Genomic DNA, 72089 nt, shown 5'->3' on the forward strand with positions numbered 1-72089 from the left:
GCCATGAGTACAACCTCTGGTGATGCCCTAAATGCTATGCTTGATTTGCTCCCCCTGGATCTTAAGATACAACAGGAAGCAATAAAAGCAATGTGTAGACTCCATAAATATGGTTTCTGGCACGAGGATGGAACTTCGGGACACAGAGAAATCTTTAAGTTGCTATTGGAGCAGTATCCACTGTTTTTGGCACCTAAAGATGACCTGATACCCACAGTTTCATTCGGAAGGAAATTTGATGTCAGATTTCCATTGCGTGAGCAATGGAGCAATCCAGAATGCATGCAGGGAAGTTTGACGGATATTTTCTTTACCGATGGGTCCAAGACTGAAATAGGGTCAGGAGCCGGATGGTACTTAAACGATAGTAATAAGTATCACTATGCTATGGGGGGAATGGCAACTGTTTTCCAAACAGAAGTTTTTGCCATCCTAAAAGTAGCCGAATGGATAATCGAGAGGAGATGGAGCGGGAAACAGATTGGAGTCTTCAGTGACAGTCAGGCGGCATTGAAGGCCCTGGAGAACGCGAAGCAAACCTCGAAGATTGTTCAAGAATGTAAGAAGAAGCTTAATTCTGTCGCAAGACAAAACAGGCTTGTACTTATATGGGTTCCGGGACACTTCGGTGTTCAAGGAAACGAAATTGCCGACGAATTGGCCAACCGTGGATCAGCGGTGCCCCCACAGGGGCCAGAGCCAATAATCGGAATCAGTCCCGCAGGAATCAAGAATTGGATCAACGATTATGTAGGCAATCTACATAAAGAGCGATGGTCCGGTCTAGAACGCTGCAGAACTGCAAAGTGTTTTGTGACAAGTCCGAACAGAAAACTGTCAAACTTTCTACTAAAACTTAGAAGGAAAGACATTCGGTTGATGGTCGGCATCATTACAGGACACAACCCATGGGGTCGGCATATGCCCACCATTGGAATCATCGAGGACCCGGTATGCCTGTCATGCTTGGAGGAGGCGGATAGCACTGAGCACTTTCTCTGTGAGTGTCCTGCCTTTGCTAGAGCGCGACTACGAGTATTGGGTTCCGATGTCATGAGAATGAGTAATATTCGTGATCTAAAACTGGAGGATATTTACAGATTTGCCAAAGAATCTGGAAAATTCTCACAGGACTAACTATCTCTATCTCTGTCTCTATTCTTTCCTATCTCTTTCTCTGATACTTTTCTCCCTCCCTCCTTGACTATCTACCCCCTTTCCAGAGCTTTAAATACAATGGGCTTTTTAGCCTGAGTGTTTTAGGAGCCACCAAATCTCCTGGTGCTCCTTGGTTCGACCTCTTCAACTTCAACTTCAATCCCGCGGTAATTGGCGCAAATTGCAGGATCGCCCTTCTTATGGATTGGGCAGAGCACACTTAAATTCCAATCGGCAGGCATGCTTTCATCCGACCATATTTTGCATAGAAGCTAATGCATGCACCTTACCAGCTCCTCGCCGCCATGTTTGAATAGCTCAGCAGGCAGTAAATTCGGTAAGGATGATCTTGATACACTAGGTTTTATTTTAAATTCTTCAAGTAAATCAAATTAATAATCCTCATAGCAACCGAGGCAAGAAAAAGGCAGCCATTGCCAAACGAAGGATCACTAGATGACCTGGCCAAAGCGAAAATCTTACAGCACCAGAAGGCAACTCGGATGCCTTCAAATAAATCTCCATCACGCAAAAACAGCCTCGGACGTGCTTACGAAGGGATTTAACCAAGAACTCTTGGATGTAGCTTTCATTCAAGAACCATGGGTACGTAAAGGAGTCGTTCTGGGACTCCAGAGCGTAAACGGTAAGTTGATATATGCTGCTAACAAAGACCGTCCTAGAGCGGCGTTGATAATAAATAATCAACTAACCTTTATCCCAATATCACAGTTTATTACAGAAGACCTGGTGGCGATTTGGGTAAAAGTGCCAACGAGCAAAGGTGAGCATGAGGTAGTACTCGCCTCCGCCTACCTTCCAGGAGATGAGGTCACTGCTCCAACAAGGGAGGTTATAGCCCTGGTGGAATATTGTCAGCAAAAACGTCTCCAGTGGATCCTCTGCTGTGATGCAAATGCGCACCACACAGCGTGGGGGAGCACAAAAATTAATCCAAGAGGTGAGTACCTTCTTGAATTTCTACTTAGGTATAATAAAGCTATCCTAAACCGAGGCAACGAACCCACATTCATTAATGCATTCAGAGGAGAAGTCCTTGACGTCACTCTCTCTAGCCATAATGTTTTGTCCGAAGTCTCAAACTGGCAGGTGTCAGAGGAAACAGCTATGTCGGATCACAGACATATTAGATTCGATATAGGTGGAACCAAACCACAAATGACAATTTACAGAAACCCCAGAAAAACTAATTGGGACTACTTTCACTTTTGTTTAGAACAAAGTGTTAACTGCTCTAGGCGTCACATTCAGCTTATATCTGATCTTGAGTTCGAAACGAATGAACTACATTCAAACATAATATCTGCGTTTCACGAAAGTTGCCCAGTAAAAGTGAAAAAGCCACAGAGAAATGTTCCTTGGTGGAATAGTACACTTTCCAACCTGCGTAAAGAAACAAGAACCCTATGGAATAGAGCTAAAGCAATGGGGGACTGGTCCTCCTACTCAACAGCCCTAACCAACTACAATAAAGAATTGAGGAAATCTAAAAGGGCTACTTGGAGGAATCACTGTGAAAAGATTTGTAGTCTTCCGGATGCTATTCGTATCCAAAAAGCCCTACTAAAAGATCACTCAAGCAGCATTAGTACCCTGAAAGGCCAGACGGAAGCTACACAAGGAATCCAGAGGAAACCAGCCAACTTCTGCTGGACACTCACTTCCCTGGATCACTTGTGCTAGACGAGATCTCTGTACCGGCAGAAACTACTACATCTGCGGGTGCTGAGAACTTAAAACTAGCAAACAAGCTATTCCATGAAAAGCGGGTACAATGGGCGATATCAACATTCAGCCCATACAAATCTCCTGGTCCTGATGGGATATTCCCCTGTCTTTTACAGCAGGGTGCACACCATATTATCCCTAAGTTGACCAGACTATACAAAGCAAGCTTACTGCTAGGATATTTGCCTACAAAATGGGCTGAGGTTAAGGTCGTATTTAAACAAATGGTCAAAAATATTCTTCTCCTTCTTAATTGGCGCTATAACCGCTTACGCGATTTTGGCCGAGCTTAACAAAGCGCGCCAGTCGTTTCCTTCTCGTGCTAACCGGCGCCAATTGGACACACCAAGTGAAGCCAAGTCCTTCTCCACCTGATCTTTCCAACGCAGGGGAGGCCTTCCTCTTCCTCTGCTACCACCAGCTGGTACAGCATCGAATACTTTGAGAGCCGGAGCGTTTGTATCCATTCGGGCGACATCACCCAGCCAGCGTAGCCGCTGAGTCTTTATTCGCTGCGCTGTGTCCATGTCGTCGTAAAGCTCATACAGCTCATCGTTCCATCGCCTGCGATATTCGCCGCTGCTAACGTGCAAAGGTCCAAAAATCTTGCCCAGAATCTTTCTCTCGAATACTCCAACCGTCGCTTCATCGGATGTTGTCATCGTCCATGCTTCTGGCAAGGGAGATTCTGCGTTGGATTTCAAGCCTGACATTGTTATCGGTGTTAATGCTGGTTCCTAAATACACGAAGTCTTTTACAACCTTGAAATTATAACTGTCAACAGTGACGTGGGTGCCGATACGCGAGTGCGCCGACTGTTTGTTTGAAGACAGGAGGTACTTCGTTTTATCCTCGTTCACCACCAGACCCATTCGCTTTGCCTCTTTATCCAGTTTGGAGAAGGCAGAACTAACAGCGCGGTTGTTAAGGCCGATGACGTCAATATCATCGGCATACGCCAGCTCTTATAAAAAATTGTGCCTGAGCGATTAAGTTCTGCGGCTCTTACGATGCTCTCCAACATCAGATTAAAGAAGTCACACGACAGCGAGTCACCCTGTCCGAAACCTCGTTTGGTATCAATCAGCTCGGAGAGGTCCTTCCCAATCCTGACGGCGCTGCTGGTGTTGAGCAACGCCATCTTACATAGCCGTATTAGTTTTGCGGGGATACCAAATTCAGACATCTCGGCATACAGGTAACTCCTTTCCGTACTGTCGAATGCAGCTTTGAGGTCGACGAAAAGATGGTGTGTGGCGATTCTCCTTTCATGGGTCTCTTCCAAAATTTGGCGTATTGTGAATATTTGGTCGATTGTAGACTTTCCAGGTCTGAAGCCACACTGGTAAGGTCCAATCAGGTGGTTGACGGTGGGCTTCAGCCTTTCACACAATACGCTCGCCAGAACATTATTGGCTATATTTAGGAGACTAACCCCGCAATAAATGGCACAGATTGCAGGATCGCCCTTCTTATGGATTGAGCAGAGCACACTTAAACTCCAATCGGCAGGCATGCTTTCATCCGACCATATGCATGCACCTTACCAGCTTCTCGCCGCCATGTTTGAATAGCTCAGCAGGCAGTCCGTCGGCGCCCGCGGCTTTGCTGTTCTTTATCCGCGTTATAGCTATTCTCACCTCGTCATGATCGGGTAGCGGAACGACAATTCCGTCGTAAGCGATTGGGGTATCGGGATCTACACATTCTCGGAGACATGCGCAGCTGTCACTGTTTAATAAGTTCGAAAAGTGTTCCCTCCATAATTTAAGATTGTTCTGTACGTCAGTCACCAGATCGCCGTCTTTGTTCTTACAGGAAAACGCCCCGGTCTTAAAACCTTCTGTAAGCCGTCAAACTTTCTGGTAAAATTTTCGGGCGTTGTTCCTATTGTCCAGCATTTCAAGCTCCTCGCACTCACGTATTTCGGCCTCTCGTTTCTTCTGTCGGCTAATACGTCTCTCTTCCTTTTTCAGCTCTCTGTAGCGATCCCACATGGCTCGCGTTGCGCCTGATCGCATTGTGGCTCTATAGGAGGCATCCTTTCTTTCTGCGGCAGCATGACATTCCTCGTCGTACCAATTGTTTTTTCGGGCTCGCCGGAGTCCGATTTCTTCTTCGGCGGCGGCGGTACGTAGAGAACGAGAAATGTTGCTCCATTGTTCGTGCATGCCGGTTTGTTGGGCAGTACTCTCTGAGAGCAGGAGTGAGAGTCGAGTGGCGAATCTTCTGGCTGTCTGTTGTGATTGCAACTTTTCGATGTCGAACATTCTTTGCGTAGGTAGATGCACGCTTTTTGCTACACAGAGGCGTGTGCGCAAATTGGCTGCAACAAGGTAGGGATCCGAGTTGATGTTGGGTCCTCGGATCGTACGTACATCTAATACACTAGAAGCGTGTCTTCCATCAATCACAACATGATCGATCTGGTTTCGCGTTTTTCGATCAGGGGACAGCGCTCGTAGGAACGTTCCAAGCGCTCATAGAAGGAATTTTTGGTCGCATCGTCCTTCTCTTCCATCGGGGCGTGGGCGCAAATTAGCGACATGTTAAAAAAACGGGCTTTGATGCGGATTGTAGCGAGACGCTCGTCCGCCGAAGTGAACGACAGTACTTGGCGACGAAGTCTCTCTCCCACAACAAGTCCGACACCGAATTTGCGCTCCTTTACATGGCAGCTGTAGCAGGCGTCGCAAGGTCCTATGGTTTTCTTTCCTTACCCCGTCCATCGCATCTCTTGGATGGCAGTGATGTCAGCCTTTACTCTCACGAGGACATGGGTCTCTTCCAAAATTTGGCGTATTGTGAATATTTAGTCGATGGTAGACTTTACAGGTCTGAAGCAACACTGGTAAGGTCCAATCAGGTGGTTGACGGTGGGCTTCAGCCTTTCACACAATACGCTCGCTAGAACCTTATAGGTGATATTTAGAAGACTAATCCCGCGGTATGTTCTTCTGCCGAACGACACGGAGTTAATCAAGCCATTATAAAATGGATATACTCCATGCTCTCTGAAAGGCTATTAACCGCTGGTGGGAGCGATGACGAGCAAATCACAGTCAGGGCCAAGCAAGGATGTCCCCAAGGGGGTGTTCTTTCTCCGCTGCTGGGGTGCTTCGTCGTAGACTCCCTATTAGTGGAGATGCAGGAACTCGGCTTTCACGTCCAAGCATATGCGGACGACGTCTGTGCGCTAACATCAGATAAATCCTTAAGGAGGCTTTGCACGAAAGTGCAGAGGATTCTTGACAAAATCGATGATTGGTGCATGAGACAAGGTCTTTCCGTCAATCCGAACAAAACAACCATAGTCTTGTTTACGAGAAAACGGAAATTGGATGGACTCAGTCTTCCAACACTGAAAGGTGTAACACTTGGTCTTTCCAACGAAGTTAAATATCTAGGAGTAATCTTGGATAAGAAGCTGACCTGGGAGACACACGTTTCACTGAAGGTGAATCGTGCATTGAAGATTTTTCAGCAATGCCGTAGAGCCTTTGGCAAAACTTGGGGTCTGAAACCTGTTGTGGTCCTATGGATATACACGGCACTTATCAGACCAATCATCACTTACGCTTCTGTGGTCTGGTGGCGACGGAACATGGTTAAGTCCACAATCCGGGAACTATACAGGCTGCAAAGAAGTGTATGTTTATGCATCACGGGTGCCATGAGTACAACCTCTGGTGATGCCCTAAATGCTATGCTTGATTTGCTCCCCCTGGATCTTAAGATACAACAGGAAGCAATAAAAGCAATGTGTAGACTCCATAAATATGGTTTCTGGCACGAGGATGGAACTTCGGGACACAGAGAAATCTTTAAGTTGCTATTGGAGCAGTATCCACTGTTTTTGGCACCTAAAGATGACCTGATACCCACAGTTTCATTCGGAAGGAAATTTGATGTCAGATTTCCATTGCGTGAGCAATGGAGCAATCCAGAATGCATGCAGGGAAGTTTGACGGATATTTTCTTTACCGATGGGTCCAAGACTGAAATAGGGTCAGGAGCCGGATGGTACTTAAACGATAGTAATAAGTATCACTATGCTATGGGGGGAATGGCAACTGTTTTCCAAACAGAAGTTTTTGCCATCCTAAAAGTAGCCGAATGGATAATCGAGAGGAGATGGAGCGGGAAACAGATTGGAGTCTTCAGTGACAGTCAGGCGGCATTGAAGGCCCTGGAGAACGCGAAGCAAACCTCGAAGATTGTTCAAGAATGTAAGAAGAAGCTTAATTCTGTCGCAAGACAAAACAGGCTTGTACTTATATGGGTTCCGGGACACTTCGGTGTTCAAGGAAACGAAATTGCCGACGAATTGGCCAACCGTGGATCAGCGGTGCCCCCACAGGGGCCAGAGCCAATAATCGGAATCAGTCCCGCAGGAATCAAGAATTGGATCAACGATTATGTAGGCAATCTACATAAAGAGCGATGGTCCGGTCTAGAACGCTGCAGAACTGCAAAGTGTTTTGTGACAAGTCCGAACAGAAAACTGTCAAACTTTCTACTAAAACTTAGAAGGAAAGACATTCGGTTGATGGTCGGCATCATTACAGGACACAACCCATGGGGTCGGCATATGACCACCATTGGAATCATCGAGGACCCGGTATGCCTGTCATGCTTGGAGGAGGCGGATAGCACTGAGCACTTTCTCTGTGAGTGTCCTGCCTTTGCTAGAGCGCGACTACGAGTATTGGGTTCCGATGTCATGAGAATGAGTAATATTCGTGATCTAAAACTGGAGGATATTTACAGATTTGCCAAAGAATCTGGAAAATTCTCACAGGACTAACTATCTCTATCTCTGTCTCTATTCTTTCCTATCTCTTTCTCTGATACTTTTCTCCCTCCCTCCTTGACTATCTACCCCCTTTCCAGAGCTTTAAATACAATGGGCTTTTTAGCCTGAGTGTTTTAGGAGCCACCAAATCTCCTGGTGCTCCTTGGTTCGACCTCTTCAACTTCAACTTCAATCCCGCGGTAATTGGCGCAAATTGCAGGATCGCCCTTCTTATGGATTGGGCAGAGCACACTTAAATTCCAATCGGCAGGCATGCTTTCATCCGACCATATTTTGCATAGAAGCTAATGCATGCACCTTACCAGCTCCTCGCCGCCATGTTTGAATAGCTCAGCAGGCAGTCCGTCGGCGCCCGCGGCTTTGTTGTTCTTTAGCCGCGTTATAGCTATTCTCACCTCGTCATGATCGGGTAGCGGAACGACAATTCCGTCGTAAGCGATTGGGGTATCGGGATCTACACATTCTCGGAGACATGCGCAGCTGTCACTGTTTAATAAGTTCGAGAAGTGTTCCCTCCATAATTTAAGATTGTTCCGTACGTCATTCACCAGATCGCCGTCTTTGTTCTTACAGGAAGATGCCCCGGTCTTAAAACCTTCTGTAAGCCGTCAAACTTTCTGGTAAAATTTTCGGGCGTTGTTCCTATTGTCCAGCATTTCAAGCTCCTCGCACTCACGTATTTCGGCCTCTCGTTTCTTCTGTCGGATAATACGTCTCTCTTCCTTTTTCAGCTCTCTGTAGCGATCCCACATGGCTCGCGTTGCGCCTGATCGCATTGTGGCTCTATAGGAGGCATTCTTTTTTTCTGCGGCAGCATGACATTCCTCGTCGTACCAATTGTTTTTTCGGGCTCGCCGGAATCCGATTTCTTCTTCGGCGGCGGTACGTAGAGAACGAGAAATGTTGCTCCATTGTTCGTGCGTGCCGGTTTGTTGGGCAGTACTCTCTGAGAGCAGGAGTGAGAGTCGAGTGGCGAATCTTCTGGCTGTCTGTTGTGATTGCAACTTTTCGATGTCGAACATTCTTTGCGTAGGTAGATGTACGTTCTTTGCTGCACAGAGGCGTGTGCGCAGTTTGGCTGCAACAAGGTGGTGGTCCGAGTTGATGTTGGGTCCTCGGATCGTTCGTACATCTAATACACTAGAAGCGTGTCTTCCATCTATCACAACATGATCGACCTGGTTTCGTGTTTTTCGATCAGGAGACAGCCTGATGGCTAGGTGAATCTTCTTATGCTGGAATCTGGTGCTGCAGACTACCATGTTTCGGGCCCCGGCGAAATCGATCAGCCTCTGTCCGTTACCGGATGTTTCGTTTTGCAGGCTGAATTTTCCGACTGTGGGACCAAAAATTTCCTCCTTTCCCACACTGGCGTTGAAGTCGCCAAGCAGGATTTTTATGTCGTGGCGGGGGCAGCGCTCGTAGGAACGTTCCAAGCGCTCATAGAAGGAATCTTTGGTCGCATCGTCCTTCTCTTCCATCGGCGCGAGGGCGCAAATTAGCGATATGTTGAAAAAATGGAATTTGATGCGGATTGTTGCGAGACGCTCGTCCACCGGAGTGAACGACAGTACTTAGCGACGAAGTCTCTCTCCCACAACAAATCCAACACCGAATTTGCGCTCCTTTACATTAAAACTGTAGTAAACGTCACAAGGTCCTACTCTTTTCTTGCCTTGTCCCGTCCATCGCATCTCTTGGATGGCAGTGATGTCAGCCTTTACTCTCACGAGGACATCAACCAGCCGGGCAGTGGCACCTTCCCCATTGAGGGACCGGACATTCCAGGTGCATGCCCTCAAATCGTAATCCTTATTTCGTTTGTAGTGGTCGTCATCAGTATAGGGAGGTCTCATCCGAGGCTTCTTTAAACTTTTCATGGGGGGGGGGGCGGGGGATTTTTAAGTGGCGGGTCCCAAACCCAACGCACAACCAGCTATCCTGGAATGCTTCGCCTTCTCACGTTAGCTCACTCCAGAACGGGTGTTCGGAAGCTACCCAGAGGATACGTGGGCTAATCCTGGCCGTTGTGAGCTGCTTGAATCATATACAGAAGAATCGACCTGGCCATTCCCAAGTGAATGGCGGTCAGGAACTTTCCCCACTTGCGTGGACTTCTACACATGGAACCATCCTCCAAAATATTAGACGCCCACATATCAGCAAGTAAATGCGCTATTTTTCATATATGTAGAAAACGTAATGTTGCTTCCCCAGTTTGTCCTTTTCCAATGTACTAATCCCACATTCTAACACACTAAGGATTTTAGGCTTAACATTCGACAAAACACTTGCATATAAAGAACACTGTAAATCCATTAGAATAAGCTTATTTTTAAGACTTAATATAATTAAGTTTTTATCTTCCAAGCATGTTCATCCACACATACTCATACTATTTTGGACTTTGTATTTGCGGACATTGTGTCAAAGAAAACGTCAAACTATTAAACACCTTTTACCATGCGGCAGCTAGAAGGAGTATCCGCACGTTTCCAACATCACCAACAACAACTGTTCTTGCAGAAGCCGGATTACTGGATGTATCCCCCAGAGTCAAGCGCAACACAATAATGCTCCTACCCAAGCTTCTTTACTGCAAAAATAAAATATTACTCGGACTGGTAAACTCAGCTAAGACACAATATAAAAATAGCCGCAAACCGTCCACCATACAACGTTGTGTTCAACTTATGCCCAAACTTAATGTCACATCAGACGCGATTTTGCCACCAATTCCATTAAAACAACAGGTATTATTAACAACTAGTCGTCACTAATTATAAATTCGGTAAGGATGATCTTGATACACTAGGTTTTATTTTAAATTCTTCAAGTAAATCAAATTAATAATCCTCATAGCAACCGAGGCAAGAAAAAGGCAGCCATTGCCAAACGAAGGATCACTAGATGACCTGGCCAAAGCGAAAATCTTACAGCACCAGAAGGCAACTCGGATGCCTTCAAATAAATCTCCATCACGCAAAAACAGCCTCGGACGTGCTTACGAAGGGATTTAACCAAGAACTCTTGGATGTAGCTTTCATTCAAGAACCATGGGTACGTAAAGGAGTCGTTCTGGGACTCCAGAGCGTAAACGGTAAGTTGATATATGCTGCTAACAAAGACCGTCCTAGAGCGGCGTTGATAATAAATAATCAACTAACCTTTATCCCAATATCACAGTTTATTACAGAAGACCTGGTGGCGATTTGGGTAAAAGTGCCAACGAGCAAAGGTGAGCATGAGGTAGTACTCGCCTCCGCCTACCTTCCAGGAGATGAGGTCACTGCTCCAACAAGGGAGGTTATAGCCCTGGTGGAATATTGTCAGCAAAAACGTCTCCAGTGGATCCTCTGCTGTGATGCAAATGCGCACCACACAGCGTGGGGGAGCACAAAAATTAATCCAAGAGGTGAGTACCTTCTTGAATTTCTACTTAGGTATAATAAAGCTATCCTAAACCGAGGCAACGAACCCACATTCATTAATGCATTCAGAGGAGAAGTCCTTGACGTCACTCTCTCTAGCCATAATGTTTTGTCCGAAGTCTCAAACTGGCAGGTGTCAGAGGAAACAGCTATGTCGGATCACAGACATATTAGATTCGATATAGGTGGAACCAAACCACAAATGACAATTTACAGAAACCCCAGAAAAACTAATTGGGACTACTTTCACTTTTGTTTAGAACAAAGTGTTAACTGCTCTAGGCGTCACATTCAGCTTATATCTGATCTTGAGTTCGAAACGAATGAACTACATTCAAACATAATATCTGCGTTTCACGAAAGTTGCCCAGTAAAAGTGAAAAAGCCACAGAGAAATGTTCCTTGGTGGAATAGTACACTTTCCAACCTGCGTAAAGAAACAAGAACCCTATGGAATAGAGCTAAAGCAATGGGGGACTGGTCCTCCTACTCAACAGCCCTAACCAACTACAATAAAGAATTGAGGAAATCTAAAAGGGCTACTTGGAGGAATCACTGTGAAAAGATTTGTAGTCTTCCGGATGCTATTCGTATCCAAAAAGCCCTACTAAAAGATCACTCAAGCAGCATTAGTACCCTGAAAGGTCAGACGGAAGCTACACAAGGAATCCAGAGGAAACCAGCCAACTTCTGCTGGACACTCACTTCCCTGGATCACTTGTGCTAGACGAGATCTCTGTACCGGCAGAAACTACTACATCTGCGGGTGCTGAGAACTTAAAACTAGCAAACAAGCTATTCCATGAAAAGCGGGTACAATGGGCGATATCAACATTCAGCCCATACAAATCTCCTGGTCCTGATGGGATATTCCCCTGTCTTTTACAGCAGGGTGCACACCATATTATCCCTAAGTTGACCAGACTATACAAAGCAAGCTTACTGCTAGGATATTTGCCTACAAAATGGGCTGAGGTTAAGGTCGTATTTATTCCAAAGGTAGGGAAAAAACCCGAACAATTGCCTAAATCATACAGACCAATTAGTCTCAGCTCATTTTTCCTCAAAACAATGGAAAAGATAGTTTATCAGTATATTAGGGAAAACAATCTAGCTAAATTTCCACTGCATCGACTTCAATTTGCCTACCAACAGGGAAAATCCACTAAGACTGCAATACACAGCCTGGTAACAGTTATTGAAAAGGCTATTGAGTCCAAACAGATAGCTCTATGTGCATTTATTGACATATCAGGAGCTTTTGATAACACCTCCTATGAGGCAATCTATAATGCCCTATATCTAAAGGAGGTACCTGAACCCATCAATAGATGAATAATATTCATGCTGAAATCTAGGACGATCAGCACCGAACTAGGAGAAACAATCAAATCTATTAAAGCCACAAGAGGTTGCCCTCAAGGTGGCGTACTTTCTCCTCTTTTGTGGACTCTAGTCATAGATGAACTTCTCCACAAACTGAATAACCTAGGATTTCACACTCAGGGTTACGCTGATGACTTAGTAGTTTATGTTTTAGGCTGGCATGAGGAAACCATTTTGGATCGCATGCAGCAAGCCCTTACAATAATAAACAAATGGTGCACGGAAAAAGGGCTCTCCATCAACCCATCCAAAACAACACTTGTACCGTTTACTAGGAGAAGGAACATAAATCTCAAATGTCCGACCCTTAATGGAACAACACTTCAACTCTCGACAGAAGCGAACTATCTTGGCGTCAGTCTTGACAAAACGCTTACATGGAGTTCCCATATTGAGAGAGTTACTTCAAAAGCCACAAGGGCATTCTTTGCCTGTACAAGACTTTTTGGTAAGACATGGGGACTAAAGCCTAGAATGACCTTCTGGACATTCACAACAGTTGTGAAACCCACAGTCACTTATGCATCCTTAACATGGTGGCCCAAGGTCAAGCAAAGAAAGGCAGCAAACGAATTAAGAAAACTGCATCGTCTGGTATGTGTTGGTATTACAGGGGCTATGAAATCATGTCCCACGGATGCATTGGACGTGCTCCTGAACATACCACCGCTTCCAATTCGAATTGAAAGGGAAGCTCGCTCGAGTGCCTTAAGATTAAAAGGTATATCTGAACTTAAAAGTGGGGATATGAAAGGACATTTAAAGATCTTAGAAGACTTCCTACACAGTCCCATTCTTCATAGGGATGATATACTATCACCCAAACCAATACTCTTCGGGAACTTCCAAGTTATAATTAATGAACGAACAGACTGGAGAACTAACTCTATCACTTTCAAACCTGGCTCCCAGCTATGGTTTACTGATGGGTCCAAATTGGAAAATGGTAGAACAGGGGCAGGAATCAATGGGCCCAAATTCAAAAAATCGATTCCGATGGGATCCTACCCAAGAATATTCCAGGCAGAAATACATGCCATTGAAATGTGTGTGAGAGAATGCCATAGAAGGAAAATGAGAGGTACTCACATCTACATACTTTCAGATAGCCAAGCGGCTCTAAAAGCCCTTCTATCAACAACTATCACCTCTAAATTGGTAAATGATTGCCTAAACCTTGTAAACACGTTAAGAAACCTCAACATAGTAACACTATGCTGGATCCCGGGACATGAAGGACATGAGGGAAATGAAATGGCTGATGACCTTGCAAAACAAGAAGCAAATATGCAACCTACTGGTCCTGAGCCTTTCTGTGGACTGACAAAAGGCCACATTAATGAATTCCTTAGGAAATGGGAAGAAAGAAAACTTGCCGCACACTGGCTAACTGTGACGGTCAGCGTCAAGCCAAACTATTCCTAAGTCCCAATAAAGGAATATCTGACAAACTTCTCTCACTAAACAGAGTAGATCTGCGTCTTTTAACAGGATATCTTACAGGCCACTGCAGCCTGAGGTATCATCTAAATAATATTGGTCTATCTGAGACCAATGTCTGCCGCTTTTGCGAAAAGGACATAGAAAGCTCAGAACATGTGCTTTGTGAATGTCCTGCGTTGGGCAGACAAAGACTTCACCCCCTTGGTGGTATCGCAGTATCTCCATGCAATCTTTGGAACAACAAACCCAAAACAGTGCTAAAATTTCTAAAAAGCCTAAACCTCTAGGGTTACAAAATAGGCCTTTCACAATAGATCAGCTCTGGTCGCAGTGCGTAATGGCCTTCGAATAATAATAATAATAATCCTCATAGGGAAATGGTTCATTACCATGCACACAGGAAGAAGGCATATGCAAATACAAATATGTGAATTTATATACATATGCGCATATACATACATATATATGCTCACTCAAGTAGGAGAGGGCCAGAGGTCGAACGTTGCCGAACGCGGGGGCCTATTGTTACTCTTTTTCGTTCGTTCCGCGCTCTCGCTTGTAGTTCAAGCAAGGAAACGCCGCATGAGCAAGATAACGCCGCATGAGCAAGGTAGCGCCGCATTTTTTGGTGCGTGCAGCGTGCAAATTATAAGACGTTATCACGGCAAAAAGCATACTGTGAAATTAAACCATATTAATATTTATTCGGTTTAGGTTGAAACATCCACGAATTTGGAAGAATTATTATTTAATCCATTCCAACTGCAAATGCTTTCAATAGCAATAGGTAAAACATTTTGAGATAATTTCATCCGTTTCCGATTCACCTCAGATACAAAATCCTCTGCAGTAAAGTGTAGCGAGCAAAGTTTGAAGCAGGCTGCAATTCGACACCGCGGGACTCGCACCATTTTTTTCTTTTTATTGTGTCTTGCGGAACATGGAACATGTTTCACCCATGTATTATAGCACAATTTGCAACTGGCTTTTGGCATACGAGTATTTGGTTTACTAAATAAGTAACAAAACTTTATCAGCTTACTTTTCTAACTACTAAGTACACATGTATAAACATTGCACTCAAATTACACAACAACCGGAGCAAAGTGTGTGCACCATAAAACATTGAAACCAAAATAAACTCCATACGTAAACTTGAATAATCCAGCGCAGACAAATAATATGCCCCGGTTGTTTTATTTGTTGCCATGTACAATACAATAAAATTTAAAAGAACATCGATTATAGTTTTCTGTTTGCTTTATTGATTAACTTGTAATTATTTGTATTACCATTGATTTACTAAGGCTAATTTAATATTATATAAATATTAAATACAATATATAAAATAAAACTATATAACTTTTAAGCTAAAGAAAACAGACAACATACTATATTCCCGACAAAAAAAGTAACGCAAAATTTATATACATATGTACATACCACTTAGGGTATAGTCTTTAAAACACGAGTGGCGCTGTAGTTGAGCAGTTGAAAACCTGTAAACGAACGGGTTCACTCATTAGATAGTTACACAGTCTCATAATCATTGGTTTGAACTTACGTGTTTGTGTCTGTATGACGCACTTGCAAAACGGTTGTGCTGCTCTCTGGCAGGAAAACGATTAAAAACAAACTTACAAACAGGGACAGGAAAAGGCTCAAATCAGCACGGAAATAACCTAATCCATGCAAAATTATAATTTATTTATTAAATAATTTGAGTCTACTAAAAACCTTACTCAAATTCACGAATTCAGAAATCCAAATGTCAGCGAATACGAAGAAATCAAATAACAATGATGTCAACGATTATGTTTGTTCTACAAATTTAACTTTTGCTCCCCTTTTACTTACAATTTCTAGAGTTAGCAATACAGTTTCTTGCTAAGGGAGCCGATTCGTGAAGAGAGAACGAGAAAGCTGTTTACTGAGCAAACCTTTAATAATTAAACCATGCCCTCAATTAAAGTAAGCTGCCAAATTACTGACTGAGTGGAAATTTTTCTGCAAACAAATTTGCAGCTTTAGATGTGGATGATGAGAAGAATTTGCTGAAATGCAAATAAAGAATGCATAAAAACATTAAAGAGTGCTTTAAATTAAGTAGCAAATAACAGCTTCACTCTAAAATTTTTAGAAATTAATGAAGTTTGTGTTCAAGCAGAAAATTTACAAATATATAACTGATTACACCACATGCTAAAAAAAAAAGAACGTGACTGTATATCTACAGACCAAGAAGAAATTAAAAAAAACTAAACGGAAAAGGCGACAAAGTACTTAACATTACTAATATAATACAAATAAAAAACCCGTACCATTATTTTTCTTCGAACTACATGCAAGTGATAACAACAAAGCCATTTACAATATAAACAAGCTAATGAACTGCATAGTCATTTTTGAAGCACCTCACCATAAGCGCACCATTCCACAGTGCACGAAATGCCAGAAATATGGGCACAAAAAAAAATATTGTTCAAGGGGTCTGGTATGCGTGAAATGCGCTGGTAGACATCTTTCAATGGAATGCAAAAGCCAAGCAAAGGAAGTTAAATGCGCTTTATGTGGAAGTAAGCATACCGCCAACTATGATACAAAGGAAGCGAAATTTATAAAGCACTGAAAATCCAAAGCCTTCCACCTCTACGTAACAAGACACAACAAATAAAAATAATACACCAATAACAACCGCCGTACCAAACTTAATGCCCGGAGTAAGCTATGCTGAAGTTGCATCCTCTTCAAGGGAACATAAAGCAGAGCAGGAACTGATTAACAAATCTGAAAAAAAACAATGATATTGAAGAGCTTAAAGACATGGTAAAATCCTTACTCAACCAAATGGTAAATATGATGAATATAATTACAATGCTTTTAAAGAATATGAATGGACAAAAGCGATAAAATTAAAATTCTAATTTGGAATGCAAATGGACTAATACAGCACTATTTAGAACTAAAACAATTTTTAGTTGACAAACACATTGACATAGCATTGATTGCAGAAACACACTTCACTGACAAAAGACTTCTGAAATTCCCTAATTATAAAGTGTATGTGACATACCATCCTGCTGGAAGAGCCCACGGAGAAGGTATTCGTATTCGACGCCTCATCTTCAATCCACGACAGTACAAATCTATGACAAAAATGAACCAGTATTTTCTCCTCCATTTATTGACCACCTAGACACATAATAAACTCGGATCAATACGACAAATACATAAAGGCGCTTAACGTCGATTGGGGCTCAAGACTCACCAATAAAAAGGGGCGTATTCTTATTAACGCATTTAACAAACACAATTGCAGATTTATAAGTAGGTACCGGAGAACCTACCTATTGGCCAACTGATGCAAAGAATTCAGTCGTGCTATGAACTATCTTCTGACCACTCGCCGATATTACCTGAATATGTAAGTTATATAAAATCAACTGGAAAAGGTTCCGAAACTATATTGACCATCAACTTATATCAAATGTGATATTAAAAGCGCAAATTGACCTTCAACATGCCATTATCCATTTCAACGACGTAGTACTAGAAGCAGGGATCAGATCGGCTAAAGCAAGCCAATAGAACAAATACACCAACAACTGGCATTACTATTAAGAAGCAAACTATAGAAAAAGGGAAGTTAAGACAAAGATGGCAAAAAATTAGATCACCTGACGACAAACGAAAACTAAACTTAGCTACAAAAATTATAAAAGATACCTTAAACAAGAGAAATAACGAAGAAATCGAAAACTATTTGAAGAACCTGACTCCCTCTGAAGATACAAACTACTCTTTATGAAAATGTACCTACTAAAAACTTAAAAACTCAAATAAAACATCAACCGACATTAAAAAAAGATGACAATTCATGGGCTGCTACAAAAGAGGAAAAAGCAAATTAGTTCGAGAAAGTTCTATAAAATGACGAAGAAAAGAAAATCAACAACCAAAACCACTTCCACTATGATTTTACAAAAATAAAACGGACGAATACACACGAAATAATAACTAATCAAAAAGGAATAAAACATAAAAAAGCACCCGGATATGATATGATAACAGGAAAAGCATTAGCGGAGCAACCAACCAAGGCATTTATACATTTACGAAAGGTTTTTAATGCAATGTCTCGCTTACAATATCTTGCGAAACTCTGGAAAGTGGCAGAGACTATTGCATTGCCAAAACCGGGTAAAGATCCAACTACCGTGTCATCATATAGACCAATAAGCTTACTATTTACTTACTTACTTAGGTGGCCATAACCACCCGTTACCGAGTTACTGCCCACCTCACTAGCTCTATCCAGGCGCCTCTGCTCCGCGCAAGCCTTCTCCAATTCTGTACACCAAGCGAGCATGGGGTTTCCTCCACCTGGTCTTTCCACCGGAGCAATGATCTTCCTCTGCGTCGGCTCTTTGGACGTCGCCCTCGAACACCTTCTTTGTTGGAGCTTCTTCATCCATAGGCATGACATGCCCTAGCCAACGCAGGCGTTGGATGGCGATGCGTTGAACTACGTCAATGTTGGCGTAGAGCTCATACAGCTCGTTGTTCGTTCTTGAACAGTAGTCTTCGCCAACGCGCATAGGACCGAAGATCTTACGAAGAACTTTTCTCTCGAACACCCCAAGAGCGGCTGCATCGCTTTGTGACACTACCCATGCCTCTGCGCCATAAAGCAACACTGGTATGATGAGCGTCTTGTAAAGTGTCAGTTTGGTCATGCGAGAGAGGGCTCGACTACTCAATTGCTTACTTAGGCCATAGTAACACCTATTAGCAAGAGTGCTTCTCCGTTTGATTTCCAGGCTGATATCGTTGTTGCTGTTAACAGCGGCGCTAAGATAAATAAATTCTGGCACAACTTCGAAGGTACTATATAGTTGTCCGCAATGACGTACGTTCCTACATGCCGTGCTTAGCAGAAAACGCAGCGGTGACATCTCGCTTACAGCGGCCGATAATGTCAATGTCATCGGCGTACGCAAGGAGCTGGACACATTTGTTGAAAATTGTGCCATTACGATGCACACCTGCTTTTCGGAGCCTCCCTTCCATCACAGAGTTGAAGAGGTTGCATGACAGTGGATCGCCTTGTCTGAAACCTCGAACGGCATTGAATGGCTCGGAGAGGTTATTTCTTACCTTAACGGAGCTGGTTGTGTTACGCAGCGTCATTCTGTAAAGCCGTATGAGCTTCGCTGGTATACCGAACTCAGATATGGTGGCGTACAGGCAATCCCTTATCGGGCTATCGAACGCAGCTTTATAGTCGACAAAGAGATGATGGGTGTCGACTTGCTTTTCATGGGTCTTTTCCAGTATTTGGCGTATTGTGAAAATCTGGTCGATGGTGGACTTACCACTTCTGAAGCCGCACTGATAAGGCCCGAGCAGTGTGTTGGCAAACGGCTTAAGTCTTCCACATAGGACGCTAGACAGGACCTTGTAAGACAGGACCCTTCTTCAGTACAGGAATAAGAACACTGAGATTCCAATCGTCGGGCATGCTTTCTGCTAGCCATATTTTGCAGATGAGCTGATGCATGCTCCCTATCCGCTCATCGCCGCCAGTCTTGAACAATTCAGCGGGCAAGCCGTCAGCGACAGCCGCTTTGTTATTCTTGAGCCGCTGAATGGCAACTCTGACTTCGGCATGACTAGGTGGTAGAACGCCCGAATTATCGGTTATTATCATAACCAGATTTCCGTTTTTATCTCTGCAGGCTGATCCTCTGGTCTTGAAACCTTGTGTCAGACGCTTGACTTGTTGATAGAAATTTCGAGCATCATTCCTGCCCCTGTACTCCTCCAACAGCTCACGCTCACGCTTCTCCTGTTCTCGTTTCTTGCGTCTGAAGAGGCGCTTCTCTTCCGATCTCTTTTCCCTGTAGTTATCTCACACGGGCCGCATTGCAGCTGACTGCAGAGTTCTTTTGTAAGCTGCGTTCTTCGCTGCAGTAACTTCGCGACACTCTTCGTCGTACCATTGGTTTCGTTTAGGAGGGCGTTGGAACCCAATAGTTTTTTCAGCGGCAGCTCGCATAGAGCGGGATATATGTGCCCAAAGTCCGCCTGCGTCTGCAGGTAGAGAATCGAGGAGGAGCAACTCCGAGAGGTGAGCAGAATAAGTTTCGGCAGTCCGTTGTGATAGCAGCTTAGCGACGTCTAGCTTTCGTTGCGTAGTGGGGCGCACGTTCATCGCATTGCATAACCGCATGCGTATTTTGGCTGCGACAAGATAGTGGTCAGAGTCGATGATCACTCCACGGAACGTTTGCACATCCTGCACACATCAAGCATGCCTTCCGTCGATCACAACATGATCAATTTGGTTGCGCGTTCTTTGATCAGGAAACAGCCAGGTGGCCTTATGGATGTTGACGTGCTGGAATCTGGTTCTACTAACTACCATGTTTCGCGCCGCAGCGAAGTCGATCAGCCTTAGACCATTGTTCGATGAGGTCTCGTGGAGGCTGAACTGACCGACAGTGGGATAGAAGACAGATTCTCGTCCACCCTTTGCGAATCTCGCATAGAAATTGTCTTTGATTGCATCGTCCTTTTCTTCCGTTGGGCTGTGCGTGCAAATCAAGCTTATGTTGAAGAACCGTGCCTTGATACGGATTGTGGCTAGCCTTTTGCTCACAGGTGTAAACCTAGACACGTGGCAGCTGTAGTAGATATCGCAGCCTGCTTGCTTAGAGCAGCCTTTTCCTGTCCATCTTATCTCCTGGATAGCGGGGGTATCAGTCTTAATTTTTTGGAGGGCTTGCGCCAATTGGTTAGAGGCACCTTTGCTATTTATGGTTCGAACATTCCAGGTGCATATCCGTAAATCATAGTCCGGTTTTCGTTTGCGATGGCCGTCAACGTTGCGGGGTTCATTATCGGATGCTATTGCGGTCTTCACTGGTTGTTTTTTGTTTACCGTGGCGCATCCCAATTTAATGTCCTTGGGGGACATTTGTCTCATACATTCGTTCACCGGCCGGCGGGTGCTCAGCAGCTATCCAGGATGGCTAAGGAAAAGACAGGATCAAATCCAGGGGGCTGTGTGTCGACTTGGATAAAGCAAGTGACAAGGATAGAGCCCTGGAGTTTGCCATGTTAAACCCAGTCAAGGCCATTGCCTTGTATTGCTAAATCCCATACATCCCATCCCAGCTTACTACCGACAATATTTAAAATTGCTGAAAAATTACTGAATGATCGAATAAGCTAATTTCTAGACCAAAAACGTATAATACCGGATCATCAATTTGCATTTAGAAAAAAAAACATTCGACAATTCAACAGATCCATAGAATTACAAATAAAATCCAATCAGACCTTGAAAGCAATCGATAATGTGCCGCAGTATTGACAAAGCGCTAAAGCGCTTGACAAAGAGTGGCACAAGGGCTTACTCCACAAAATAAAAAGAATGCTACCTTTTGACTAGTATCTCATCATAAAGAGCTACCTAACCGACCGGAGCTTCCATATTAAATATCACAATCAACGTTCAGATATTCAGGAAATAACTACTGGAATTCCGAAAAGTTCCAATTAAAATAAATGACAAAGCAATTACAATAGCATCAACTATTAAATACCTAGGAATACACTTGGACTCCAAACTAAATTGGAATCACCACATAAAGCAAAAGGTCATACAAAGAAAAGAAAAACATCGAAAAATTCATTGGTTAGTCTGGTCTAAAAGCTGTTAGTGTACAAAACTATGATTAAACCAATCTGGCTATATGGACTGCAGGTGTGGGGAAGGGCTAAAAAAACTCATATAGAAAACATCCAATGACAACAATCGAAGAATGTTCGAATTTTACCATGTCTGACAGGTACACTAAAATTTATGACATCTACAGGACTTTTAATATAGCAACAGTAGACGGAGAAATCAAAGAGATAACAGCAAGGCACTTTGAAAAAAATACACACACACTCTAATGCAGAAATCAACATACTTCTTGAAAGGGAAAGAAACACAAAAAGACGCCTGAAGAGAACCCGACCAAACGACCTAATAAATGCTAAAAAACAATAAATATGTAAAAATAGTTGCAATGCTGTTATATAGTTGTCTAATTGTAATCAGGTAAAGTGAAACTTGTATTGTATATTATTTAATTGTACATTATTTCGTTTATTATAATTTTATCGCTTTTGACACTGGCCATTAAGCGATGTATATAAACCCTGACCAAATTGTTAAACAACATACTTAATGACTTAATGTCAATGGACAGATGTATAAAATAAATGGGGACTAAAAGAAATGATAGCTTTTAATGCCGAGGTGGAACATGTTTTTTATACTGATGATGTTTTAGTATTTTCCAAATTAAAAAACCTTAACAAAGTCGTTTATACTTTCCTTAACATTTCAAACAGCATAAACATATGGTCAAAAATATCAGGCGCCAACATATTAGTAAGTAAATGCGTTATTTTTCATATATGTAGAAAACGTAAATGTTGCTTCCCCAGTTTGTCCTTTTCCAATGTACTAATCCCACATTCTAACACACTAAGGATTTTAGGCTTAACATTCGACAAAAAACTTACATATAAGGAACACTGTTAAGCCATTAGAATAAGCTTATTTGTAAGACTTAACATAATCAAGTTTTTATCTTCTAAGCATGTTCATCCACACATACTTACACGATTTTGGACTTTGTATTTGCGGACATTGTGCCAAAGAAAACATCAAACTATTAAACGCCCCTTACCATGCGGAAGCTAGAAGGCGTTTCCAACATCACCAACAAAAACTGTTCTTGAAGAAGCCGGATGTATCCCCCAGAGTCAAGCGCAACACAATAATGCTCCTACCCAAGCTTCTTCACTGCAAAAATAAAATATTTCTTGGACTGGTAAACTCAGCGAAGCAACAATATAAAAATAGCCGCAAATCGTCCATCATACAACGTTGTATTGAACTTATGCGCAAACTTAATGTCACATCAGACGCGATTTTTCCACTAATTCCAGTTTTCTCCCAGGCTTGAATCCAAAACTATTTGTATCGCGGATTTGCTAAAATGTTCCAAAGAGTCCACCTCGTCTAATGAATCCTTCCAACATTTCGATAAAATCGTTGCTCCTTCAAAAAACGTATGGGAGTTGGTTTATACGGATGAATCTAAAACAGACAGCAGTACATCGTTTGCAGACACAAACCAGCTTGGTGTCATAATCCCAGTCGGTGCTTTACCTTCATACTGCTCAGTATTCACAGCGGAAGCATTGCTTGAAGCGGTAGTTTATGCCTCCGACAAAGGCGGCAAATTCATTATTTGCAGCGATAGTAAATCTGTGATGGACGCTCTATTGAACAATTCTAAGGAAACTCCAACAATCACCGAAATCCGAAATAATAGCTTATCAAATAAAAATTCCATAAGGAATGTGGGTCATGCCGGAATACAAGACAGCGAGTGCGCTGATACCAGAGCCAAAGAAGCCGTCCAAGAGCCTCTTCACTTCAGTGCACATTTTACTATCAAAGATATTCGGAAAATTTATACTAAAATCTCTTCAGGATACGTACATTAGTCAATGGATTAATTACTAACACCACTACAAAAGTGCAATTCTACTGGCATCAACAATCCATATATCCTACACACATGTCTTCTCAGAACCCCAAGATATTTTCACGCCTTCGAATCGGTCACACCCATCTTCACATCCTAAACGGCACAGTCAAACCAGACTGCACTTTTTGCAACTCAGACGACTACACGACAACACACCTCCTCGACACCTGCCCAAGATTGAAATACACTAGAAATTCAATTCATCCTAACCTTGAACTTTCGAATCTACTTAACAGCACAGATGACAATAGCATTAATAGCGTTTTCGTTTCTACACAAAAATGTTGAAATGCCGACGTGCAACAGTTTTTCAAAGTCGCACTTCACCCTGTGAAACTGCCACCATTTTTAAGGTTCAGTGCAGCCCTTCACATTTATAAAAGAACACAAACTGTAACCCTGAAATACAATCAGCTTTTTTTCGCGCGCTAATCGGACAAGGAATTGCAGAAATTTTTGGTGGACAGTTTACAATAAAAAAATAAAAGAATGCTACCTAATGAAGAAACAAAACAGTTACAGGTAAAATGAGAATGTCTTGACTTTTCTATCAAATGTGAAAAAGTGAAAAATGCTAATTATTTAAACGATCCTTTTTGGTAGTATGGACGGAAGGCGAAACGAGACTTCTGCTGGATAAATACGCCTCCTATTTGCCGGACATTGGTCCCTTCAAGCAGTTAAAGACAAAAAAGGACATGTGGATGAAAATTGGCCCAGAGTTCGATGGGAAAAGTTGGAAGCAGTGTGAAGAAAGGTATAAGACCATCATGAAACGTAAAAAAGTGGCGGTGGAAAATAACAGCACCTCAGGTGCAAAACGCCAAAAGCTACAATTTGAAGAAGAGCTCGAAAAAATATGCAAAATAGATGATTCCATTGAGCCGGCAGTAAAAATAAGTAGCCAATGTATGATAAAAAAAGAGTTCGCAGCAAAAGAAAAGCAAAGAAAGAGGAAAACGCTGCAAGAAACTATGTTAGAAATTGCTGCTAGGAAGGAGGAAGCCAGAGAGAAGCGACACAAGGAAAGAATGGAGAAAGCTGCAAGAATCGAAAGCCTTTTGGAAAAGTGCATCAGTGAAAACAAACCAGCTTGAAGCAGTGGGCGTCTGAGGTAAGTTATTAAAGCCGGTTTGAATTGTGTATGCTGCTTATGATCCATTAAATGTTAATTGAAATATTTTGGTTTTGCAGGCTTCTGTAATTTAGTATAAAATGGGAGGAAGTGCCTTTCGTTCCTGGTCCAACGTTTCGCCTATTTATTTTTTACTTTGTTCCTGCTTGAAGCAAATAAATATGATCTCCCTTATTTTCAATAAATACAATATATAAAACAAAAGAAAAAGTAGTTTTTTAATATTTATTGAAGTTTCTTTCAAGGTACATCTTGTTAATGCAATTAGTGCGTTCGAAAACCGTGCTAGTCCAAAGTTTTACATTTTTGGTCTCTTCATTGACTGGCCTTAAAACGTTACTTAGCTGTTAATATTGTACAAATAAGGGGAAATGCCGAACGAAGTTAAAAATAATTTTTTGATTTGATCGGAACGTTAATTTTGAACATTTACTGTTTTTGAACTAATCTATTCAATGTTGCTAAGTAGAAAATTTCCGATTTTCATAAACAAATTTAGGTACTTTAAAAAAACATGTCACAAAAGTGACTTTATTTGGCTTCTTTTTATTTCGCCCAGCTCAGTAAGAACAGTGTCGCTTACTTCGAAAGGAAAATGTTGTGCCTGAACGGAAGCAGGATCAACGCAGTATTCTTTTTTCTGTATAAAATCTTGTTTGTCTAAGTTGCCGGAAACGACATTTTAACAATCCAAAGGCGTGTTCAATTCGGACCCGTGTTTGACTATTGTAAATTTGTAATTGTATCTCTTTTCTTGCTCAGTTAAATTCCCGTAATCCCTATACGGCGTTAACAAATAATTTCGGATCGGATATGCAGAGTCCCCTAACACATGATATTTTGGTAAACATAGCTTTGGAAGTTCTTTACCAATGAAAGATAACTTCAACACACGCGAGTCGTGCATTTTACTCGCCACGCCAGTGAAAACATCTAAAAATTTTAGATTTGCATCACATATACCCTGCATAGTCACGGAAATTGTGTCATGCCTATTTATATATGTTGAATGAATTTTTTTTTCGGCGCCCTTGTCGAAATGTAAGTTCCGTCAATGCAGCCTAATACGTTAGGAAAACCAGAGATTGCCGCAAACTCATTTGATATAATCTCTTTTTCAGTAGCACTTTGAGAGAATTTTATGATGTCTGGTGAAAGTTCAATCAGAAACGACACAACATTGTTTATCACGTTATGGGCACAAGAATATGACACATTAAACAGGTTGCTAACCTCACGTATGATAGTTTTATTGCGGCAAAACCTACATAAGAAAATTATTTGAATTAAATGCATACACATTGGAGTCATTCCATTGTTACCATAAAAACAATAACACGTGTGTGTTTGGCGTTACTTGTGGTCTCCCTCCTTTATAGTTCCTCCTTATATAGTACGAGCTGTTTGTGTATTTTGCGATTAAATCATTCGCACTTTCCCGTTCAATGCGAAAATTTTGTTTAAACTGTAAATGTTAATAAATTATAAAAACATAGAGTATATAAACAAGCACTGAACAGAATTATTGAAATGGTGTCTAGTATTTTGCCCACTAGTTTGAGAGCAGTAAGCGGAAATGGGCGAGAGATCTTCAAGAAACTCCACCCAGAAAAAAGAAAAAGCGTTAACACCATTCTTCATAGTATGCATCTTTCCTGAAACTTGGTGGGCGAAAACTAAACCGTACCCACATGAAAAAATTACCTCGCGGCCTGTGTACAAGTTGACTACTTCATTTACAAAGTCATTTACACGTAAGCAGTTAATTTTTGGATTTAAAAGTACGCCGAGCTCCTCGTCATCTGAAGAAGAGGACGACGACTCCAGGAGGTCATTTATTAAACTGTTTTATCGTTTTTCCATTTCCCGGCTAACAATGTTCTACACCAATTATTTGTATGGAGGTAACTATGTAGACATATGTAAACTCAATATTTTCGCGCAAACACATTTACCAGACAAAATACAATTTCTTTTACTGATTTTGGTAATTTCAATTTGCAAATATCAAGGGCAGCTACAATATTTTAATAGTTGTATGTACCTATAATCTCAATTTTCGCTTTTTCAATTCACGACTGCTAAAAGGAAATGTCAAAAATGTGAAGACCTTATCTGTGCTGCTCGGACACAGCCGATTAATGTGAGCAAGAAAGAGTCAAATAGGGGCTACTTTTGTTACTGATCAGCTGATTAATAGGGCAATTATCTCCATCGTCGATACCAGAGAGGGCAAGAAATGTTGCACTTTCACATTTTTTTAGGTTTGCCCTTGGAGAAACGATAAAGCCGCCCCTTGGGAAGATTGCATTCATTTTACAAAAGAACACAAAATTCGAAAGTGGCATCACAGGGCAACATTTTCATGTAGAAAAGAAAACGCTATAACTTAATTTGTAAATTTATTAAACTAACGAAATTAAAACCTTAACTCTTTGCAATTATACTCCACTCAAACTCACACTATCCACTAATCCTCTAGTACTTCCTGAGTTACCCTCTCCCATCCTCTTGCATAGTTACTTATGTATCTATATTATTACTCTAGTTTAAGATACCATAAACCAAGGGCCCTGGCGGCCAGTGCTTATTTCGTAAGTGGAATAATTATTAATACCTGTTACTCTTTTAAATAAATTAATTAATTAAAAGCCAAACTTTTTATTTTTTTCAGAATCAAGCCAGGCTGCAATCAAAACTCTATTGTATTGGCTTGAAAAGTTGAATAACAGATCTAAATAAATTCATAAAATTAGTTTAAAGGCTAAGATTTTCTGCATTTTCCTCACAACGAATTTTTGACGAAATAATCCAAAGGCTTTCAGCAATCACATTTTAATTGTTACTTTTATTTTTAAATGTTTGCTTAATGTGTTATGGATATGGTGCATTTTTTCATTCCGCAGTACATTTTCATGGAAAGTTTGGCTGAAAATTTAAGGCTTCAGTAGCATTGTCCCTCACGTAACTGTACCGTAACAGGAATGTTACTATGTGCTATTAGCATTTTTGGATCACACACAGAGTTGCGAATAACTTCTAAAACACTTGCACGTAAAATTCGAAAATTAACATCGCTGTTATTAAGCTTATCATAAAGATAGATCGGCAGCCGATTACTTATTACCCACACGCTTTGGTCGAGTTCTTGGTCAACTTTCAGGTCGTTGGGAAATTGTACCAAAGTTTGACTGTTGCTTAGCAATAATGCCAAATTGCCACGTACATATGGTTTTGCGGTATTCCAACAACCAATATTATCCCGATGCACTTGTGTGTAGAACATAACACCATTCCGAGCGATAGCTGCTGTGGAAGATTGGCTAAGGTGTCCTCGATCACCGATTTCTACGAAATATTTGGCAGCTTCTTGAGCACGTTCTGGCCACAAACTTTCGTCTTGCAACAGTTTTGTAGAAACTGCAAACTCCTGAAATTAAAAATATAAACACACTTTAGGAATCTAATATATACAAATCATTCGGTTCCTGAATGTGTAACCTTGTGTATGTAAGGATGAACTTTCAGATGAGTTGTCTATTAGCGGTAGCGCCTCGCCAGACAAGGCAAACCTCAGAGTATATTTCTGCCATGAATAAACTCCTCATAAAAAACCATCTGCCTTTCGGAGTCTTCATAAAACTGTAGGTTTTATGTATATAACATACGCAAGACAAAATACTAAAAATCATATTTGTGGTCCGATTTAATTCATATTCGAAATGTGAAGTGAAGAGTTTGCAAGTTATTACTAAAATATTATTTATGGTCCGATTTGGTTCATATTTGAAATACATATACTTCGGTAACGTAAAGAGAAATTATATTGCATTCCAACTTAGCCGCTATGTGGCGTTTGAGTCAAGTTATGCTGAAAACTGTATTAGGACTAGATTTTGCTCATTTTCGAAATATCTACTTTTGCAAAATATTTATCCTCTCCAGCCAAGGTATTTATAAAAATAGTAATTATAGTCCAATACCGGGGCGTTTTCCTGTAAGAACAAAGACGGCGATCTGGTGACTGACGTACAGAGCAATCTTAAATTATGGAGGGAACACTTCTCGAACCTGTTAAACGGTGACAGCTGCGCATGTCATAGAGAATGTGAAGATCCCGATACCCCAATCGTTGACGACGGAATTGTCGTTCCGTTACCCGACCATGACGAGGTGAGAATAGCAATATCACGGCTAAAAAACAACAAAGCCGCGGGCGCCGACGGACTGCCGGCTGAGCTATTCAAACATAGCGGCGAGGAGCTGGTAAGGTGCATGCATCAGCTCCTATGCAAAATATGGTCGGATGAAAGCATGCCTGCCGACTGGAATTTAAGTGTGCTCTGCCCAATCCATAAGAAGGGCGATCCTGCAATTTGTGCCAATTACCGCGGGATTAGTCTTCTAAATATCGCCTATAAGGTTCTAGCGAGCGTATTGTGTGAAAGGCTGAAGCCCACCGTCAACCAACTGATTGGACCTTATCAGTGTGGCTTCAGACCTGGAAAGTCCACCATTGACCAAATATTCTCAATACGCCAAATCCTGGAAAAGACCCATGAAAGGAGAATCGACACACACCATCTTTTCGTCGACTTCAAAGCTGCATTCGACAGTACGGAAAGGAGTTACCTGTATGCCGAGATGTCTGAATTTGGTATCCCCGCAAAACTAATACGGCTATGTAAGATGACGTTGCTCAACACCAGCAGCGCCGTCAGAATTGGGAAGGACCTCTCCGAGCCGTTTGATACCAAACGAGGTTTCAGACAGGGTGACTCGCTGTCGTGTGACTTCTTTAACCTGATGTTGGAGAGCATCGTACGAGCCGCAGAACTTAATCGCTCAGGCACAATTTTTTATAAGAGCGTACAATTGCTGGCGTATGCCGATGATATTGACATCACCGGCCTTAACAACCGCGCTGTTAGTTCTGCCTTCTCCAAACTGGATAAAGAGGCAAAGCGAATGGGTTTGGTGGTGAACGAGGACAAAACGAAGTACCTCCTGTCTTCAAACAAACAGTCGGCGCACTCGCGTATCGGCACCCACGTCACTGTTGACAGTTATAATTTTGAGGTTGTAAAAGACTTCGTGTATTTAGGAACCAGCATTAACACCGATAACAATGTCAGCCTTGAAATCCAACGTAGAATCTCTCTTGCCAACAAGTGCTACTTTGGACTAAGTAGGCAATTGAGCAGTAAAGTCCTCTCTCGACGAACAAAACTAACACTCTACAAGACTCTCATCATGCCCGTCCTAACGTATGGCGCAGAAGCTTGGACGATGACAACATCCGATGAAGCCACGCTTGGAGTGTTCGAGAGAAAGATTCTGCGTAAGATTTTTGGACCTTTGCACGTTGGCAATGGCGAATATCGTAGACGATGGAACGATGAGCTGTATGAGCTTTACGACGACATAGACATAGCGCAGCGAATAAAGATCCAGCGGCTTCGTTGGCTGGGTCATGTCGTCCGAATGGATACAAACGCTCCGGCTTTGAAAGTATTCGATGCGGTACCAGCTGGTGGTAGCAGAGGAAGAGGAAGGCCTCCTCTGCGTTGGAAAGATCAGGTGGAGAAGGACTTGGCTTCACTTGGTGTGTCCAATTGGCGCCGGTTAGCACGAGAGAGAAACGACTGGCGCGCTTTGTTAATCTCAGCCAAAATCGCGTAAGCGGTTATCGCGCCAATTAAGAAGAAGAAGAAGAAGTCCAATACGACTTTTTTAGAGTGTGTATGTTTGGCGTTACAAAAGTGTTTTCCTTAACTTTCGGAATAAAAGCTTGCAACTTTCTTACAGTATGGTGTTTTATACATTATGCAAATGTCGAAACAAAACTGATAACGTGACGCTATAATCCTGTAACGCTTCTTCAAAATATTATTACATTCCGCATTGAATATTACAAAATTTTGTGAATTGAATTCAAAGCTATGGTTCCTAATTTTGACGGACAAAGCTTATATTTTATGGTTTATTACTTGCATCTGCACAGACGTGAAGTGTAGTATGGATATCAACTTTAGCCTACGTGGGTATTTTCAAAGTTTTTAAATGCGGTAGTTGTTTATTGAACTGTTCCCATTAAACATTGATTCCGGGGGTGGGACTTCATCATCCCATGACAACTTCAGCTTTCATCTTACAATTGGGATTCTAACAAAGGGTTGAAGAGACCAATTGGATTAAAAAAGCTTCACAATTTCTATGGGACCGTTAGTAGTTTTAAGCTGTTATCTGGCAGTAAACCAAACAAAAAACAATTCTTAAATGGTGGCCATTTAAACCCAAACGTTTTTACAAACTCAGTGCGTGGAAATAAATTGTATTTTTCTTGTCTTCAGGTACAATATCTGCAACAGTTTCGGATGCGTGCGATGCAAATTTACGTAGGGGAAACTCGCGCGCATTAATAAATTTATGGTTTGATTTTTAAAATTTATTAAACTGTCTACGTAGAAGTCACGGAACAATAAATTTTCGTTTCATCAATTGCTAGCTGTTGTAGGCATTTTACAGCAAGGTAGGGTGCACAGCTGGTATCATAGGTGTGGGCCACCATAAAATCCATTATAACATATTTGTGTCTTCTGAAAAAGGGGAAAATTGTAAACATCGTATCTTGCAGAACGCAATGGAAAACGAAGAATAAACTTATTGGTAATGGGACATTTGTGAGTTGTAGAATTAAAAAAACAATTACAATACATATGTTCAGGCTCGTCCGCTCGACCGTTCCTCTAGCTTGTGCAAGGTGGACTCTGATCAAATTGATGTAAATACTTTATAGGAAGGTGATGGCCATGATGGTTAAAATTCTGATGTTACATATACAGGAATTACGCATGAAGCCACCCAACCAAGTTTGGTATTTGGTTTTACTGGACCATTGAGATGTATTTGGCTCTTACTAAGTATCTCAATAAAAAATCCTGCTCCAGGTAAATATATGAATTGTCGGATTAACCATGAAAAAGGTGTCTGAAACCGAAACGGCTGACGTATCAATGCGACAACTTGGTTAGCATGACATAATAGACGGTATGATTATTAAATCGATGGTAGTACTACATAGTACTCTTGGATTGGAGACTTAATCGTTATGTAGCATGAATGTTGAATTTCGCCAAGTTTTCCAAACTGAGAAGTTGAAAACTCATGGCACTTGTTCGCTGATATAACGAGTGCCTCTTCTTTGCTAGCAAAATGAAAGAAACTTTTAGAGATATGAAGTAAAAGCCCATCACATCAGCGTATTCGGAAATTCATTCACACATTCAATCTTAAGATTTGCGTTGGCAACTACTGGCAAGAGCATTTAGTATTAAATAAATAAAAATAATTTATATGTTTTACCTTGAAACTGGCCATTGGATGAAAATAGAGTATACGCCCATTATTGGTTTGATTGTTTCGTTCTTCCAAGGACAGGCTCATTCCAAATACACCATCCAACCACTGAAAGTTTAGTCCATAAAGATTAAAATCTGATGCAATCGGATTTGGATTGAGGTTGTAGTTGGTGACTCGCCAACTGCGATTATTAGCCAAACTGTAGACGACTATACCGAAGCGCCAAACATCCGTTACGTAGACATACGCGTCGTTACAGTGATCGGGGCGGACATCGGCCAAAATGTTTGAGTGTAATGAGTCTTGTTTGAGTTGCTCTGGCGGTAGCGTATAGCTGACCACCATTTTATCATTAACCAAATCAAAAGCAACAATTTTTGGTGGACAAATCTGATTCAAATGAACTATCGCATTTACAACACCGGAATCGATTGCCCACAAGCGGCCGCACGTGTCAATCGAGCTGCGGTAAATGGATATAAGTTTTGTGCAGTTTGGCTGTTGAGCTTTGCTGTGAAAACTCCAATCAGGATATGGGCGTAGAGCGGGACTGCGTTCTTTTGCTGGATACGGAAGATAGCTGAGACTGGCAGGCACTCCATCCTTCCATCGTGGTGTTGTTACAAATATCCGTTGACCATAAACGTCAATACCCAATGGAAGACTATTTTCCGGTACAAAATCACTAGAAGTAAACCGAGATATAGTATATGTATGTATGTATGAGCTTATACATGTGGTACTTATGCATATGTATGTTAAGTTCCTTGCAAGATAAAGAAGTTTCAGGGCTGGCCGAAATTCTAATACAACCATAAAATTTCATCAAAATTATTTCAAAATATATTCTCACTGATGATCAGCTAATGTCTTATATGACAATCGGATCTATAGGACTCAGGGCGATGAAGGAGGTATTATATTTTATACATATATGAGACTTAACACATGGGCTGAAGGTCTGCGAACATCCAGTAGTTGCTGGGAGCCAAATCTGGCGAATACGGTCGATGTGCGAGCAATTCGAAGTTCAATTCATGTAGTTTTGCCATTGCTCAGAATCATCAACACGTTATTGTTTTTGGTCAACAGTGAGCAAACGCGGCACCCACTTTAAGATCTTGTTACTGGGCAGTAATAAGAAAATAGCTAAACGGTTCATTGCTTTAAAACCACTCCCTGGGATTTCTAATAGTAAGGCCAAACACCATGAACCCTTAAACAAACACAGTATTTGCCCCTTTCTTATATAATGCCATAGAAACTGAAATATTGAATGAGCTTAGTTCACAAGACGTAATTCCGGCATGGAAATTTCAAAGCGAAAATTAAAAAAAAAAAAACAAATAACCTTAACCGGAATTGGGGGGGTTAGATGGGAAAGTGATGCGAACAATATAGCCACTCCTCTCCAATTGGCAACCTCTACCCACTGTCCAGGACCTGATGCACTGTACTTGGTACTCCCTGTTTTCGCTAACGAGGCTCTGTCGACCGGTGACAAGGCGGTATAACCTTGTCAGCACTTTAAGCTAAGGTGTCGAGGTACCCGTGCCGAGAGCTGCATGGCTGGTCTAAATAAGTGTCTAAATAACCAGTCTTTAACGGTCCCCTCCGACGCCCAGGCTATGTCGGTTGTATTAAGTGCCTTACCACGGCATGCCGGCTCTGCCGTGGCGGACCACCCCTTCCGTGCCTACTCGTGGGACCAAAAAGCTAATGGATTCTAAAACAAATAAAAAAACAAAAGAAGAAGTAAAGGAGTTAACGGAGAGTGTCCTGGGCACTCTCTCCGAGGACGATCTTCTGGCCTCCAGCCAGGAAACGATCGTCGAGCCATGTTCGAGCGGTGCAAAACACAGCACCCCGCTTCTAAGACCAAGCCTTCTCCAGTCGGCTACCAAGACGACCTCTGGTGAGGTAGTCAAGGCGGCCTCTGGAAAGGTTTCCTTGGGGGCCTCTGGTAAGGCCGCCAAGGTGACCCCTGGCAATGATGCACCGGTGACCACTGCGAAGGTCTCCAAAAAGAAAAAGAACAAGAAGTCGCCCGCGTCCCTGCTCAAAGCGCCTACCTGAGGGTGAAATTCATTCTGGCAAAGATTGCCAAGAATGAACAAGCCGGTAAAGCGCACGAGCGGGACGCTGAGGACCGTGTGAAGTACGAGGCCGCGATCAGAGAATACGAGGCCGCGTCCGCAGCTAAACTAAACCAGCCACAACAACAGCCAAAACCGGCACGGAGCTCGGCTAAACGTAACCGCTCACAGGACGTGAGTGGACGTGTGGCCAAAAGGAGCAAATACTCCTCAACCCAGGGGGCTGGGGGCCCTTCAACCAGTGCGGCAGGCGCGGCCTCGAGGGCGGCTTACAGTGAGGTGGCCAGAGATCATCTCCAAGTTGCCCTCGTGGACGTGAAAGCCAATACTGGAAGAGCGGTGTTACCCCTTTGGGATGCCATTGAGGTACGGCTATCGGGCATGGTCGTCAGACACCTCATGGATAAAAAAGGGCCAGCTCCGCTCTTTGACTCGGGTGAAATCTGTCGAGGCTGTAGGGTGATAAAATGTGCCAACCAGTACTCGAAAGAGTTTCTGGAGAAGAGCCTTGCTACGGTTAGCAACGCCTGGGAAGGGCTTTCGCTTAAGCTCATCCCTGCCTCAGAAATTCCCAGGCGACCACGAGCCAGAATCCTGAGGTTCCTATGGATGACTGGTCTGTCATCAAAGTAGAAGAACTTCAGCAGCGTATCTCAGCCATATTACTGCTGATCAACAACGAGTCGCTGGAGGCACTCGAAAAACAGCAGTTCAAACTTCGCTTTGGCCTCAGGTTGGCCAAAGTGAAGGTCTTCCCCGCCTCTGTCGCCCTGGACGATGACTTGGAGAAATTGGGGGATGACACCAAGAAGCTGCTCGACGATCTGCGGCTGTCTGGGACGGACGCAGACTCTGAACTGGGGGAGCAGTCGTAAAGGTAAGTAACACTTTTGAACAGGTTGTTAAAAGTATTACAAATTAACCTTCGTCATTCCAAACTAGCCACAGATAACCTACGAGTCACCCTCCGGGAGGAGGACATCGATGTCTGCCTGATTCAGGAGCCAGATGGATCTGGCAGCAAAAAATCATGGGACTGAGGGACAGATCCTATGACCTTTTTTATGTCCAAATTGATGGTAAGCCAAGGGCCTGTATCCTAGTAAGGAACACAATTAATGCCTTTTTGCTGTCTAATTTCAGTTCACCGGATGTGACTGCGGTCAGGGTGGAACCATCCAGTGGCAGTTGCTTCTGCTTGGTGTCTGCCTACATGGCCCATGACAGATCGGCGCCTCCTGAGGAGTTGCAATATCTAGTGGATACTCTCCAGCCCAAGAAGGAGAACATCCTGATCGGATGCGATGCGAATGCCAGACACACACACCATTTGGGGCAGCAGCGAGATCAATGAACGGGGTGAGTCTCTGTTTGATTTTATACTAAGCCGTAATTTACTTATCTGGAACAAGGGCAACTCCCCAACTTTTGTTTTCCCGGCATCGGGAACATCAAGTCGTTGGGAGGAAGTTCTTGATATCTCTCTTTCTACAAACTCATCTGCTGTTAGGGTTGAAAATTGGACGGTCTCCCAGAGGAACTCGTTTTCGGACCACAGGATGTTCCTCTACGAAATCGATTTCGTTCGGGAGACCTTGCTACCCCGCAGGAACCCTAAACGAACAGACTGGTCTCTTTTCCACAGGGTTTTCTGCAAGAAGCTGAATAGGAGTAAGTTCTTGACTTCCACTGAGGAACAACTGGACGCGCAAGTTAGACACCTAGAAGGGTCCTATCAGACTGCCTTCAAAGTGGCCTGTCCAGTATCCTTTAGCAAGAAAGACTTTCCTCCCTGGTGGAGAAAGACGCTGACCGACTTGAAAGAGAAGGTTAGGATAGTCTTCAACAAATGTTACCAAATAAGGAATTTTCAAGATTACCGGGAAATTTTGAAAGCTTATAAGAAAGCCATTAGAGATGCGAAGCGCAACTCTTGGAAAGAGTACTGCGAATCCATCGAATCCGTAAGAGACTCGGCCAGACTCAGCAGGATCCTATCCAAGGACCACTCCTGTAAAACTTTTGTCAAAAGAGAGAACGGGGAGTGGGCTGAATCTGCAGGCGAATCCTTAAAAATCCTTATTGATGCCCATTTCCCGGAAAACTCTATTGATCCGGTCTGTAACGAAAAGGCGAACCGGCAGGAGGGGTTACCTGTGATGTCCCTGACACCAGTCTTGTCCGTCAACAGAATAAACTGGGCAATCGAGAGTTTTTCCCCTTTCAAATCTCCAGGCATCGATGGTATCATGCCAGTAATGCTTCAGAAGACTAAGACCGTGGTGGTTCCCGTTCTTCAAAAGATCTTCTCGGCGTGTATCTCGCTGAACCACGTCCCTGCTAGCTGGAAGAAAACCAAAGTGGTCTTCATTCCTAAGGCAGGAAGGAGGGGCCACGTCCTGGCCAAGGACTTCAGACCTATAAGTCTTACCTCCTTTATTCTCAGGCACTGTCGTCGCCGTATTGCAGCTCTCTTCTCGTGAACTCCTGCAAGGAGGAACTTAAACGCCTCGAACGTGCAGGAAACATTTCCCTCATCTGGGTTCCTGGGCACAGGAATATAGAGGGAAATGAAATTGCCGATGAGCTTGCCAGGAAGGGGGCGGCAGAACCGAATCCAGCTGCCCTCTTCTCAGACATCGGTATCCCCTTAGCCGTCGTTAAAGGGAAACTACACAACTTCTTTCTAAGAAAAGCGCAAGACAGATGGAGGTCTGTCTCATCATGTGCCATTTCAAAAGCACTATGGCCTCAATACGATATAAACAGAACGCTTAAGGTGATGGGAACCCCCCACCATTCAATTTTCAAACTCATTGCGGTGATCACTGGCCACTGGGCGATCGGCACTCACGCGGAGAAGCTTGGAATTCCGTACAACCCCCATTGCAGAAGCTGTGGGGATCCCACAGAGAAAGAGACTGTGGAACACTTTCTCTGCAGATGTCCGGCTTTGGCGGCTAGGCGCTTGAGATTCCTCAGCGTCCCCTTTGGGGATGACTTGATGAAATTCTCCAGCCTAGATCCCTTTTCTCTCCTCCGCTACACCAACGGCACTGGATGGCTGTAGACGGTCTTATCTCCTCCCTTAATCCTTTCACAGGTAGTGGTCCACTTTATGGTATCAAAACGGCACGTAAGTGCTACTTGTAGTGTACCTGGGGTACTCTTGCGATCTTACCTACCTACCTACCTAACCGGAATTGTGTTGCTAATAGAATTTACCCAATCAACTAGATATTGCCTTTCGTAAGAATAACGTCATACAAAATATTCCCAACTCCGTGCGCTGAAAAATTTCCAGCTTCTGGGACATACTATGAAACATTGTAAAGGTCCCTGTCGCACAGCCTTTTCCCACCGGAGTTCATCTTCGGTCGGCTTGGTGGTTCTTCTGATTGCTTGGCCTTAAGACTGTCATAAACTTCAACACTTGGCAGGTGGCGCAGATTATTTGCCCTCACCAGCGGCGCGACTATCGTCCTCCACTAACTCAATGGCGCTGCTCCTCTCTGCATCTTCGATATTATTCTATGGCTCATCAATTGCATCAGCATCCTCCTCACGAATGCTGCCTGTATCTATTTTGTCGATGGTTTGTGTCTCTAGTAACAAATTGCTGCAATTACGGTTGGTTTCATCTAATGCATCCGAAGAGCTTGATTTTGCTTCATCATCATTTTAAAAAGTAGTTCAATTTTAGCTTTCAAAATTGTCGCAAGAATTAACCGAGTTGTAGGACTTAAATTCAGACTTGACGGTTTCAGATTCATTTTTATCCATTTTCAATTCAATTGTTTTTTCGCTGCTATCATTAGACTCTTTGCTTTACTGTCGTCGGTGGTACCTTCCATTTCATTGGCTTCCCTGACGTCTGTTTCTCGGGTATCTTTCTTGCAGTGACTCCTTCAGTTTTCATCTTTTCAGATAAATCTGTGTTTTTTTTAAGGTTTTCTCCACCACTTTCATCAAATTCCTCTTCACTTTTTGTTTTATTGTTTACTACAGTACTGCTTTAGTATCTTTCCTCTTCGTTTCCAGTTGTGACGCCATATGTGTCTTCTCTGCTTCCACTATTTGCTCCTCATATAGTCTAATATCCCCATCGACATCTGGGGATACGCCTTCAGCTGCTTTTGCTTACATTTCCTTAATGACGTCTAATTGATCTTCAGCAGTAGCCGCAGTTTCTTTTCATCTGCCTGATGGACTTCGTCATCGTCAGCCTTTACAATGCTCAAGATGGTTTCTCTCCAGCTGCACATAAATCTTGGAGGACAACTCTGTGGACACTTATGACATCTGCGCTGAGATTTTTGCACACAGCAACGATATTTCCGATGATATTAGCGACAGCGGCCGCCGTAGCCGAATGGTTTGGTGCGTGAGTACCATTCGGAATGCAGAGAGAACGTAGGTTCAAATCTCGCTGAAATACCAATATGAAGAAAAAACTTTTTCTAATAGCGGTCGCCCCTTGGCAGACCCCTTGGTAAACCTACGAGTGTATGACTGCTATGAAAAAGCTCCTCATAAAAAATATCTGCCGTTCGGAGTCGGCAGAAACTGTAGGTCTCTCCATTTGCGGAAAAACATCTAGACGCGCGCCACAAATACGAGGAGCAGCTCAGTCAAACACCCAAAAAGGGTGTATGCGCCATTTCTATATGGGTATAGCTATATATATATATATATATATATAACTAAAATTGTGATAATGCAGTATTAACACGTTGCAGTCTATTTCTGTTGACGGTCGTGGATTTTCAACTTTGGTCGATGACTTCTCAGCTTCTAGCTGGAACACATATTCGTCTACATCAACGCTCTCTATCTCCAAAGCTTCGCGAAGACGTACTTGTAACTCCGCCTTGTTCCCAGTAGTTAATTTTGACATTATAAAGTAAGCATGAACACTGAATTTCCTATTTAGCAATCCACTTTTGACACCAATTGTTGCGAATTTGTTACGTTAAAATCTCTCAAAATAATTCCTCTGAGTTCGATCACCGGATTGTGAACTAAAAGTCACAAAATAGTGGCAGCACCACTTGCTTTACTTTACATGCCTATCTTACGACTGAATACCCTATGGGCATGCACCTCTGCTTATATACATGTGCTTAATATCTATCGTCATTTCTAGATCTGGCAGCTCGTATCTTCTGGCGAGTTCTGTTCCGCCATCTGATGCCGTCATCAAGGCGAATTCATGTTTTAGTTTTGGCATCTCAATCACCAATGCTATGATTGCCAGTCGTTTTGCGAAGTTTCTCCCTCGCCACAATATTAACACTCAAACCTACATGAACCCAACCACTACATTAATCTACAAATCGTCTACTCAAAATCCCAAGCCACGCTTTCAGTACGCTTCAGTGCGTTGAACAAGAACTGAACTACTACTCTCTCACTCAACTTACCCTCACACACTCAAAAACACGCGTTTTGACTCCAGGTTAAACTCAGTATCAAATACCTGTATCCATCTCTCGAATAACAACAGCAGTAATCCAATACTTAAAGTTCTGATACCACCCATGTTTTGCAAGGCGATCATTTAATGTCAGTTGAAGTTTCCCCTTCTAAACTAAAAAAACACAAACTTCTCAACTCTCATTTGCAAATTTAAAATGTATTAAAAATTCATGATTTTTATTTTATAATAACTCCAAATAACTACTTTGTAAGAAAGTAAGGTGACAAAATCCGGCATATGTCTGATCCCATATTGGGCGGTGTGTTGGTCAGTATCTGTTCACTATGTTAGGTGCGACTGTATGTAAAAAGCATGACCGGTATGCAACGGGGCGCACTGGGAGTCCCTGGATAGGTCCTTATGGCTTTCCACCTGCGACCTCAAAGGGGTGATGTGAGTTCGCTCTGCCAATGTGTTAGCTCCGGTGTATATCAGTACCAAGCCACCTCGGACCCTGGTCAGGAAGTGTTCATTGGGCGAAAGAGTAGTAGCTTTCGTTGGTCCGGGCGAGCGCCGGTGTTTTCCGGGGTCGGTAAAGCGCAAGGTAGGATCATTGCCTCCGAGGGTACACCCGACCCTGATTATTTCGGCCCGCCCCCCATGCACACGATGCGCTGGTTAAACAAAACAGTATGGATCAGATTAAGGAAAAAAGACAAAAAGAAGAGAAACAGCAGAAGGCCATTAATGATGGAGATCTAGATCAGATCCCTTTCGTAAGGAAACCACGATTGCTTCGCTCGCCACCACAAAAAGCGAATACGCCTCTTACGAGCGGGTCATTGCCATAGAGAAATTAAAGACGCTAAATGAAGGAGTGGAAATGACGGTTCAAGAATAAGATGTAAGAGTAACGTCAAACGAGGCTGAACATATTGCAATTGCGCCTAATGCGCCGACACAAACCCCTGTTACTTCAAATGACGCAAACACAGAAAGGTAAAAGAATTATATCTGCGCGACAAGATTTTATTCTCAATATGCGAGCTGAAGAAGAGGAATCCGTAGAGAAATGTTTGAGAGTGCTTAGGAAGATGTAAGCAGTTATATTGAAGAGTAGGAATACATCCACGGAAATAAAGACACCCCCGCAACAGCTCGAGAAACAGGTGCTGTCCAGGAGAGTACTCCTTTAACCGAAAAACGAAAGTCCTGCTGCGCCCGACTTTTCGAAGAAACTAAGAGTTCGAGAGCCTGAGAAATGGAAAGTAGTAAACCGCCAAAAATGTAGGCCCCGTGCCAAAAGGAAGCGATGGAGCACAGAGCGATGGAGCAAGGAAGGCTAAGGAGAATCAAAAGAAAAATGAGGGAATATCAAAACCAAAATCGGAGGCTGTGTTTTTTAAGCCGATAGGGGGCCACAGTTATGCTGAAATCCTCAAAAACATCCGAGAAAAGACCATGCCAGACAAACCACAACGGTAAATGGCATTAGAAGAACCAAAACTGGCGCTCTTTTACTTGAATTAGAAAAGGGGAAAACAGTTAACCCTGATTTTTTTAACCATAAAAGCGTTAAAACCGTAAAAGCGGTTGGTTCCATTACAACCCTCAGACCAACTTCAACTGTAGAGAATAGAGACTTGTATGCCGTCACGGAAAAGAGGGAAAGTAATGACTCTGTGAGAAAAAACGCTGGCCGGCACTAACGAAAATATTGATGTTAGGAGCACAAAACCTAGTCAACGACAACAAGTACGGCTTATGTTACTCTCGCTATTGAAAGCGCAGAAAAGCTGCTCAAGCAAAACAATATCAAAATCGGATGGGTTAGTGCAAGGATGAGAGTTAGCACATCTCTGAAGCGGTGCTACCGGTGCTTCGTTGTCGGGCACCTTCAATCAAACTGCAAAGGACCAGACCGAAGCGTAAAAGGTACATGCATCTGATGTGGAGAAGCTAGGCACAAAATGAAAGAGTGCACCAAAGAGCCCAAATTCTGCCTTTGTACTGATGCATGCAAAAGAACATGCAAAAATATGATTATACTCAAGACAAACATGCACAGAAGTAAAAAGGCAGACCTGCAAATGGAGCAGATGCTCTTAGAAAAAGGAGTTCAAGCAGTATTGATAAGCGAACAATATGCTCAATGCGAGAAAGCTTGGATCGAAGACGAGTCGGGGACTGCCGCCATCTGGTTGCCTAGGGGTACAAATTTCGCAATAACCGCGAAAGGATTAGGCGATGGTCTCGTCTACGTTCAAAACAGCCAATTGGCAATAATAAGCTGTTACCTTACACCGAATGACAATATAGATGAATTCACCCGGAAATTGGAAAGTGTTGAAGACAAAGACCTTAGTTTAGAGGGACGATTAATAATTGCGGGAGACTTCAACTCAAAAGCAACCGAATGGGGTTCGGCGACAATGAACTCAATATGTAGACGAGAGCTGGACATGGCAGCCAGACTAGCTTCAGTGGTCCTCAACACAGTAACGATTACGTACCGAAAGCCAGGATTCGAAGGAACCACACCTTTACTAAAGACTGGAGAGTCCTGGAAGATTACCATGGGAGTGACCATTAATACATCACATTTTGCATTGAAATGGAGAACCAACGAGTGCGTGAAAATCGAAATAAAAGTACACGCAAATGGAACATAAACAAGCAAAACCCAGCGACGCTCCTTGCAACTATTGACGAAAATAAAATGACGATCTGTACGAATAGTACAGCAAAAACACTAGTCAAGACAACAATGCAATGCATTACAATAGGCTGCAACGCATCTATACCTAAAATATATAAGACCAAAAAGAGAAATGCTGTATACTGGTGGACTCATGAGATCGCACATATCTTTAGCATCCATAAACGTAGAAAGTATACTAGAGCCAAAAGATCGGGCCGGCGATAACAGAATCTGAAGAATACAAAAAGAGCAAACAAGAATTAAGGAAAGCTATAAGCCAAAGCAAAAAAGACAAATGGGAAGAGCTAAGAAACGATCTAAACAATAACCCATGGGGGTTGGGCTACAAAATCGTTATGGAAAAACCAGGAGCCAAATCCCCTGCTGCTGATATGGTGGTAAGGAAAATAGTTGACGCTCTCTTCCCAAGAGACTTTGTTGAGAGGTAAGAACTCGAGTATGAAGCAACGGAACCTGTCCCATTCACAGAAGAATGCAATAAAGCGCCTGGACCTGATGGCATAGTTGCGGAAATATTGAAACTATTGGTCATCGAAAGCCCTCTTTTATTGCTAGACATTTACAACGCATGCCTAAAAGAAGGATTTTTTTCAGAAATATGGAGTAAACACTAGTACTAATCAGTAAGAGAAGGGGAGACCCAACATTAACGTCCGCTTATAGACCGCTATGTATGCTAGATGGAGCAGGAAAAGTATTTGAGAAATTGATAAAGCGTAGGCTTAGCGAGGCCGTAGAGAACAGTGTCGGCCTGTCTGACAGGCAGCATGATTTTGTAATTGACAGATCTACCTTAGGAGCCATCCAAGATGTAATAGCTAGCGTAGAACATGTCGAGGCAGATAATCGATACTCGAAACGCTTAGTATTATTAGCCACTCTGAATATTAGAAATGCTTTCAACAGTTTAAGTTGGGACGACGTAATTGATGCCTTAAGGGGTTATATACCTTGTGTTGGACTAAAAAATCGAATATTATTCTAAAAGAACATCATCTTAAAAATACAAATTCAAAACATCATAAAGATCGGAGCACTAGAACGAAAGTTACAGACCGAGGAAGCGCTCGACCTTATCCATAAATGAAGTGCACGCAAAACTTTAGACTCGATTATCTCGAAGTCGTGTTTTTTGAAAATAACCGTTGCGGTGATCATTATTTATCAAAAACTATTTGACCGATTTGCATAAACCTTTTTTTTAATTTTTCGAAGTTACAATCTCGTGAATCTGGACGAATCACTTTTTATAAATATTTGCATAGTTCGCTGGAATAACTTTTTTTTTTTAATTTTTCAACCCCTCAAAAATCGTTTTTTTAGTGCAAAGGGGTTTTCATATCGAAAAATAGGTTTTTTTGGGTAAACGGCGTTTCGGGGGAGCGGCGATATCAACAATAAATAATATCATTTTTTAAAATAAAAACACCAAAATATATTCTTTGAGAGTTACCCTTCAGTATGATATCGTCCCCTTAGTATAACAATAGCCTATGTGCTCATAGGCTATTATTTTTTTATTGAATTTTTGGATTCTCCATCGTCGATTTTACATGTGGTCAAAATTTTGTCAAATTCTAGTTCCACAAAGTGGGTCAAAACGTCAGTCAAAAAATAATAAATATTTACAGACATAACGAGATTTGAGTGAGAGCTACTTTCGACAAAAAGTTTGAAATTCATTTTCTCAAAACATCAAAAAATGTATAGGCTATTTTAATACTAAGGGGACGATATATGCCTCATTTGAATAAAAGTTCTAAAACATATTTAAAAAAAATTATGACATTCGTCCATTTTTTCGGGCTCGTAACATATATAACCCCTTAAAGGTAAAGTTCAAGATCCCGAATAATCTACTCAAAATTATTCGTAGCTATCTAAGCAATCGCGTGCTCTTATACGAAACGCGAGAAGGATGAAAGGATTAATGGGATACGCAGATGACATCGCAGCTGTAATGGTCGCTTGAAACACTGACGAAGCCGAAAGGACATGCCTAGAGGACCATGGATTAAGGCTGGCCACAGAGAAAACAGAGCTAATCCTTCTAACCGACAGACGTATCCCATTAGAAGTAGATATTCAAGTACTTGATGCCACTTTATCGACAAAAAGAGTGGTCAAATACCTAGGAGTACAAGTACAAGGCTAACTTACTGGGCGCACAGAAATTATGCTGCCACAAGAGCTGCCAAAGTAAGGGGCATGTTAAGTAAGCTCATGGCAAACCTTGGAGGCCCAACGCAGAACAAGCGAATACTTTTAATGGACTCCACTAACTCGATTCTCTTATACGGATGTGAAACATGGGCAGATTCGCTAAAAGTACAATGCCGGCGGAAAACTCTGCAACCTGTGCAACGCACCTGCGCTCTCAGAGTGGCTTCTTCATGCAGAACAGTATCTGAAGTAGCGGTGTTAGTTATCAGCGGAACAATCCCTATAGATATTCTAGCACAAGAGCGCAAACGGAGACGGGAGGCAAAAATCACAGGAATCCCAGTACCTCGCTTCTCCGATATTAAAATTCAAACGCTCACACTTTAACAGGCAAGATGCAACTCTGAACGCTACGGTAAATGGGCAGCGAACCTAATACCTGATCTAAAAAAATGGGTAGAAAGAAAACACGGTGATGTTGACTATTACCTCACACAGTTTTTGTCCGGACATGGGTCCTTTCGCAAGTATTTGTGGCGAATGGGAAAAGTGAACCTACCAAACTGCATATATGGAGATACTGAGTATGATGATGTGAAGCACACCTTCTTTAAATGCGAGAGGTGGAACTTAGAGAGAACAGGTCTGCAACGAGACATTCGTGTATTTACTCCTGAAGAAATTATCGAGAAAATGATGATAGACGAACCAAAATGAAATGCAGTCAGAAATTTCGTGGAGGATATTATACGAAAAAATGAAGCGTGAAATGGAAAGTTATGATGAAGAGCATTGAGCATAGGTTTCTCAAAACAAACGACCCTGGATGCAGGGTGTGTAAGTAAGTGTGCTTCTTAGGACGCCGTCTTGGCCCTCTACCTCGAAGCAATGCGGAAGCAGTCCCGGGGTAGAGGGAAAAGTCCAAGAGAAGAGGAGGGACATTTTTAGTGGAATCACCGCTACTACGGTTTCTATATGGTGCGAAGGCATTTTTAACCCAACCTCACCGCCAAAACCAATATAAAATCCAACTGGTAGACACATTCGAGAAGTGGATATGAAGCTGATATCACCGCACTCTTGGAAATGCGAAGGACGGGGCAGGGTTGCTCCAAAAATTCTTCCTACGACATCTACTGTAGCTACCATGCCACGAAGCACGAATTAGGAGTTGCTTCCACAGTCGGAAAATTCAGTCTCCACAACAAAACTATCACAACGGTAAGAGTCTCATCGACTACACCGCAGCACGAAACAATGTTGTAAGTAGCAATAGGTTCCAACATCGAAATATACACAAGCCTACTTGGCTATCCCCCGATCCAACCATGTACTCTAAAATTGATCATGTTGTGATTGACGGACGGTACTACTCCAGTGCGCACAATTCGTGGTGCAAACGTCGACTCAGACCATTAAGGTTTGCATACGACTATATGTGGCGTAAGGCGTATGACAACGTACTCAGTGAAAGCCCGATGTCGTAAAGTTGCAATCACAACGTATGTATATCCAAGAACTTCGCCGCTCAACTCTCACTCCAGTTCAATCATAGCACTCTTCAATTCGACGACGTAACCGCGCAGTGGAATGTCATCTGCCGCTGCTAAGACAGCGGTTGGCTTCCATTGCCAAAAGCGGAACCATTGGTACAACGACAGCTGCAGTGCCGCCACTGTGACAAAAGACTGGGGTACACTGCGATCGGCTTCTACGCGCGCTACAACAGAGCAATACCGCAAAGTGAGGAGAGAACAGAGGCGTATTTTAGGCGCACGAGACGGGAAATGAAAAAGCGTGAGTGTGAAGAGCTAGAGATGTTTGGTGATATGGGTATGAACCGAAAATTTTTCCAAAGAGTTAAGCGCCAAATTGAAGATTCCAACACCAAGGCCAGTTCTTTCAAAGAAAACTCGGCAATCCGATGACTGATGCCTAGTGCATGGATCATGAAGGAGTCACTAAAGGTGGCAGTGCCGACCTTGAAGAGGTTCGAATAGTCATAGCGCGGCTAAAAAACAACAAAGCAACAGGAGCCGACGGACTGCTACTGAAAAATTATTCATACTGCTGAGGTGAACCGCTTTGGCATTACTACTACAAAAGTGTGGCACTCACAAAACTTCTCAAACGCTGATATTTAACATTTGCTCCAACAAACCTTACACCCTATCATACTTGGAGGTGACCTTAGCACATTGGGCCAAATCTGGGGCTCCCCATATACAAATAACAGAGGGATCCATGTTGAAGGTGAGTGCTTTGAATATGCACAATAGGTACCCAGCAACTTTGTTGCAACTTTAAACCTAAATGTAATTTAAAATGCGTTATGCTGACTGGAGTAAATTTAACAGTTTCTGTAAATATTAATAAAGAAGCAGCGTTCATACAAAAAAATTTACATTCTGCTGCAAATCTAGCTATACCACGTACTAACAGCAAGGTACCCTCGAAAAACGTCTCTTGGTGGAGCTCTGAATTAACAGCCCTTAGATCAATAAAACAATCGTCATGGTACGAATATAAACGATGCCAAACACGTGTAAACTTAGTCGCTCACAAAAGATTGAATGCTCGTTTTCGACGTCAGGCTAAAGCAGCGAAGAGGGAATGCTCCAAAAACTTTTCAGCGAGCACCAATCTCTCTTTTTCTTCCAAAAACAAAACAAAAGAAATTGGCCGGAGGACCTAAAAATACCCCTATTTCTCAATTAATCACCTCAACTGGATCTTTAAACACCGCTCAAACTTCTTTACTAATTACTTATCCAACGGCAGTGCCGATGAAAACTTTAGCTCTGAATTTAGAAATAGTAAGATTTTGATATTACGTGACTTTACAGCAAAATCAATAGAATCCTTAATATCACATTCAACAGCGAAGTTTCGTGAATTAGTTGACGTCATAAAGATCTCAAAAGAACGTGTTGGCTTTATATTGTTTGAGCATTTGACTATAAGAATGCTCTGTTCAAAGTGGGTGCCTCGTTTGCTCACTGTTGACCAAAAACAAGAAACAATGGCAAAACTACATGAATTGAACTTCGAATAGCTCCCATATTCACCATTTTCTTCAGATTTGGCTTCCAGCAAGTATTTTGGAAAACAGTTATCATAGTGTCAAAACTTAAGTCTGGGAAGGATTCCGCTGATCCCAAAGCTACTGACTCTCTTTTAAGTGGTTTTAGAAGGATCCAAGAAAAGATTATCGGTAACGTCTTGCTTGGTATGGCTAAATAAATAATCTTATTAGCTCTCATCAGGTGCATATAAAAAGGGGAACGATACGATAAAGCATTGCTAACTCTTGATCATTTTATAACCGAAAAAACAACATATATTTGTTATCATTAGACTGCCAAAAGGCTTTCATAGGAATTTATTTTATTCTAAAACAACAATTACGATTTCAAAGCTTTTTTCAAAGCAGTTTTCTAAGCTCAACGACACCCAAATACTTTTTCAGATATTCCTAATCACATTTCATCATTACCGATAACCTCAGGCGTACGACTTTCTGTTGAGAAAACTCACCTTTTACACCGGAAGAAAAGTGCGTGTGATATATTTATAAACATTGATAACTACAATATTCAAAGAGAGCAGAATATAAAATTCCTAGGATTAATTAACTGTAAATATATTCGAAGATCTTTGGTAACTAAAGAAAACATCATCAAAAAACCTATCTAGCAAACATAGTTATATATACCCAACTACACTTACTACTGTTGTCAGAGAACTTTTGCTATCAAAAAATGACTACGCCTTACCGATCTACGGACACTGAGGAAGATCTTTAATTCGCAAGCATTCTCGTTGAAGCATAAGAGCTTACCGAGCATAGCTAGCAAAGTTATCGATTCAATGTCTCGGCACCATGAACTCAACTCTGGTTAATACTTTCAATAATGCAATCTGACGATTGCTTGCTTGGAGGGAAAATTCCATAATGCTTTCCTGACATCAGCGACAAATCATTTGAAGACGCCTTACTCAGTTGGTCTTAGCAAAATACGCCGAACTTGACTTTTTAATCACAATTCTTAGAGGCTTTGCTCATTACAATGCTTCGCGATGGAACTTTATTTACACTGAGGGATCTAAAACCTCTGACTACACTTCTTTGGTTGTCACCAATAATAATGGAGACACAATAACACAATGGGTGCTTTATCCTACGTGCCCGATCTACACGACTGAAGCTTTAGCCATAGAACTAGCCGCCAATCACGCAAAGATAAATAAGAGAAAACATATGAAAGTCCTAACAGAAAACCATGTATCACGAATAGAACTGTTACATCCATTAGGAATTCAATGATAACAACATTCAACAAGATTAATATTATGTGAATCCCTGGGCATGCTGGAATTACTGGAAATTCCTGATGATACCGCCCTTGCCTTAAAAGAGAAAGATCCCTTGAAGAGCTTGACGATTGGTAAACGGAAGGTCACCATTACTGCAATTTAAGCTCAAAAAGATTGTCACCATGCTATCCTAAAAGTTTGTCTCCAAACGTCCTAAAGCCTTACGTTCGATTAAGGCTAGGCCATAGATATTTACCCATTCTCACCTCCTCACTGGAAAAAGCCCATCCTGCTGTCTCTTGTGCGTCGGACCATTAAATGCCCGAAAACAATCGAATATGAGTGCGCTGACTACATTAACCAAAACACAGCATTATTTTCACCTGGCTTCAAAAATATTCTTCATTTGCACAGTTTTCTAAAAAAATCTGTAATTTGTTTTTAAATTAAAACAGTTCTATTCTATTCTATTCTATTCTATTCTATTCTATTCTATTCTATTCTATTCTATTCTATTCTATTCTATTCTATTCTATTCTATTCTATTCTATTCTATTCTATTCTATTCTACTCTACTCTATTCTATTCTATTCTATTCTATTCTATTCTATTCTATTCTATTCTATTCTATTCTATTCTATTCTATTCTATTCTATTCTATTCTATTCTATTCTATTCTATTCTATTCTATTCTATTCTATTCTATTCTATTCTATTCTATTCTATTCTATTCTATTCTATTCTATTCTATTCTATTCTATTCTATTCTATTCTATTCTATTCTATTCTATTCTATTCTATTCTATTCTATTCTATTCTATTCTATTCTATTCTATTCTATTCTATTCTATTCTATTCTATTCTATTCTATTCTATTCTATTCTATTCTATTCTATTCTATTCTATTCTATTCTATTCTATTCTATTCTATTCTATTCTATTCTATTCTATTCTATTCTATTCTATTCTATTCTATTCTATTCTATTCTATTCTATTCTATTCTATTCTATTCTATTCTATTCTATTCTATTCTATTCTATTCTATTCTATTCTATTCTATTCTATTCTATTCTATTCTATTCTATTCTATTCTATTCTATTCTATTCTATTCTATTCTATTCTATTCTATTCTATTCTATTCTATTCTATTCTATTCTATTCTATTCTATTCTATGATATATGCCTTATTTGGATAAAAGTTCTAAAACATATTTAAAAAAAATTATGACAATTGTCCACTTTTTCGGGCTCACAACGTATATAACCCCTTAAAGGTAAAAACTGAAAATTATTCGTAGCTATCTAAGCAATCGCGTGCTCTTATACGAAGCGCGAGAAGGATGAAAGACGAAACAAATAACAAGAGGTGGGGCCCAAGGATCAATAATCGGCCTTGAACTTTGGAATATAAGCTACGATGAAATCTTACGAATGGAGATGCCTGAGGATGCACTTAATGGGATACGCAGGTGACATCGCAGCTGTTATAGTCGCCCGAAACACTTACGAAGCCAAAAGGGCATGGCTAGAGGTCCATGGATTAAGGCTGGCCACAGAGAAAACAGAGCTAATCCTTCTAACCAACAGACGTATCCCATTAGAAGTAGATATTCAAGTACTTGATGCCACTTTATCGACAAAAAGAGTGGTCAAATACCTAGGAGTACAAGTAGACACAAGGCTAACTTACTGGGCACACAGGATTTATGCTGCCACAAGAGCTGCCAAAGTAAGCGGCATGTTACGTAAGCTCATGGCAAACTTTGGAGGTCCAACGCAGAACAAGCGAATACTTTTAATGGACTCGACTATTTCGATTCTCTTATACGGATGCGAAACATGGGCAGATTCGCTAAAAGTGCAATGCCGGCGGAAAACTCTGCAATCTGTGCAACGCACCTGCGCTCTCACAGTGGCTTCTTCATACAGAACAGTATCTGAAGTAGCGGTGTTAGCTATCAGCGGAACAATCCCTATAGATATTCTAGCACAAGAGCGCAAACGAAGATGGGAGGCAAAAATCACAGGAAGCCCAGTACCTCGCTTCTCCGATATTAAAATTCAAACTCTCACACTTTGACAGGCAAGATGCAACTCTGAACGGTTCGGTAGATGGATAGCGGGACTAATACATATATATATTGTATATTTGGCGCGTGAGTTAAGTATCCTTAAGGATCTTATTATAAAAAAATAATAATTTATTTTTTTTGGAGCTTAAGCTCTTTATTCTTTCAAGTTCTTTTTCTAACTGACTGCAATTCTTTAAAATGCAATTTATATTTGTTGACAATTAAAAGTGCTTATTCTACTTTACATATTATTGGTTTCTAAAAATGCTTATTGCTTACTTAACCCATTAGCGCCCGGGTACAGAACCCGTGGACCGATTGTCATGATTTTTCATACACCAGTTACTTTTGACCTTTAGATGCAAAAAATGATTTAAAAAATTTTTTTTTTCATGCCACGCCCATTTCCCAGCCTGTACTTTTTAAAGTACAGCCGGCGTTAGTATATACATTTTTTCATTTCAAAAACTAAAAATGGGATTTGCCAAACAAACGGTTTTATTTTTATTAAAACATAAATTTACAGAATGTACTTACATTTACGAGTCCATATCTGTTTATTAACATTGAAAATCACATAAATAAAGGAAAAAAGAAATAGTTTTAGATATTATGTGTGGTATTGAGCGAAACAATCTCTTTTTATGCAAAGGGTTTTTCTGCACATGGCGCATGGCCAAATTGTGCGTTGATGGCATACGACGCAACGCAATTGCGAGTCATTTTTTTGTGGAATATGGCCATGTGAAGTGAAAATTACCCACTACCATTTCTTTCCCTTCAGTGCTATACGATAGGCATTTACATTTTGGTCTATATTATCGACGCCACCCATATGTTTATTGTAAGTGGCAAATAAATTTGGTTGTGGAACGTTGATCTTGCTTTGACTCTCGCGAGACCAGCGCTTAACATAATTCACAGGTGTTATTGTATCAAAGTTGGTGAGCATCGAGCAAACGCTATTGTCTACCCACTTAACTGCGAGGATATCGTTAAAAGTATCGTAACGATAATCGTAAGTTCCACGGGAACGCTTTTTGAAAGTCTTGTTGACATCAAGCTTGCAATTTGAAATTCTGTTTTCGCGAACGGTACCAGTTGCTTTGAACTTCATGTTAGCTAGCTGTCTCATCAGGGAATGGGTGGTAAAATAGTTGTCGAAACAAATTGCATGCCTCTCGGGATTGGGAATCCTGTCCACAATGTTCAATACAACGCTTGCGCCTAGCGGAATATTTTGAGCTCCGGACGTTTTTTTTCCACAATAAACATCCAAATCATAACAATACCCGGAAGAGCTAGCTAGCATCCATGCCATGTAACCAAAACGTATGTCTTATAAATTGTTTTGCTGAGTGCTTGCCGAAGTACTTTATCATTGATTCATCAATTGACAAATTCGAGTGAAAATAACCGAATTGCTGAAAACGTGCAATCAACATAGTCATTAGTGGTCTAACCTTAAACATTTTGTCTGTAGAATTATATATTTCTTTGTTGTCTGCAAGATGCAGATATTTTTTTATTTCGAGAAAGCGATTTCTTGACATGGCTTCTGAAACAATATTGAGTCCAAGATCCTCGTCAAGTGACCAGTACGAACGCTCAGTTGGTATCTCATGGTAACCGGTTAAAAACAAGATACCTATAAATATTCTCATCTCCTCTACGTCAATTGTAAAGTTTCGATTGTTTTTATCGGAGCGTGCATATAACATGGTTTGGTCACACATGTATTGAACTATTTCGTCCGTTAAAAACTCTTTAAAAATCATATTTGGTGTGTACTCATCAAAACTTTCTTTTGTTGTCTCAAATGTTTCAACATAAGCACTGTCATTGTATTCGAAATTATACCTTGGATCTTTTCTGAGCCATTTACAATTTCGGGTATCTGTAAAAGGAAAGTAAAAAACAAGGGATTATGTATAATTTGTATGACGAGTAAAAAGCAATTGCCAACTTATTACCTATAGATAGGTATTTCTCCGAAATTGAGTTCTGTAGCGATGCTGCCGCAGAAGTTGATGGTCCATCTAGTGTTGAGTCTATCACTGCAGCTGATGCAGAGGCCGTCGATTTATTGCAATCAATCATATCCTCAACAATGCCTAGTTCAATATGTCCGGGCACATCTGTCGGTATCATATTGTCTTCTAAATTATCTTCATCAAACTCTTCCGTGTCAGTTAGTTGGTCGAGCTCCGGAGGAATGATGACCAAATCCGGAATGATTTCATCATTACCTTCATCATCATCACACAAAAGAGCATTAACTGCTTCCTGAAGACCTCGGAAGCTATTTATGCCACGGAAAGTCATTTCTAAATTCGGTGGAGAAAAAACCAAAAATGTATACCATATACGCCGGCTGTACTTTTTAAAGTACACCAATCTTTGGGGGGTAGAAAAATAAATAAAACTGAATTTACCGCAAAAATCTTGTTTGTAGTATTCTTTCTAATGCTTTTCTATACACGTTTTTAATAAATAAATATATTTAAATAGTCACAGTTTACTTTTTTCTCACTTCACAGACACACACCTCTTAAAAGATCAAAACTTTTTGTAACTGAGTGACTTTGACACATCACAAATGGCACAAAGTGAGTCCAATAACGGTAAAAAAAATTAACGGCTTAGATTGGACTATCAACTAACCGCAGGATTGCCAACTTAATCGAAATCGATTAAAGTGTGTCCTAAAAAAATCTCGGAAAAAATCCCAATTTGCTGTACTTTATAAAGTACAGCGGGCGGGAATGGGTTAAAGTTTCTAGTTACAGTTTATCGTTGGCAAATGGTTCATTGGCTTTATTGCTTACTTAAAGTTTCTAGTTACAGTTTGTCAACGACAAATAGTTCATTGGCTTTTGTTAGTTTTAAGAATGTGTCGATTGCACAACTTTAGTTGGGTAATCGACCTTTTATTATTTTTGCCAATTAATATTTATTTTTGGTGAAGTCGGAGCTGCCTCTGACGTAACTCCTTCCCCCCTTGTAATAAAATTCTCCTGAATTTTTTCTTTTAGTTTTCTTTGAATTTTTACCATATAGCCAATGACCATTGTGAACAACAAAAGTAGTACAGTTATAATTATAAATATGGTGAGAATTGACTTATTGCTATATTTTTTATGATATTTTAATTCCCCTATTTCTTTAACATTTTCAATTTCACTTAAAACTATTTCATCGAAATTAGGTTCTATAACATCAAATTCCATTTGTTTCTTTGATGGTATGATAAAATGGTCTTTGTACGTTTTGTCTGAATTAACAAATGTTTCATTATCAATATTTATTTTACAATCATGAAATGTAAATAGATAGTTTTTGCTAACTGAAATATTTCTTTCGTCACAATTACTTGTAACAATGCTTCCATTTGAATTTTTTAAAAGGAGTAAGCCTGGTTCTATTTCAATAATTTCTTTTTTGTATTCTCTTATTTTCTTACAATTATTTTTATAAATGCACAAATTAGATTTTTTTGTTTCTTTTATGTTAGGGTTTTGCTTATATTCATAAACTTCTCCATTATAGTGTATAACTTCTTGTGGTTTAAAGTTTAGCTGTGTGAAATTTGTGTCTGGGATTGGTGTAATGAGGGATCTCTTAACAGTAAATGTATCTTTTGGAAATTTGATGACAAATATTATCTTGTCTTCTTTGTACTTTGCGACTCCTAGTTGCATGTACTGAAGTTCATAAAAATCTATTTTAAAATCGTTAATTTCTTTGTTCGTTAAAATGTTGCTAGTCATTACGTTAATTTTTGCGGAAACTATATTATTTTGAATGTGTTCTAAATTGTCCGATAGAATCTTTAATTTGAGCAAAATGTCTAAGTGATTTACCTGATTCAGTATTTCGTCATTGTGTTTCCTTATCGTATTAAAGTGCTCTGAAATAGTTTTTCTGTCTACGTCTATTGTTGATTTAAGTCTGTTTAATGTCTGATTAAAATAGTCATTTATGTATATATGTTTATTTAGGTTGTTTATTGTCTTGTGATTATTTTCGTCTATCAGTTTTAGATGCTCCGCAATATCTATTCGGTCGTCATCATTCATTGTTCCTGCAATCCACTTTAGTCCTGAGCCTATTGCATTAAATAATCCTCTTTTATTCCTGTTGTTATGTAAAGTTTGTGCCCTTGCTTTAATTTTTTCTAGCTCATGTTCGAGAAGTATTTTGTTTTTAGTAGGGTGCAAGTGTTTTATCTCTGTTTCTAAATTATTAACTATTTCCATTATTTCTTTAGTATCAATTATATGAATAATTTTGTTATAATTTTATATTATTTGTGTTTCTTCTAATTTAATTTCTGCGAAGCCATTAAAATTGCTAATTGGTTGGATTGTCAAGGATGCCATTGTCATTGGTAGTAAAATCGTTAGTATAACGGTTAATGTCCATCTGACCTGAAAATTTATTTCTACGTTTAATATTTGTAGGGTGTACGCCTGCTAATTTTAACCTACGATAACGAGGCTCGTATTTATGTCTTATTGTTTTGTAGTTTTTAACAAAACCTTCCTCATCTGTCCTTTCGTAATTTTCCCTGTTTTCATTTCTCTTATTAATTATACGCTGTTTTGCCTCTTTTATTCTGTGTTCTATTACACCTTTGTCTACTCTTCCTTCTACGATATCTATCGGTTTTTCTTTAACTACAGAGTGAATAGACTTGTTATTACCATTCCACACATTTAAAAATTCGTTCTTGTGTTGAAAGTGAAGAATTGTCAGATTCTAATCCCCTATATTTTTCTGAAATTGTACTGTGTAATCTTTCTATATCCGCGTTTCCAGTGTGATTGTTAGGCTTAGTAAAATGAACCTCAATTTCTTCTTGTCTAAAAAGATCTTTAACATTGGTAGAATTAAATCCGTTATCTGTGATTACTTTGAGAGGTTTACTTCTAACTGATAGGAATTCTCTTAATTTTTCAACAATTGTTGTACTGTTTCTATCTTCTAAATATATTGCAATTGCATGTTTGGAAAATTTGTCTATGAATGTTATAAAACTGTGTCTCTTAATTGTATATACATCTAGATGTATAATTTGATTAACGTCTGATGGAGTTTCAGTAATATGAAATTTCGGTTTTATAGGTTTACGATCGTATTTTGATTTATTACAAATATCACAATTGTTAATATATTTGTGAACCAAGGTTTTCAAATTTTTAAAATAAATCTTCTTTTTTAGTCCTTCATAGTTTTCTGTTATACCACCGTGGCCTTTTCAAGTTTATGGTATTTAGCGATTTGTTTATATGTCTCAACTTCGTTAGCCATATCTTTTGCATGATAGCTACATCTGTAAAACTGTATACTGTTGCCAAAAAGGTCAATCAGTTTTAGTTGTACTTGATTATAATTTTCGTCAGATAATTCAGAAAAAATTCCTACTTTACCATTTTTTAAGAATCTTCTAAAAATGTCGGTCATGAAGTTTGACTCGATATCGTCCCTACTGACAAAAATTTTCCTTTTTCCGTGAATAATTTCTATTTCCTTTGTCTTGTATTCTGCTAATATTATTTGAGTCATAAACCTGTTTACGACCGTATCTAAAATTGGGAAATGGTCATTTTGTTCTTCTTGTTGCGAATGGATTGTCGCTGTTGTACTCATATTGTCCTCGTCGTTAACTGCATAGATTTCTCCTGTATTAGAATCAATTCGGTTCAAAAAGTCTGCAATTTTATTCTCTTTGCCTTTAATGTGGTTCATGTTTATGTTATATTCGCCTAGTTCCATTAGCCATCTTTGTAGTCTGGGGTTGATATCTTTTCCTTTATGTTTAGTATGCAGCCAGACTAAAGGCTGATGATCAGTTAAAAGTTCAAAAGGCCTTCCGTAAATATATGGCCTATAATACTTTGTGGCCCAAACAATTGCCAAAAGTTCTTTTTCGACCGCAGCATATTTCCTTTCGTGCTCGTTGAGGGTCCTGCTGGCATAGCTAATAGGATGCTCACCCTGCATAAGCACTGCACCTATCGCATAATCGCTGGCATCAGTTACCAATTTAAAATTTTTTGAATAATCTGGGTATTTCAGGATTGGTGGGTTTACTAATAGTCTTTTTAGTTTTTGGAATGCGTCGATGTACTGAGGATCATTTTTATTCACTTTAGCGTTTTTCTTTAAATACTTTGTCATACCCTGTGCTATTTTCGCATAATCCTTTATAAATTTTCGGTAATAGCCGGTAGCTCCCAAGAAGGATTTAATTTGTTTCTGTGTCTCAGGGAGCTTTAGTGCTTGAATACTTTCTATTTTTGAGGGGTTCGGTTTGACGCCTTCTGTGGTTAGAATATGACCTATATATTCTGTTTCTTTCGAAAAGAACTTACATTTGTCTACCTGGATTTTGAGGTTATGTTCCCTTAGTCTTTCAAATACTTTTTGAATGTTTGTTTCATGCTCTTCCAAGCTTGTACTGAAAATAAGGATATCATCTAAGTAAACTACGCATATTTGGTTTATTAGCCCTCTTAGCACTGAGTTAATTAGTCGTTGGAATGTAGATGGTGCGTTTTTTAGTCCAAAAGGCATACGAATAAATTCGTAGTGGCCTAATGGGGTGGAAAATGCCGTCTTTTTTCTGTCCTCTTTTTTTATTTGGATCTGGTGGAAGCCTTTCGCCAAATCAAGGGTAGTAAAGTATTGTGATTTCCCCAATTTGTCCAATATACCTTCGATATTGGGTATTGGGAACTTGTCGTCTATTGTTATTTCGTTAAGTTTGCGGTAGTCTATGACTATACGCCACTTTTTCTTTCCTGAATAGTCCATTTTTTTTGGAACTATCCAAATTGGTGAGTTGTAGGGAGAGCTACTTTCTTTTATAATATTTTGTTGAAGCATCTCCTTCATCTTCCTGTTGAAATCCTCTTCATGGACTTGAGGGTATCTGTATATCTTAGAATATACAGGATTGTTGGTTTTTGTAATAATTTCGTGTTGGACTTCATGAGCATGACTTAGTGTCATACCTTCTTGAAAAAACAAATCTTTGTTTGCTTCGAGTAGGTTTTCTAATTTCCTACTTTCTTCTTTGTTCAAGCTATCTCTTGAGAGTTTATTGATTGTTTCTTCAATTCTTGAACATTCTAAGGTATGAATATTTTCATATTCATATGGGCAAGTATTGCAAAATTTTATTATATTTCCGTTTACTTCAATATGTTCCTCACCCATATTAATGTTTACTTTTAGTATTTTAAGAATATTTTGTCCTATGAGGCCATCGAATGGTTTATTTTTGAAATTGGTCAACTTCCAACACATTAAGTTGTCGTCATTAAATTCTTTTGGAACATCCGTAATTATTTCATATTCTACTTTAATTTGTCCGTTTAATGTTTTGAAGAGTAAGGGTTTATCTAATCTTTTACGTTTATATTCTGGAAGTAGGTTTTCGTTTAACAAAGTGGTTGACGATCCGGTATCTATTAAACACCTGATTTTAATATTTTGAATGGTTAATTCTATTATCGGTAAGTTTGTTTTGAGACTTGTGACTGAAAATTTCCTTCGATATGATCAACGTCCATTGGTTCTACATGATTATAAGAATTTTTTCTGAATGGATTTTGCATCCGTCCTGATGTCTGTCCGTGTTGCTCGAATCTAGATGGGTTTGAGTGACGGAATTGTCCTGAACTGTTTGTCTGTCTAAATTGATCAAAGTTATTTGTATTTATCTGTCTGAACTGTATTGAATTATTAGTTTTTTTGAACTGTCCGTGAGTGTGAGCGATACACCGCCGTCGAAACGATCTGAAGCAACTGAACAAGTTGTGGAGGATGTGGAGATGGCGGACAATCTCTCAGTAGACTCAGACGGATCTCTGGTACCGAGTAAGTCTTTGACAACGGTTAAATCTGGTGCGAATCAGGTAAGTACCGGTAAAAAGACCGAAGTTATTGGAGATTCGAACGCAGGTGTTGGTCTAACCGCAAGGCAGATCAAACGAAGGAGACAGAAGGCGAGGCAAGCCGAAGCACAAGCTAAGGCAAGGACTCAAGCTCCGTCAACTTCGACACCTGTAACGGAAACGGGAAAGCGTGGCAGAACAGAGGATTCCTCTGTAGCGCTGCGCTCTTCCGGAAACGAAACGGGGTCTGTGCCAACGACCGGGAAGAGGAGAAAGGCAAAGAAGAGGAAAGTCGAGAGACGGAATCCGGAAATGCCTGCATCCTCCACCCAATCCAAGGCAGACAAACCTTTGCCTTACAAGGCAGAGGCTAAGGGACCTCAAATGTCGAATGACACTCTTCCGTCAACGTCTGGCGAATCGTTCGCGAGAATGGCAGCAAAGGCAATGACGGTGGAGATACATACCGACAAACAAGATGGTCTACTGTCCAAAGGGCAATGATTGAAGATGCTACTAAGAAATTAGAAGGTTTTTTAATCAATTGCTTTGAGGAACTGTGTCCACTCAGGCAAAGCAGACAGGGGAAAGCGGTTCCTTGGTGGAACCCTGAACTGTCGAAGCTTCGTGTACGGTCCAGGAAACTTCATAATAAGGCCTTGAGGACCAAAACAGAAGAGGACTGGGCCAATCATCGACTTACACAGAGAGAATATAAGAAAAAAGTACGGCAAGCCAAACTTGAATCCTATAGAAATTTCTGCAGTAACGTCGAAGAAAGGAGGGAAACAGCGAGACTTTGTAAGGTCCTTCATTTAGACCGCTCAGTAAGGCTGGATTCCATTCGAAAACCTGATGGTTCATACACCATTTCCAAATCGGAAACGTTTAATGCTCTACTCGAAACCCATTTTCCGGGTAGTAGAACTCTCTCTGAAGCTGAGAGTGGCATGAACAATGACGGTGGCAACGGTGGAACCTCTAGGTACAGCTGGTATATTGCTAGTCGGATAGTGACAAGGGAATCGATAAGGCTTTCCTTATCTTCCTTTGAGAACTTTAAGTCCCCTGGACCTGACGGAATATATCCAGTAATGCTTAAAAAAGGAGGAGACAGGCTGATTGAGGCCCTGAAAAGGATCTTCACAGCCTGTCTTGCATTTGGTTATATACCATCCCAATGGCGACGCGTAAGAGTAGTATTTATTCCAAAACCAGGAAAAGATGACTATTCCCTAGCAAAAAGTTTTAGACCAATCAGTTTGACATCGTTCATGTTGAAAAGTCTGGAACGAGTGGTGGAGAAACATATTCGAGTGGGGGTATTGCCGAGAAGTCCACTTAGTAGAAATCAACACGCTTACCAGAGTGGAAAATCATGTGAATAAGCCTTACACGATCTTGTTAGCAAGATTGAAGCTGGGCTGGAAGCTGACGAATACACAATGGGCGTGTTCGTGGACATTGAGGGGGCTTTTGATAATGCCACTTTCGGCTCGATATGTTATTCTGCCGAACGACACGGAGTTAATCAAGCCATTATAAAATGGATATACTCCATGCTCTCTGAGAGGCTGTTAACCGCTGGTGGGAGCGACGACGAGCAAATCACAGTCAGGGCCAAGCAAGGATGTCCCCAAGGGGGTGTTCTTTCTCCGCTGCTGTGGTGCTTCGTCGTAGACTCCCTATTAGCGGAGATGCAGGAACTCGGCTTTCACGTCCAAGCATATGCGGACGACGTCTGTGCGCTAACATCGGATAAATCCTTAAGGAGGCTTTGCACGAAAGTGCAGAGGATTCTTGACAAAATCGATGATTGGTGCATGAGACAAGGTCTTTCCGTTAATCCGAACAAAACAACCATAGTCTTGTTTACGAGAAAACGGAAATTGGATGGACTCAGTCTTCCAACACTGAAAGGTGTGACACTTGGTCTTTCCAACGAAGTTAAATATCTAGGAGTAATCTTGGATAAGAAGCTGACCTGGGAGACACACGTTTCACTGAAGGTTAATCGTGCATTGAAGATTTTTCAGCAATGCCGTAGAGCCTTTGGCAAAACTTGGGGTCTGAAACCTGATGTGGTCCTATGGATATACACGGCACTTATCAGACCAATCATGACTTACGCTTCTGTGGTCTGGTGGCGACGGAGCATGGTTAAGTCCACAATCCGGGAACTATACAGGCTGCAAAGAAGTGTATGTTTATGCATCACGGGTGCCATGAGTACAACCTCTGGTGATGCCCTAAATTCTATGCTTAATTTGCTCCCCCTGGATCTTAAGATACAACAGGAAGCAATAAAAGCTATGTGTAGACTCCATAAATATGGTTTCTGGCACGAAGATGGAACTTCGGGACACAGAGAAATCTTTAAGTTGCTGTCGGAGCAGTATCCACAGTTTTTGGCACCTAAAGATGACCTGATACCCACAGTTTAATTCGGAAGGAAATTTGATGTCAGATTTCCATTGCGTGAGCAATGGAGCAATCCAGAATGCATGCAGGGAGGTTTGACGGATATTTTCTTTACCGATGGGTCCAAGACTGAAATAGGGTCTGGAGCCGGATGGTACTTAAACGATAGTAATAAGTATCACTATGCTATGGGGGGAATGGCAACTGTTTTCCAAACAGAAGTTTTTGCCATCCTAAAAGTAGCCGAATGGATAATCGAGAGGAGATGGAGCGGGAAACAGATTGGAGTCTTCAGTGACAGTCAGGCTGCATTGAAGGCCCTGGAGAACGCGAAGCAAACCTCGAAGATTGTTCAAGAATGTAAGAAGAAGCTTAATTCTGTCGCAAGACAAAACAGGCTTGTACTTATATGGGTTCCGGGACACTTCGGTGTTCAAGGAAACGAAATTGCCGACGAATTGGCCAACCGTGGATCAGCGGTGCCAGCACAGGGGCCAGAGCCAATAATCGGAATCAGTCCCGCAGGAATCAAGAATTGGATCAACGATTATGTAGGCAATCTACATAAAGAGCGATGGTCCGGTCTAGAACGCTGCAGAACTGCAAAGTGTTTTGTGACAAGTCCGAACAGAAAACTGTCAAACTTTCTACTAAAACTTAGAAGGAAAGACATTCGGTTGATGGTCGGCATCATTACAGGACACAACCCATGGGGTCAGCATATGACCACCATTGGAATCATCGAGGACCCGGTATGCCTGTCATGCTTGGAGGAGGCGGATAGCACTGAGCACTTTCTCTGTGAGTGTCCTGCCTTTGCTAGAGCGCGACTACGAGTATTGGGTTCCGATGTCATGGGAATGAGTAATATTCGTTCTCTAAAACTGGAGGATATTTACAGATTTGCCAAAGAATCTGGAATATTCTCACAGGACTAACTATCTCTATCTCTGTCTCTATTCTTGGTGCGAAGACATTTTTAACCCAACCTCACCACCAAAAAAATATAAAGTCCAACTGGTAGACACATTCGAGAAGTGGAAATGCGATGGACGGGGCAGGGTTGCTCCAAAAATTCTTCCTACGAGATCTACTGTAGCTGCCATTCGACGAAGCACGGATTAGGAGTTGGTTCCACAGTCGGAAAATTCAGTCTCCACAACAAAACTATCACATTGGTTAGAGTCTCATCGACTTCACCGCAGCGCGAAACAAGGTTGTAAGTAGCACCAGATTCCTATGTACTCTAAAATTTATTATGTTATGATTGACGGACGGTACTACTCCAGTGTGGTAGACGTGCGCAAAATTCGTGGTGCAAACGTCGACTCAGACCATTAAGGTTTGTATTCGACTATGTGTGGCGTAAGACGTACGACAACGTACTCAGTGAAAGCCCGATGTCGTAAAGTTGCAATCACAACGTATATCCAAGAACTTCGCAGCTCAACTCTCACTCCAGTTCAATCAGAGCACTGTTCAATTTGACGACATAACCGCGCAGTGGAATGTCATCTGCCGCTGCTAAGCCGGCGGTTGGCTTCCATTGCCAAAAAAAAGACTGGGGTACACTGCGATTGACTTCTATGTGCGCTACAACAGAGCAATATCGCAAAGTGAGGAGAGAACAGAGGCGTATTTTAGGCGCACGAGACGGGAAATGAAAAAGCGTGAGTTTGAAGAGCTAGAGATGTTTGGTGACATGGGTATGAACCGAAAATTTTTCCAAAGAGTTAAGCGCCAAATTGAAGATTCCAAGACCAAGGCCAGTTCTTCCAAAGAAAAAACGTGGACGATGCAATGGTCGTAACACCCCCCGACCATGAAGAGGTTCGAATAGTCATAGCGCGGCTAAAAAACAACAAAGCAACAGGAACCGACGGACTGCTACTGAAAAATTATTCATACTGCTGAGGTGAACCGCTTTGGCATTACTACTACAAAAGTGTGGCACTCACAAAACTTCTCAAACGCTGATATTTAACATTTGCTCCAACAAACCTCGCACACTATCATACTTGGAGGTGACCTTAGCTCATTGAGCCAAATCTGGGGCTCCCCATTTACAAATAACAGAGGAATCCATGTTGAAGGTGAATGCTTTGAATATGCACAATAGGTACCCATCAATTTTGTTGCAACTTTAAACCTAAATGTAATTTAAAATGCACAATGCAGAGAGAACGTAAGTTCGAATCTCGGTGAAACACCAAAAATTAAGAAAAAAACATTTTTCTAATAGCGGTCGCACCTCGGTAGGCAATGGCAAACCTCCGAGTGTATTTCTGCCATCAAAAAGCTGCTCATAAAAATATCTGCCGTTCGGAGTCGGCTTTAAACTGTAGGTCCCTCCATTTGTAGAACAACATCAAGACGCACACCACAAATAGGAGGAGGAGCTCGGCCAAACACGCAAAACGGGTGTACGCGCCAATTATATATATATATGCTGGCAGGAGTAAATTTACCAGTTTCTGTCAATATTAAGAAAGAAGCAGCGTTCATACAAAAAAATTTACATGCTGCTGCAAATCTAGCTATACCACGTACTAACAGCAAGGTACCCTCGAAAAACGTCTCTTGGTGGAGCTCTGAATTAACAGCCCTTAGATCAATAAAACAATCGTCATGGTACGAGTATAAACGATGCCAAACACGTGTAAACTTAGTCGCTCACAAAAGATTGAATGCTCGTTTTCGACGTCAGGCTAAAGCAGCGAAGAGGGAATGATCCAAAAACTTTTCAGCGAACACCAATCTCTCTTTTTCTTCCAAAAACAAAACAAAAGAAATTGGCCGGAGGACCTAAAAATACCCCTATTTCTCATTTAATCACTTCAACTGGATCTTCAAACACCGCTCAAACTTCTTTACTAATCACTTATCCAACGGCAGTGCCGATGAAAATTTTAGCTCTGAATTTAGAAATAGTAAGATTTTGATATTACGTGACTTTACAGCAAAATCAATAGAATCCTTAATATCACATTCAACAGCGAAGTTTCGTGAATTAGTTGACGTCATAAAGATCTCAAAAGAACGTGTTGGCTTTATATTGTTTGAGCATTTGACTATAAGAATGCTCTGTTCAAAGTGGGTGCCTCGTTTGCTCACTGTTGACCAAAAACAAGAAACAATGGCAAAACTACATGAATTGAACTTCGAATAGCTCCCATATCCACCATTTTCGTCAGATTTGGCTTCCAGCAAGTATTTTGGAAAACAGTTATCATAGTGTCAAAACGTAAGTCTGGGAAGGATTCCGCTGATCCCAAAGCTACTGACTCTCTTTTAAGTGGTTTTAGAAGGATCCAAGAAAAGATTATCGGTAACGTCTTGCTTGGTATGACTAAATAAATAATGTTATTAGCTCTCATCAGGTGCATATAAAAAGGGGAACGATACGATAAAGCATTGCTAACTCTTGATCATTTTATAACCGAAAAAACAACATATATTTGTTATCATTAGACTGCCAAAAGGCTTTCATAGGAATTTATTTTATTCTAAAACAACAATTACGATAGAAAATTGGTTCAAAATTTTGAAACATTATAGTATCGTTCCTTACTAACATAAAACTCGCAGTTTTCTAAGCTCAACGACACCCAAACACTTTTTCAGATATTCCTAATCACATTTCATCATTACCGATAACCTCAGGCGTACGACTTTCTGTTGAGAAAACTCACCTTTTACACCGGAAGAAAAGTGCGTGTGATATATTTATAAATATTGATAACTACAATATTCAAAAAGAGGAAAACCTAAAATTCCTAGGATTAATTAACTGTAAATATATTCGAAGATCTTTGGTAACTAAAGAAAACATCATCAAAAAACCTATCTAGCAAACATAGTTATATATACCCAACTACACTTACTAATGTTGTCAAAGAACTTTTTCTATCAACAAATGACTACGCCTTACCGATCTACGGACACTGAGGAAGATCTTTAATACGCAAGCATTCTCGTAGAAGCATAAGAGCTTACCGAGCATCGCTAGCAAAGTTATCGATTCAATGTCTCGGCACCATGAACACAACTCTGGCTAATACCTTCAACAATGCAATCTCACGATTGCTTGCTTGGAAGGAATATTCCATAACGCTTTCCTGACATCAGCGACAAATCATTTGAAGACGCCTTACTCAGTTGGTCTTAGCAAAATACGCCGAACTTGACTTTTTAATCACAATTCTTAGAGGCTTTGCTCATTACAATGCTTCGCGATGGAACTTTATTTACACTGATGGATCTAAAACCTCTGACTACACTTCTTTGGTTGTCATCAATAAAAATGGAGACACAATAACACAATGGGTGCTTTATCCTACGTGCCCGATCTACACGACTGAAGCTTTAGCCATAGAACTAGCCGTCAATTACGCAAAGATAAATAAGAGAAAACATATGAAAGTCCTAACAGAAAATCATGTATCACGAATAGAACTCTTACATCCATTAGGGATTCAATGATAACAACATTCAACAAGATTAAGATTATGTGAATCCCTGGGCATGCTGGAATTACTGGAAATTCCTGATGATACCGCCCTTGCCTTAAAAGAGAAAGGACCCTTGAAGAGCTTGACGATTGGTAAACGGAAGGTCACCATTACTGCAATTTACGCTCAAAAAGATTGTCACCATGCTATCCTAAAAGTTTGTCTCCAAACGTCCTAAAGCCTTACGTTCGATTAAGGCTAGGCCATACGATATTTACCCATTCTCACCTCCTCACTGGAAAAAGCCAATCCTGCTGTCCCTTGTGCGTCGGACCATTTAATGCCCAAAAACAATCGAATATGAGTGCGCTGGCTACATTAACCAAAACAAAGCATTATTTTCAACTGGCTTCAAAAATATTCTTCATTTGCACAGTTTTCTAAAAAAAATCTGTAATTTGTTTTTAAATTAAAACAAATTTTCTAATCTGATTTAATTTGCTCAATATTTGTTGTATGCTTTTATATTAACACCAATTTTCTAAAGGAGGACAATATCCTTAATCTAGTCAAATTTAATTTCCTCAATATATAATCGGTTTTTATATTAACATCGTTTATTTAGCTTTTTCATATTACTGAAATCAGAACAGAAAAATTATTGTATCTTAGGCTTCTCAGAAATTTTAGAATATCCCTGATTTCTGCAGAACTGAGGTCCTCCAATTAATAAGAACATTGTCCACTTAGAATAGGAAACCTATTCCATCCTAATCTATTCTATTCTATTCTATTCTATTCTATTCTATTCTATTCTATTCTATTCTATTCTATTCTATTCTATTCTATTCTATTCTATTCTATTCTATTCTATTCTATTCTATTCTATTCTATTCTATTCTATTCTATTCTATTCTATTCTATTCTATTCTATTCTATTCTATTCTATTCTATTCTATTCTATTCTATTCTATTCTATTCTATTCTATTCTATTCTATTCTATTCTATTCTATTCTATTCTATTCTATTCTATTCTATTCTATTCTATTCTATTCTATTCTATTCTATTCTATTCTATTCTATTCTATTCTATTCTATTCTATTCTATTCTATTCTATTTTATTCTATTCTATTCTATTTTATTCTATTCTATTCTATTCTATTCTATTCTATTCTATTCTATTCTATTCTATTCTATTCTATTCTATTCTATTCTATTCTATTCTATTCTATTCTATTCTATTCTATTCTATTCTATTCTATTCTATTCTATTCTATTCTATTCTATTCTATTCTATTCTATTCTATTCTATTCTATTCTATTCTATTCTATTCTATTCTATTCTATTCTATTCTATTCTATTCTATTCTATTCTATTCTATTCTATTCTATTCTATTCTATTCTATTCTATTCTATTCTATTCTATTCTATTCTATTCTATTCTATTCTATTCTATTCTATTCTATTCTATTCTATTCTATTCTATTCTATTCTATTCTATTCTATTCTATTCTATTCTATTCTATTCTATTCTATTCTATTCTATTCTATTCTATTCTATTCTATTCAACCTCACCGCCAAACAATATATAAAGTGCAACTGGTAGACACATTCGAGAAGTGGATATGGAGCTGATATCACCGCACTCCAGGAAATGCGATGGACGGGGCAGGGTTGCTCCAAAAATTCTTCCTACGACTTTTACTATAGCTATACTATAGCTGCCATGCGACGAAGCACGAATTAGGAGTTGGTTCCACAGTTGGAAATTCAGTCTCCACAACAAACTATCACAAAGGTATGAGTCTCATCGACTTCTCCGCGGCACGAAACAAGGTTGTAAGTAGCACCAGATTCCAACATTGAAATATACACAAGGCTACTTGGCTATCCCCCGATCCAACCATGTACTCTAAAATTGATTATGTTGTGATTGACGGACGGTACTACTCCAGTGTGGTAGACGTGCGCACCATTAAGGTTTGCATAGACTATGTGTGGCGTAAGGCGTATGTCGTAAAGTTGCAATCACAACGTATAGAACTTCGCAGCTGAACTCTCACTCCAGTTCAATCAGAGTACTCTTCAATTCGACGACGTAACCGCGCAGTGGAAATTCATCTCCCGCTGCTAAACGGTGGTTGGCTTCCATTGCCAAAAGCGGAACCAATTGTGCAACGACAGGTGCAGTGCCACCACTGTGACAAAAGACTGGGGTACACTGCCGTCGGCTTCTACGCGCGCTACAACAGAGCAATACCGCAAAGTGAGGAGAGAACAGAGGCGTATTTTAGGCGCACGAAACGGGAAATGGAAAAACGTGAGTGTGAAGAGCCAGAGATGTTTCGTGACATGGGTATGACCCGAAAATTTTTCCAAAGAGTTAAGCGCCAAATTGAAAATTCCAAGACCAAGGCCAGTTCTTTCAAAGAAAACTCGGCAATCCGATGACTGATGCCTAGTGCATGGTTCATGAAGGAGTCACTAAAGGTGGCAGTGTAGAAGATGAAGTGAGACCGATATCCCATGCGTGGACGATGCAATGGTCGCAACACCTGGCGACCTTGAAGAGGTTCGAATAGTCATAGCGCGGCTAAAAAACAACAAAGCAACAGGAGCCGACGGACTGCTACTGGAAAAATTATTCATTCTGCTGAAATGAACCGCTTTGGCATTACTACTACAAAAGTGTGGCACTCACAAAACTTCTCAAATGCTGATATTTAACATTTGCTCCAACAAACCTCACACCCTATCATACTTGGAGGTGACCTTAGCACATTGGGCCAAATCTGGGTCTCCCCATATACAAATAACAGAGGGATCCATGTTGAAGGTGAATGCTTTGAATATGCACAATAGGTACCCAGCAACTTTGTTGCAACTTTAAACCTAAATGTAATTTAAAATGCATTATGCTGACTGGAGTAAATTTAACAGTTTCTGTAAATATTAATAAAGAAGCAGCGTTCATACAAGAAAATTTACATTCTGCTGCAAATCTAGCTATACCACGTACTAACAGCAAGGTACCCTCGAAAAACGTCTCTTGGTGGAGCTCTGAATTAACAGCCCTTAGATCAATAAAACAATCGTCATGGTACGAATATAAACGATGCCAAACACGTGTAAACTTAGTCGCTCACAAAAGATTGAATGCTCGTTTTCGACGTCAGGCTAAAGCAGCGAAGAGGGAATGCTCCAAAAACTTTTCAGCGAGCACCAATCTCTCTTTTTCTTCCAAAAACAAAACAAAAGAAATTGGCCGGAGGACCTAAAAATAGTAAGACTTTGATATTACGTGACTTTACAGCAAAATCAATAGAATCCTTAATATCACATTCAACAGCGAAGTTTCGTGAGTTAATTGACGTCGTAAAGATCTCAAAAGAACGTGTTGGCTTTATATTGTTTGAGCATTTGACTATAAGAATGCTCTGTTCAAAGTGGGTGCCTCGTTTGCTCACTGTTGACCAAAAACAAGAAACAATGGCAAAACTACATGAATTGAGCTTCGAATAGCTCCCATATCCACCATTTTCGTCAGATTTGACTTCCAGCAAGTATTTTGGAAAACAGTTATCATAGTGTCAAAACTTAAGTCTGGGAAGGATTCCGCTGATCCCAAAGCTACTGACTCTCTTTTAAGTGGTTTTAGAAGGATCCAAGAAAAGATTATCGGAAACGTCTTGCTTGGTATGACTAAATAAATAATCTTATTAGCTCTCATCAGGTGCATATAAAAAGGGGAACGATACGATAAAGCATTGCTAACTCTTGATCATTTTATAACCGAAAAAACAACATATATTTGTTATCATTAGACTGCCAAAAGGCTTTCATAGGAATTTATTTTATTCTAAAACAACAATTACGATAGAAAATTGGTTCAAAATTTTGAAACATTATAGTATCGTTCCTTACTAACATAAAACTCGCAGTTTTCTAAGCTCAACGACACCCAAATACTTTTTCAGATATTCCTAATCACATTTCATCATTACCGATAACCTCAGGCGTACGACTTTCTGTTGAGAAAACTCACCTTTTACACCGGAAGAAAAGTGCGTGTGATATTGTATATTTATAAATATTGATAACTACAATATTCAAAAAGAGGAAAACCTAAAATTCCTAGGATTAATTAACTGTAAATATATTCGAAGATCTTTGGTAACTAAAGAAAACATCATCAAAAAACCTATCTAGCAAACATAGTTATATATACCCAACTACACTTACTAATGTTGTCAGAGAACTTTTTCTATCAAAAAATGACTACGCCTTACCGATCTACGGACACTGAGGAAGATCTTTAATACGCAAGCATTCTCGTTGAAGCATAAGAGCTTACCGAGCATCGCTAGCAAAGTTATCGATTCAATGTCTCGGCACCATGAACACAACTCTGGCTAATACTTTCAACAATGCAATCTCACGATTGCTTGCTTGGAAGGAATATTCCATAACGCTTTCCTGACATCAGCGACAAATCATTTGAAGACGCCTTACTCAGTTGGTCTTAGCAAAATACGCCGAACTTGACTTTTTAATCACAATTCTTAGAGGCTTTGCTCATTACAATGCTTCGCGATGGAACTTTATTTACACTGATGGATCTAAAACCTCTGACTACACTTCTTTGGTTGTCATCAATAAAAATGGAGACACAATAACACAATGGGTGCTTTATCCTACGTGCCCGATCTACACGACTGAAGCTTTAGCCATAGAACTAGCCGTCAATTACGCAAAGATAAATAAGAGAAAACATATGAAAGTCCTAACAGAAAATCATGTATCACGAATAGAACTGTTACATCCATTAGGGATTCAATGATAACAACATTCAACAAGATTAAGATTATGTGAATCCCTGGGCATGCTGGAATTACTGGAAATTCCTGATGATACCGCCCTTGCCTTAAAAGAGAAAGAACCCTTGAAGAGCTTGACGATTGGTAAACGGAAGGTCACCATTACTGCAATTTACGCTCAAAAAGATTGTCACCATGCTATCCTAAAAGTTTGTCTCCAAACGTCCTAAAGCCTTACGTTCGATTAAGGCTAGGCCATACGATATTTACCCATTCTCACCTCCTCACTGGAAAAAGCCAATCCTGCTGTCCCTTGTGCGTCGGACCATTTAATGCCCAAAAACAATCGAATATGAGTGCGCTGACTACATTAACCAAAACAAAGCATTATTTTCAACTGGCTTCAAAAATATTCTTCATTTGCACAGTTTTCTAAAAAAAATCTGTAATTTGTTTTTAAATTAAAACAAATTTTCTAATCTGATTTAATTTGCTCAATATTTGTTGTATGCTTTTATATTAACACGAATTTTCTAAAGGAGAACAATATCCTTAATCTAGTCAAATTTAATTTCCTCAATATATAATCGGTTTTTATATTAACATCGTTTATTTAGCTTTTTCATATTACTGAAATCAGAACAGAAAAATTATTGTATCTTAGGCTTCTCAGAAATTTTAGAATATCCCTGATTTCTGCAGAACTGAGGTCCTCCAATTAATAAGAACATTGTCCACTTAGAATAGGAAACCTATTCCATCCTATTCTATTCTATTCTATTCTATTCTATTCTATTCTATTCTATTCTATTCTATTCTATTCTATTCTATTCTATTCTATTCTATTCTATTCTATTCTATTCTATTCTATTCTATTCTATTCTATTCTATTCTATTCTATTCTATTCTATTCTATTCTATTCTATTCTATTCTATTCTATTCTATTCTATTCTATTCTATTCTATTCTATTCTATTCTATTCTATTCTATTCTATTCTATTCTATTCTATTCTATTCTATTTTATTCTATTCTATTCCATTTTATTCTATTCTATTCCATTTTATTCTATTCTATTCTATTCTATTCTATTCTATTCTATTCTATTCTATTCTATTCTATTCTATTCTATTCTATTCTATTCTATTCTATTCTATTCTATTCTATTCTATTCTATTCTATTCTATTCTATTCTATTCTATTCTATTCTATTCTATTCTATTCTATTCTATTCTATTCTATTCTATTCTATTCTATTCTATTCTATTCTATTCTATTCTATTCTATTCTATTCTATTCTATTCTATTCTATTCTATTCTATTCTATTCTATTCTATTCTATTCTATTCTATTCTATTCTATTCTATTCTATTCTATTCTATTCTATTCTATTCTATTCTATTCTATTCTATTCTATTCTATTCTATTCTATTCTATTCTATTCTATTCTATTCTATTCTATTCTATTCTATTCTATTCTATTCTATTCTATTCTATTCTATTCTATTCTATTCTATTCTATTCTATTCTATTCTATTCTATTCTATTCTATTCTATTCTATTCTATTCTATTCTATTCTATTCTATTCTATTCTATTCTA

General features: G+C 40.3%; 3 protein-coding genes across 4 annotated transcripts; 1 reads left to right on the forward strand and 2 right to left on the reverse strand.

The window, feature by feature from the left end:
- Window positions 1-15368: 15368 nt before the first annotated feature.
- On the reverse strand, window positions 15369-20034 carry LOC128869602 (uncharacterized). 2 transcript variants are annotated; one of them, XM_054112174.1, is made up of 2 exons: window positions 15727-20034; window positions 15369-15666 (listed from the first exon to the last, which is right to left on the reverse strand). In XM_054112174.1, the coding sequence occupies exon 1, from the start codon at window positions 19015-19017 to the stop codon at window positions 18295-18297; it is 723 nt and encodes a 240-aa protein (XP_053968149.1). In that variant the 5' UTR covers window positions 19018-20034; the 3' UTR covers window positions 15369-15666; window positions 15727-18294. The 2 variants fall into 2 exon arrangements, with proteins under 2 accessions (XP_053968149.1, XP_053968150.1); XM_054112175.1 differs by having other exon boundaries at window positions 15369-15483; window positions 15549-20034.
- Window positions 20035-24186: 4152 nt separating this feature from the next.
- On the forward strand, window positions 24187-24701 carry LOC128869376 (uncharacterized). The gene has a single exon (XM_054111918.1). The coding sequence runs from the start codon at window positions 24303-24305 to the stop codon at window positions 24699-24701; it is 399 nt and encodes a 132-aa protein (XP_053967893.1). The 5' UTR covers window positions 24187-24302.
- Window positions 24702-27567: 2866 nt separating this feature from the next.
- Window positions 27568-32932, reverse strand: LOC128869679 (protein yellow-like). The gene is made up of 2 exons (XM_054112282.1): window positions 32105-32932; window positions 27568-28169 (listed from the first exon to the last, which is right to left on the reverse strand). Exons 1-2 carry the CDS (start codon window positions 32915-32917, stop codon window positions 27684-27686), a joined length of 1299 nt encoding a protein of 432 aa, XP_053968257.1. The 5' UTR covers window positions 32918-32932; the 3' UTR covers window positions 27568-27683.
- Between the last annotated feature and the right edge of the window lie 39157 nt (window positions 32933-72089).

The sequence above is a fragment of the Anastrepha ludens genome, chromosome X (assembly GCF_028408465.1).
Source record: "Anastrepha ludens isolate Willacy chromosome X, idAnaLude1.1, whole genome shotgun sequence".
Lineage (NCBI taxonomy): Eukaryota > Metazoa > Arthropoda > Insecta > Diptera > Tephritidae > Anastrepha > Anastrepha ludens.

Coding starts and splice junctions, on each gene's coding strand:
- LOC128869602 (XM_054112174.1), bottom strand. CDS start 19,017: ATGGCACAATTTTCAACAAATGTGTCCAGCTCCTTGCGTACGCCGATG.
- LOC128869376 (XM_054111918.1), top strand. CDS start 24,303: ATGTGGATGAAAATTGGCCCAGAGTTCGATGGGAAAAGTTGGAAGCAG.
- LOC128869679 (XM_054112282.1), bottom strand. CDS start 32,917: ATGGTTGTATTAGAATTTCGGCCAGCCCTGAAACTTCTTTATCTTGCA. Junction 28,170..32,104: donor ATCCAATGGCCAGTTTCAAG/GTAAAACATATA, acceptor TTTTAATTTCAG/GAGTTTGCAGTTTCTACAAA.